We start from the raw sequence: 72,089 nt of genomic DNA on the forward strand, positions 1-72,089 counted from the left end.
TAAACTTGACTAATCAAGAATTTAGAAAAACTAGCCCTTTGAAATTTGACTCTGGTAGTATGAATATCTTCTTCAGACTCCTTGTTGAGTCTGCTAAAAGACAGTCTTCTCCCACTGAAATGGGTATAAGATTGGGATTAGGATTTAGGAACTGGACTGATTACAAGGTTATATGAGATGCATCCATATGTGGTAGTATTAGTCTGGAATTCACTGAATTTTACTTTAAGGATCTGAACTCTAAGCCATTCAGGTGTCATTGCACAGGACATTGACATTTTAAATTATTTTACCAACATAATGGTTTGTGTACCTCAGAAAGGAACTGAAACATGAGTTTTATTGAATTTTAATTTCAGAGTGTGAGCTTTCCCTACTTTGTTCTGTATAACTCTGTGTGAATTTAATACTGAAATCTCCATCCTGACTATGACTTGGCTTCCTTGTAGTCATTTCCTAGTGTGTTGTGGCAAAGTGACTCAGGCTGTTGTCATTGACTTATCAGTGTAAGAGGGGTTTAAAGAATGGAAAACATCAAAACTTTTGCTTAAAGAAACAAAATCACACAAAAGTAAATGGTAAGCAGGAGAGAGAAAAGACCTCAGAAGTCATTGTACAAAGTTTGCCAGCAAGGTAGCAATAAACTGTTAGTCAGCATATTCTAGCTTTTAATTTCAAATGTGAAATAATTATTTCCTCCTAGAAGATGGCTACTGTCACTACATGCTGACTAGTAAAATCTGGAATGCATAGTTTCTATGTAGAGAAAATTCATAGATTATCAGTCTCATGTTGAGTTATTGTTTTTGTCCACTATTAACAAAAAGCCATCTTCACCAGAAAGTGAATAATGATTCTGGACAGAAGAAAGCTATAGGAAATAGTTTTCCTAAATTGAACTTAAAGGTGCAAACCCACTATTTTTAAATCCGTGCAAAAATTCTTTGCCTCTATTTCCAAGATGCTGGGATTTCTACACTGTCCTTCATCTAATATTAGGACACCACATTATCATACTAGCAAAGAGCAGGGGAGATTTTTCATTTCTTCACCACATGACAAATGTAGGCAATTGACAGCAGATGTTAGAGCTGGGATACTCTGATCAGATATTGGGGCATTCTGTGAGACCTCTTCCAGTGTATTTACTTGCAACTTGCTCAAAGGTAAAATGCTAAAAGCTGGAGGGGAAAAAAAAAATGTCCTTTTTTTATAATCACTGGGACAGAGTGCCATAGAGGTTTTTTCTGTACTCATCAGAAGTGAAGAGAATGTCATCACTATAGTATCATCACAACTACTGCCCAAAAGAAGGATACGTTCAATGAGGAAAACTGATTTGTAACATAATGTGTATTTCTATAGTTTATTCTTTCATAAAGTCTTAAAGGCTTAACATGTTTTCCAAATTAGATCATTTGCTCCTTAAATCAATTCTTGCAATTTTGCTGAAATCAAAGCTTCCTGAGACATGGACAACCATATAAAGACTATACAACAATTTTAGGAAGAAAGTGGGGAATGCCATACCTATTTATCTTGGTAAGTGAAATTTCGGTTGCTGTTCTCCCAAACAATGCAACAGGAAATATCAGAGACAGTAATGATACCTCACTATGACCCTCAGAGTAGACTTTATATTTTCTGGGTGTATCAAGCATCTAACTGAGACCCTTTTCCATATTAAAACCATCTGCAGAACAAGAAGTAAGGCTCAGACCTCCCAGGACTATCTATCTTCTGTTTGAAATTCACAGTGTACACACTGGGAAAGAATCATGTAATATGTGAGAAAGTTTTAGGGCATCTCTGTGTATCCTGGGGGCAGAAACAAAAGGGCTTTTTTTGTCAGAAGGCCTAGTATGAAGATTCTTTTGGGGGGCTGCATGTATATGGTATTGTTCCTGCATGTATCATACATTTTGTATAAAAGATGGATAGAGGGAAAGAAGGAAGGAAGGAAGGGAAGGAGGGGCGGGGGAAGGAAAGAAGAAAGGGAGGGAGGAACAGAGGGAAAGAGATAAGGAGAAGGGAGGGAGGGAGCAGAAAGGATAGGAGTGAAGGAAATCCAATATTTAATTGTGTCACTAGTTTTCTGTTTCTCAGAGGTTTCAGACTGAGGCTATCAATCAGGTTTTCTCATTAACATGAAATTTAATAAAACCAAAACTCCCTTATTAAAATTCCATATCTTCTGTTTTGAGAAAGAGGTTTATACAAACTGGAAGGAAAGTCTGGAACAAGAGGTGGCCAAGAATCTGCATCTGGAGAGAAACAAAGCTCTTCCTCTGCTGTATTTCCCACCTTCACTATGTACAATAGTCCTTTAGAATTCCCAGAGGCTATATTGCTCATGGGAGAGCTGTAAATGGTAGTACAATATAGAATTTAATGCTGTAAATATGAACACCGGTTTGGACTGCAATGGCTGCATTATCAGAAAGTTATGGAACATAAGTGGCAGTTGTGTTCTATTTTAGGTCTGTATGACTGCAGCAAGTCATGACAAGAGGTGTTCCTGGTTCACTTTACATGTTCCCACTCTGCAGGAGGTTCCCAGGAGAGAAGAACTAGAGCTCATGTGACCCAGACCTCAGCACATGGTGGAGCAGGAATATGGCTGTGGTGTACAACTATAGCTGGGAATGGGGACCACTCCCTGACATACATCCAGCCTAGAGTCTTGTCTATGTATGATAATCTCATCTACAGAGTAGTAGATTTGGAAGATTACGAAAACACACTAGTCTTTTCTTCTCCATTTCCATCACATTAATCTTTTCTTTCTCTATGCATCTCCTCACCCTGTCTGTTATGGAGGGAAAGGTTTGATCCCACTTTAGTCATTCTCATGCAAACCTAACTCTACAAAAATGGCTTCACAGTTGCACTTACTGTTATTCTACTCACAATTTAAGAGAAAAATAAATGTTTTTATTGCAATTGATAGTATGCAAAGTGATTTAGCTATATTAGTAATAATTGCTCATAAATTTGCCATTTCATCTCTCATTATGGAGAAACAATTCTGCCTGCACAAAATTTTGTGGGGTATCACTTAGTCTAATAATTATGAAGACCTTATCTTTTTTTGTCAATTGTTAATCTACATCAGCTTGTAGATTAACTAACTTGGCTCTGATCTATAATACTACATTCAGTTTTGGATCCTTTCCTGAAAGGAAAACATTGAGGTGCTGGAGCATGTCTGAAGACATGTGATGAAGCTGGTGAAGAGCCTAGATCAGAAGTTATATGAGGACTGGTTGAGGGAACTGGGGGAACAAGAACTGGAGAAAAGAAGGCTCAGGGAGGATCATATCGCACTACTGTACAACTACCTGAAAGGACGGTGCAGGGAAGTAGATGTAAGTTTCCTCAAGCTGCACCAGAGGAGGTTTAGATTTGATATTATGAAAAATTTCTTCACTGAAAGGGTTGTCAAAAGGAAAGTGACTGAGTGCCCATCTCTGGAGCTATTTAAAACGTGTAGATGTTGTGCTTAGGAACATGTTTTAGTGGTGGACTTCGCAGTGCTAGGTTAATGATTGGACTTGATGATCTTAAACGTCTTCTCCAGTCTAAAAAATTCTATGATTCTATGATTTAATAAATCTTCTAATTCCAACATCCAAAAACATTGGATATAAAAGTACACTTATATTCCTCATCTAGTTAAACCTTATAACTGATTTATGCAAAACAAGGACCTTACTGGTGAATTCTGAATAACATCAATTAATATCTTATAAATCCTGAAAGTGGCTTGTATAGGCCACAGGAGTCAAGGATTTCATAGCAAAGGAGGGGGATTCAGGGGTGGCCTTGGTGAGGAGGGACAAGGGTTGCCCCATGCCAGGCACAGACACTTCCAGTTGGCTCCAGTGGATGCACCATAGGGCACAGCTGCCATAGGGGCATAGCCCCTCAGCCAAGATGGTAGCATCTTAGGGAAAATATATTTGGTAAAGGGTAGAAGTGTTGGGCAGAGGGAGGAGGAGGGCCAAAAAGGACTGAGAAAGTGAGAAACAGCAGAGGGAACACCAAGGCCACAGAAGAATGAAGGGAAGTTGCAGCTGGGTGGGCATCTGGATGCTGTTGTCTCTAACTCACCACCTCACAAATGTGCTACGAGACTGTTAGGGTTTGTGGTACAGCAGATGGTTTAAAACAGCAGCATTTGCAGATCTATTCACTTGTTTATCTTAAAATGGTAATGTGTCTGTGAGAAAGTGGGGAATCCACCAAGTGTCTGTTCCTTGCCACTTTCTGCGGATTAACTTGCTACTCAGGTGTAATGAGAATTTTAAACACAAAGTCATGGGATCTATTATGAAATATTCCAGTGACCTCAAAAAAATATTTCCTTGATATCAGCTAGAATTAAAGAGAGGATGCCCTAGGTGACCTGTGACCCCTCACACTTTCTCTTGGTTTAGAATCAGAGCATCAAAAAGTCTTTGGAGAAGTACCTTTATAAAATACAGTTTCCCAAAATGTGCCAAAATAGTGTCAGAAATCACACTGTAGTAGATTAATTAATGAATTAAAAGAAAATGTATAAGGGAAAGAAAATGCTGCTATCACTTTATATCCTTCTGTGTGACCCTATTTTAAGAATATTCAAGTGTAGAATTTTTAGCCTGAGCTCTGTGCTTTCTAGATCATCATAAGTTCATGAAGCTCTGTACTCTGAATCACCAGACATCTTTACTGTTGTCATTTAACCCCAGCTGGCACCTAAGTACCATGCAGCCATTCGCACAGTCCCCTCACCTCCCAGTGGGATGGGGAAGACAATGGAGAAAAAGGTGAAACTTGTGGGTTGAGTTAAGAACAATTTTGTATTTGAAATAAAATAAAATAATAATAACAACAATTGCAGTGAAAAGAGGAGAGAAAGAGAGAGTAATAAAATCCAAAAGGAAAAAAGAACACAAGTGATACACAATACAATTGCTCACCACCTGCTTGACCGGTGCCCAGTCAGTCCCCGAGCAACAATCAGGCCCTCTGGGCTGATTCCATCCAGTTTATTTACTGACTTTCTATGGTATGGGATATCTCTTTGTCTAGTTTGGATCAGCTGTTAGCTATGCTTCCTCCCAGCTTCTTGCACACCTGCTCACTTGGCAGAGCATGGGAAACTTGAAAAATCCTTGATTTATTGTAAGCACTACTCAGCAACAACTAAATCATCCGTGTGTTATCAATGTTATTCTCACACTAAATCCAAAACACAGCATTCTACCAGCTACCAAGAAGAAAATTAGCTGTATCCCAGCTGAAACAGGACATCTACCCAATGACATCTCCCCATCAGACTATGCTTACAGTCCACTTCTGTAATTTCTGTTTCTGGTTGTTGTGTCATTCATTGCCTTTATTTTCTGCATTCAGAATTCAATGATGTATCTGCAGCAATAGGATTTGTATCTTTACTGTAACCTCTGAGTTAGCATACAGCATACAGCAAAATATTAAGTAATATTTTCAGCTCATCACTTTTCTTTTCAGCTTTACATTTTATAACCAGCCTCGTTTATTAGACTGGGCAGAATAAACCACAATTTTTTTCCAGAAAATTCTCTGAAGTTATGATGATGCTCTCATCTATAACCATTTGACGTGTGCTAATAGTAAAACAAATGTAGTTCTTTCTATTATTTGGGCAAGATACTGATTAATATGTCTAATAGACCACAGACCAGAACCTTGAAACCTCAACAAGAAATTACTTTTTGAAATCAGATAACAAAACTGTTCAGAAGTTGCAGACAATGTGTGCTGCAGAAATGTAGACTGCTACTTTGACCTTCATGGATTTGCTGTTGCTCCTATCAGTTACTCTCTGGTGTTTATATTTAGTTACAAGAGTAAAGATAATATTTTTGTGACTAGTATGGAGGAAGGAAAATAAAAATAACCTTAAGAATGACATTTTCACTTGCTAGTCAAATGAAGCATCCGTCTATTTTTCTTTCGGACTCTTTGTCTGGACCTGTATCAGTGGTGAGAGAGAGATGTTGACAGCGTTAAAATTTTGTGTAACCATGGAGATAACACACATTCAGATCCATGTACAGAGTCTTGTAAACTGTTACACTGTACCAAAAAAATAAAAATAAAAATTTATTTTTAAATCTTCTTGAATTGATTGGCTTACGAACTGAAATTCAAAATTACATGAATTGCAGCATGCTTATCGAATTTGATTTTGTAAAACTTGTAGCTCATTGTTTGATGTTGTAACCAGCATCATAATTCTGATTCTGTAGCAGATAGGCCCAGCAGCAGTGCACAGTAAATTTATATAACAGCAAGATGGGAGAAAAAGTAGACATGCATCTCTCATTCTTCTGATGGACAGGAAATGAATATACACAAAATGTATATACACATATGTACATGCATGTGAATGTCATTACTGAACTTGTAAGCTAGTGAGCTTCTAAACTTCTGAAGTTTATATATATATATATATTCTTCAGTCAATATAGAAGTTTTCCCAAAAATAAAACTAAAACAGACAAAATCAAAGCACAACCACTCAGAATCAAAAACTTTAGAAGTGCTAGGCAAAAGGTGAGAGAAAATAGAACAAAATATAAGGAAACCTTTAAGTGTATCAGATAAGTACAACTGATACATCCATACCATGGAATACTTTTATTTATTACGGCCTATCATTGTATTAGTCAACACATTCCTTTATATGTGGTGGGTTTTTTTCTTTCTCATGTTCTCGGTTCAGTGTATTCAGAGTATAAAAAAGAAAAAAAGAAAGAAAAAAGTTTATGTTTGGCTATAGGAAAACTAGTAACATATTTTATTGTAATTAATGAAAAAATATAGAAATAAATGACAGAAATACACACTAGAGGAAGTGTGCTGGTTCCTCTTGGAACCACTAAAATTCTGTCTTGGATTTATGTGTGCAGCCTCAATTTTTTTTATTAGTAAGCTGCTTTTCGTAAAGGTTGTTTATATTCTTTATTATTATCCATAGGCTTTTGCTATTGAAGTATATACTGAAATCACGGCAGCTAAAATGGTATTTAAACATCTTCAAAGAAATGTGTGGTCTAAAGCAGAATGAAGGAAATTGTGTTTTACCTGATGTTCAGTCTGGTGCTTTTCACACACACATTTTTACATACCCTTGTAACTTCAGCATGGCTCATAAAGAGTAAGTAAACCATAGTCAGTTTGCTAAGTGAATACACTAAATAGCTACGGGTGTAAGAGAGGAATGGCATTGCAAAATCTGGATTTTCTTTTTCATTTTGTGCCAATTTGTTGGCCTGTTTTTGTAACATTTGGTATGTGCGCACCACACAAGATGCTGCTCACTAAGTCAAATGGATCTTGAGAGAGATGATTTCTTTAAAAATACCTCAGTAAATTAATCTGGAATAAGCTCCTGGGAGGACGATAGGGGAATACAAGGGGCATAGATCAAGCAAATGTATACAGCCTATAGCATCAATAGATCTTGTGAGACTCCAGTAAACAGGGTAGAAAACAGATACAGTAAGGAAAGGGGAATGGGTGGAATGTGTGAAGTTTTCTGCAAGCCAAGAAAAATATCATTATTGTTAGACTTGCTAGAAGCAAGATCAGAGGGAAAATCAACATTGCGAGCATGCAACTGGCAGAGGAGAGACTTGTTTTCAGATTTTTACTTCCAGTCTGTCTCACTCATCAGATCTGAATTTTCCCCTGTTTGAAAGGTTGTCTTTCTCTTATTTGCTTTCTGTGATGTCTGACTTTAGAAATCTTCTGAATGTTTCAGCTGTGCTTGCTTACGGGTTGGGGGGGGGGGGGGGGGCGGGAAGCGGGGGAGCAGATGTAGTGGGGAGGAAGTGCTTTATCTAAAATTTCTGGGAAACTTGATATCCTATTCAACATCAAACTGTTGGAGAGTCAACACCCGTGGTTCACTTGTGAAGTTGAGCACCAAGCCTATCTTCCATTTTCAATATATATTCCCTAAAAAGAGACATGCTGTTAGAAAATGTGTATTAAACACTGTCTGACCCAGCCCCACAAATGGCTATATTTCCTTCACTGCAAATGTTCTTTGATGCTCAGTTAAATTGACATTTTCCATGGTACAAATTATCTTAAGGTCAAAAGAAAAATATCAAGTCAGTTCAAAGATCCATTTCGCAGAATAGTAGAATGGCCAGATTTGGAAGGGACCTTTGGAGATCATCTAGTCCAACCTCCCTGCTAAAGCAGGCTCATGTAGAGCAGGTTGCACAGGATCATGTCCAGGTAGGTTTTTAAAGTCTTCAGAGAAGCAGACTCCACAGCCTCTTTGGGTAGCCTGATCCAGTGCTCTGTCACCATCAAGGTAAAGAAGTTCTTCCTCATATTCAGATGGAACTTCTTGTGTTTCAGTTTGTGATCATTGCTTCTTGTTCTGTCGCTAGGCATCATTGAAAAGAACCTGGCCCTATCCTCTTAACACCTGCCCCTAAGATACTTGTAGACATTGATAAGCTCTCCTCTCAGTTTTTTTTCAGGCTAAACAGGCCTAGCTCTCAACCCTTCCTCATAAGGAAGATGCTCCAGTCCCCTCATCATCTTTGTATCCCTCCACTGGCACCTCTCCAGCAGTTCCCTGTCTCCCTTGAACTGGGGAGCCCAGAACTGGACACAGCATGCCAGATGGGGCTTAACCAGGGCAGAGTAGAAGGGGAGGATCACCTCCCTCAGCCTGCTGGCCACGGTTTTCCTAAAGGCACCCCAGGGTCTCATTGGCCTTCTTGGCCACCAGGCCCCATTGCTGCTTCATGGGCAACTTGCTGTTCACCAGGACTCCCAGGCTGTTCCCCGCAGAGCTGCCTTCCAGCAGGTCAGCCCCAGCCTGTGCTGGTGTGTGGGGTCGTTCCTCCCCAGCTGCAGGACCCTACACTTGTCTTTGTTGAACTTCATTGGATCCCGCTGTGCCCATCTCTTCAGCCTGTCCAGGTCTGGCTGAATCGCAGTGCAGCCTGCTGGTGTACCAGCCACTCCTCCCAATTTTCTCCCGTGTGTGCCTCCAGCAGCATCCAATAGGAAAGAAGGAATCAAACGTGTCTAATCTTTGTTGTTTAGTGGGCAGATTCTGCTGTCCACAGTGGCAGAAATGTCTGCAGCTGTTTCATGAGACAATGCTAATGTCTTCTCAATTAAATATTTAAATGAGTATCCTCAAGGACCCTTGGCTTTGGGGTGATGAACAGAAGACCCTGGCATATGTGTACCTCACGTGTACCAGAGAGCAGTCCATTCCTGATCCATGTCGTCTCATTAGGGTATTACCATTACCCACCAAATTGCTACCTTGGTGTCCTGGTTTCAGCTAGGATAGTTTTCCTCTTAATAGCTGGTGCAGCCCTGTATTTTGTCTCTGATGTGAGAACAATGCTGATGGCACATTGATGTTTTTGGTTGTTGCTGGGTGATGTTTATACCAAATCAAGGACTCCACAGTTCCTTGGGCCCTGCCAGCCAGAGGGCTGAAGGGGCACAGGGAACTAGTAGGGGACACAGCCAGGACAGGTGACCCCAACTAGCCAAAGGGATATTGCCTAGCACGTGATGTCATGCTAAGTATAACTCGAGGAAGAAGAAGGAAGGGGGGGACAATCGGTATTATGGCGTTTGTCTTCCCGAGTAACCATTACGCGTGATGGAGCCCGGCTTTCCCGGGGATGGCCGAACACCTGCCTGCCCATGGGGAGTGGTGAATTAATTCCTTGCTTTGCTTTGCTTGCATGCGCGGCTTTTCCTTTACCTGTTAAATTGTTTTTATCTCAGCCTTTGAGTTTTACATTCCTTTCTGATTCTTCCCATCCTTCTGGGTGAGGGGGAGTGAGCGACTGGCTGAGTCATGCTTGGTTGCCAGCTGGGATTAAACCATGACACTTGGTCACCTGTAATCCATGACCAAGCACTACAAGCAGGAAGCATGGTTGAGGATCCTGGCAACTCTGAATCCTATTTCTGTTCCCATTTCACTCCTGGGTAGAGATATTGCTTTGCAGCTTTAAACAGCTTCAAGAAGAAATGGGGGCTAACTAAAGTGCTTCGTTCAGTCCGTTTGCGATTATCTTATTTTTAAAGCCCTGGCTCTATGGCCCTTTCTTCTTCCTCTTCCTTTTTAATATTTTTTTTTCCTTCCTGTCACCATTTTGTCATTAGTCTTCCTGGAGGATGAAACTGCATCGAGCATTTTAATTCTCTTTCCCTAACTGGGAAGAAACAGAGAAGTGGCCAAAGGCAGATGCCTGCAGTAGTATCCCTCCAGCGTATTCACCCAGATTCCAACAGCCTGTCCAGCGGTTACCAAATGAGACATATTACCTTGTAACTTCAAAGCTGAATAATAATAAAACAAACAAACAAACATGGTGTCATGGTTTGACCCCAACCAGCAACCAAGCCCCATGCAGCTGCTTGCTTAGTCCCCCTCACCCAGAAGGATGGGGAAGAGAATCGGAAAAGAATGTAAAACTCGAGGGTTAAGATAGGAACAATTTAATAATTTAAACAGAATTAAGAGGTAAGAACAACAACAATAATAATAACAATAACAATAATAATTAAAAATATAATGGAAATGTGGGGAAAAGGATAAAATCCGAAGGAAAAGGGAGAAAGGAAAACACGTGATGCACAGTGCAGCTGCTCACCACCTGCTGACTGATGCCCAGCCAGTCCCCCAGCAACGATCCCCAGGCCCCAGCTAACACCCCAAGTGTATATACCAAGCATGACGTCCCATGGTATGGAATATCCCTGCTGCCCTGGCTGTGTCCCCTCCCAGTCCCTTGTGCCCCTCCAGCCCTCTCGCTGGCAGGGCCTGAGAAACCGAAAAGTGCTTGACTTGGTGTAAGCATCACCCAGCAACCACCAAAACCATCCGTGCATTATCAACGTTGTTCTCACATCAGAGCCAAACCCCAGCACTGTACTAGCTACTAAGAAGAAAGTTAACTCCATCCCAGCTGAAACCAGGACACACAGTCAATTCCTCAAGCTTGAATTTTTTCATTAACTTTTGAAAATATTTAAACATTCAGCATCTGTAAAATCTTGCAGCAGGACTACTTGGACAGGAAAACTGGCCAAACAGCACTCTCACTTCACCTTCTTTAGTTACCACTGGTGAACTGTGTAGTTTGGTACGTCATACTGCACTCTCTACTTGATTGGAATCAATCAACAGGTACTGTTTTTGGGGAAACCCCTCTCACTATCAACTAAATTAGAACTTCAGAAAATGCATATGGAGTTCCAGGGCACTACAACTGACAATTAGAAACTTCTTTAAAAACATGCAAAGTACTTTGATTTTTTCAGAACAGTGGAAGCTCTATTAATTGAGACTTGTTAATGGCTCTTACAGATTTCTGTCTAGCCAAACTTACATCATTAAGACAACAATGCTGTAGCTTATAAAAATACACTATCTTTTATTAATAAAGGATGAAAATTTATATTTATAATGACTTTTTTTCCCTCTACAAATAGGAGATAATATGATAACACAGCATTCCCCTACTAAAACACATGCCCTAAGGTAGAGTTTGCTTAAACCATACTCGGCCTCATACTAGCATAGTGATCAGTATTTTGTTGTTCTTGTTATGTCATATATAATTCTTTTTGATTTCTTTTAATAGATAAAAGAGTCTTGTATGCTGTGAAAACTGTGAAGCTTTGCCTGAAGTTATTATCTGGGTGTTCACAGTCATAAAATCCCCATGGAAACAAAATAAGCTGATGAAATAGTTCTTAAAAACAGCAACAAAAACAACAGCAACAAACCACAGGAGTGGGGAAAGTACTATACAAACAACATAAGATATCGAGGGAAAAAATAAAAATGTGGAAATAAAGATTAGTTAGGGCTATTTCCTATTTCTGTAACAATATTCAATTACATTATACTATTATCCTCCATCTATTTCTCCCTTGTTCTTTCATTCATGGTTAGAATCTTAAAATATGCAGAAACAGAAAACTAATAGACAAGACATCAGCAAGAATGCCCATCAGTTGTCAGATATGAAGTGTAAGGCAATCATTGTGTTTTGTGTTGGTTACAGAGAAGTTGATGAAACAAATAGAATATGTAACATGATGTCTTTTTCACCTATAAAAATATCATCTCAAAGCTTATGCTTCATTAGCTTCAAATGTAGCATGCATAATAAAGGAAGAAGGCACAACATTCCTTTGATTCATTGTGTGAAAGCTTATCATTCCCCCTTTCAAGATAAAGTTTATTAAATAAGGTGAATAATAGAAAATATTCGGACTAGATCCAAGCCGTAGCCTGACACGTGCTTTCTGATTACAAAGTAAATATGACAGCTCTGCACCTCCATTTTTTGTGATTAGGAAGTAAATGGGATAAGATGTATGGAGCTCCCTGCAGTGTACTCACTCAAATGTTTTCCCCTTAAAAGTATTAATTGAATCAGAAAAAAAAGTTTAAAAAATTACCTTTGTACAAGACACAGGGAGTCTTCAGTTCCTTCTCATTAGATACAAAGACACATATGGAGTGTAAAATAAAAATATCTACCATAGCTCACCAGTTTTTACAAACCTTTTGCAATGTCTTAACACATATGCCACTCCAGGGAGGTGGTACTAAGCCATTTTCATAACCTTTTTAAGTTGAAATACATTTATCTAAATTTCAATTGATTAAATGTGCTAAATACTGTAAAAAAGAACTGCTGATTCAGATCACTTTTGATCCACATACATTTTTAGACATAGCTGAAATTTCACTGGAGAAATACGTATCTAGTTAAGTAGAAATAATAGTTTTTTCATCAGTTTTTCATTACAGTCTGTATCATGATTCTTTTTAGTAGGGCATAGTCATGAACAAGTCCAAAAGACAGTTGTGAATTATTGTAATAATCTCTTTGGAACATTATTCCAACAAGGCAGGAGTTTGGGAAATCACAAATTATTATAATAATAAATTATGCTGTGAGGAAAAAGGGAGAGAAAAAAAAGAAATGAACCACTTCCCCCCAACAAACAAACAAATAAGCAAACAAACCCACCCAAAACCCACCAGCTGTTCTCATCCTTCTTTGTATAAAAACGTCTACCCCCTTCACTCTGGAAATACGTAACATAATTTTAAAATCTCAGGCAGATATAAACGGAATTTTTGCAAAAGAAATAAGGTAGTACAATATTTTAAGTATTTATTGAATGAGAAAAACTACACAGCAACCTCTATATTCTTGCAAGTCATGCTTTTTCAATTAATAAAAGAGAACTGATATTTTGATTCATAGAAAAGAAACAATTAGAAAATGAAAGATCAAGACAATGAAAAAAATAACTTTCCCTTTTAAGAAAATAATCTTGGAAAAGGAAGAGTTAAACTCTGTACCTTTACATCTGATCAGTTTGAAATATATATGGTAGATGAAGTTTTACTATTCAGTTTCTTGCTTGTTTCAAACTATTTCCATACATAAAACTTGAAATGCAATAATGAAGAAAAAAAAAGAGAGAGGAAAATATTAAAATCAAAAAGTGTAAACAAATAAACTGTGGACACTGGTGATTTCATTGCATTTATTGACAAAACAGGTGACATGGAAAGGAAATTTTCAAGTTTAAGGAAAATTGTTTTTTTGGAAAAAGATAATTATGACATGTTCCCTCATGAAAACATATTGCTTTTTCCAGCCTTGTGAATTAAGTACACCTTCAATGTATTTCATGTTACAACAGCTCTTCTCCACAGGTGTTTAAATAATTGCAAATAAAGAGAGATATGGTTCTTGAAAGTCAATACAAACAAAATTTGGCAAGTCTATTCATGAAAAGAGTTTGATATTCTGGTTGATTGTTTTCAGTATGTTTCATACAGAGTAGTAATGCAGCCCATTTTGTTTCTGAAAATTGTAACAGGCGAATAATCTTTTCAGTGAAATATTTAAAAACCTGTGAATTCAGGGGTGAGTTAAGTAAACATCGTGATGTTATAGATTATGATGACGGTACTTCTACAACTCCAAGAGGAGCAGATTACCTGTGGGGATCTGTGCGGGTGTCAGCACTTGCCCATGTGAGGCTTATTCCAGAATCAGGACTGAGTTGGGTTTTTTTTTCAGTTGCTAAAGGGTACTAGCCAGTGCTTATAGTTGCATGTTATTTGGATGACTTTTATCTCTTCCCCAAAGGCTAATTCAAAAGTTTCATGTAAAAATCACATTTAAATTCACATTTATTAAAGTGCCTATTTAAGATTAGAAAGGTGCTCCTAAAAATGTAAATAGAGTCCAGCAGGGAATAGATATACTGTAATATGGCTGACCAGTCATTACCAATCTGCATAAATATCAGTTGTTGAATAATAAATGCACATGAATACACATTACAGATAGTGGTACCTAATTCAATCATCTTTAGTATTAGAACATATAAACAAAAGAGTTAATTTATGAACAATTCAGAGAAAAAATGTAAAAAAAAGACTGAACAACTAATATACCAGAGAGGGAAAACTGTATGTATAGCACAAGAAGAACAAGATGCTAAATGTGATTACATTTCTTTTAAAGAACTTACCTGACTAGTTTGTAGTGCTTACAACTCAGTGCTTGAGACATTTCTGGCTGGTCATACATAAAAGGGAGATTACAGTTGTCTAAAGACAGTAATAATGCTCATAGCCTGAAAAGAATTAATTACTTCTTATTGCAGATTTTTTTTAATGTTTCATTATCTGAGCACAATTATCACTGTTCCACTTTTCAATTAGCAGCAGCCAGACCCAGTTGTCCAAAAGCTTTAGTCTGTTAGGTAAGGTTCTGATACATGAACCATCAGGTTCTGCCTCAAAATATGATATAATGCCAAATCATTTTTCTGGACTTGAAACTATTTTCTTTTCCGTATAAAATAAATCATTTCATAAACCCCAGAAAACTCTGCTACTATCATTCCATGCAAACTCAGGGAAAAGTATTTGCTTCAGGAAGACAAGAAGCATATGAGCAACCTAAGAAAGGTATAATGAAATATTTGCAATGCTATTTTATAAGTTTTTCTCTCATGCTAAGATTGAATTAACAGTAAGTATCAAATGAGAGAATATCACAAAATATTTCAATAACTCAGAAATTGAAGATATGATGAATGTACCTTGGATTTTATTTTAGGCAAATAATGGATCTTCTTGAATATTTAGGCTTCCATATTTATTTTTATTTGTGTAAGGTTGAAACAGGATGATAAGAACTTTCAACAGGGCTTTCAGAAGGATGCAAATGGCCTACCACCTTGTGAGAGACCATATCCCAAACTGTCTCAAAGCTTGCTAGCTGAACTCCTGCAGGACTTAAGAGTTGTGAAGTGAACAGGTAAGGAGCCAACAGCTGCCCGACACCAGTTTTCAGCCAGGGTCAAGGAAAGGCACATGGACGATCACCCCTACCTATGCAGTAATCGCATGTGCCCTGTGGAGGAATGCGGTACGTGCTCTTGTCTGGGAAATGACCCCCCTGAACACCCTCTAAAAGTCTGTGCCACCAAACAGGTGGTGATGCGGAGACACCCCCCCCGAAATGAATGGTGGCTACAGACCATCAGGACCGCTGGGTCCACAGTGCTGACTCTCTCTCGCAACTCTATTCTGACTGCTTGCTAGATTTCCTTCTTTCCTGTCTTTTCCTCTCTTTCCTATCACTGTTTTCTTATCGCAACACGTGAATGTTTTGGTTATATAAGCACACAATAAATTTCCTTGATTAGCGGCATTTGACCTCGTTTGTGTCTTAATCTCACTCTGGGTGTAACAAAAAAATCTTCCGGGCTCAGCTCTTCCCAGACCACAACACACCTGAAGACCAATTGTGCTGCCTGAATTGCAATAATGTAGCAGGGAGGCAATGCTAAGTTCCAGTTAGTGTCTGCACAGTGATTTACATGCATGCTGAGGAAACACAAAAATGCCATCAGTTACCCCACTTATATTACAACACAGTTAAAATTTTATTTATTTCTTTTGTTCAGGTATAAACAACTTCTATTTCTGGTGTAAGTGTAGCAATTTGTGTTTTTTCATAGCATCCTATATTACCTTTGTGAAATAGCTGCAAACAGTAGAAGGCAGTAGGAAATTTGACTTACTCATTTAATTTTATCTGTTTGATGTCACCTCATATCCATTAGTGTTGATTCAATTTTCCAAGAGAAATTGTTTAACTGCAGGTTAAAAATATATTTAAACAGTTCACAAATACAAATTGATTTTGTGCCTAATATGAATCTGCCCCGTACTGAAATACAAAGCCCTTAAAATACAAAAAATATTTTTTGGTGACCTGTTCAGAATAAAGGCCAGCAGAAAGCAGAACACAAACTGCTATATTCTTTTTCCAAATGAGGCCTTTCAAGATGTGTTTTGGATTTTGCTGACATCTCTGAGTGTTACTGAAAGAAATTAGTTAATTTTGTTTCATGGTCATGTGATAGAGTCTCTGTCCTTTGAAAGAATGTGCATCTTTGTTGGTGACTGTGAAAAGCAGTATTTGAATAATGGTGTTTTCACATTGTTTTTGACACATCATGTGAAAAACATGCTAGTACTCTGAGACTAAAATATTTAGGTATATGAACAATAATTGTCATGGTATTATTTATAATCAGCAGTCAGGACTGGGAAGATGAAAACTATTCTGATTTATACTATATGATTTACATTAGGGAGAAAAGTTTTGTGGGAGTGCAGTAGGGGAGTGTATTCTCTGAACTTCTCATCCTATCAAGCTTGAAATCTAATTGGAATTTGGAGTCCAACGTTCTTCTTTTTCTGGATCTTCTAGACTGATAAACACAGGAATTTTATCATTCTGTTCCTTCAGACTTGGAGGCTAGCTGTGTTGCAATTTCTATACTGCTGCCTTTTGTTGTGGTATTCTAGGTTACTTGTGGTGGCCAAATAATTTTACAAAAATTGCTAAATCATCATCCAGACTGGATGATACCAACCAGAAGTGCTAAGCCAAGGCCTGGAGAGAAATGTAGTGTGTTGTATGGCTGAGTTCACTGACCTAAGGAGTTGTGTCCTGCAGGGATGCAGAAACTCTTGGTACACACATATGTGTGAGTACATGGTCAGCTGAAGACTAATTTTCTAGTCTTCAGCTTTTCAAAGCTGAAGTCTCCCTTTCTTCAAAAAGTGAGGTTCAGTGATCACTGTCCTTATGTTTTGTGACCCCATAAAGTTTGGAACACTGGTACAAACCACATTTTAGTTCTGCCTTCTCATGTCTTCAGAAACTTAGTCAGGCACAATACTCTTCAGGGCTGAGAGGTCTCAAATACCTGTTTGCTTTTGTGGCTCCTTTAAGTGATAAATTCAGTACCTTTCTTTGACACGGTAAAGAATAAACTCTTACATGAGCATAGTGTTACATACCATTTGGTACCATAGGTGGAACGCCTTCCTTATTTTAGTCTATGGAAGCCTCCCATTAATTTAAAAGGTTCTAGAATGCCTTTTGATTAATTCATTTTTGTTGATTTGAGGACCATGGCTATTAACAAGCACACAGAGTAGTTTCAATGATGTATTTCCTCTAAAGAGTTCTGTTTCAAAATAGCTAACACAATAATTGGCTACTGAAAAGTGTTCTTTTTATACTGTATAATAAGGACTCTATCCTTGGCTGCAAGCTTAATTAATGTTTGGGAAAACACAGTGCTTACAAATAACTCCTCATATTTAGCAAAATAATTTTTAAATTTCAGCAAGCAAAGAATAAATCAGTTTAGCTGACAGCTTCATGCAAACTCAGCTGGGGTGTGATAGATTTAAAGTGATGGTAGTGTTTAAATAGGGATATCATACAGGCTTGCAAAAAACAGATGCTAATTAAACAGATTTTTTTTTAATGTTGCCTTTTGTCTGGCTTGTTTTGTTTTTTTGGGGTTTTTTTGTTTGTTTGTTTTTGGGTTTTTTTTATCTTTTGTGTAGTCAACACATACTGCAAGGACCTGGTTAACATAAGAAGAAATTGTGAGTTACCCAGAGGATTCTTCCCTCCCTCCCCCATTTCAGGAAATGCTTTTTAATCAAAGAGTAATGCCCAATCTTCAAGACGGCTAATTAAAGCCAGGAAGACTGAACAGTGAATACATTAACATTGCAAATGTTTCCGTTATATACTTAAGCAATATATGAGTAGGCCATTGAAGAGGATGCTAGGCTTTTATTAAAAGCTTTTTTATCCAGAAAGTAGGGTAGGCTGACAATGATATTTTCTCAGAAAAGCAGAAGGTTTAATGCATCAGCTGATGGAGCAGCTGAATTAGAAGACAAAATAGTCTGGCCTGAGTCCTGGTCAAGGTAATTTCTTTGATGTTTTTTGCTTTTTCATAATGCACACGCACTCTCACACACACAAATAAGTTAGCAATTGCTTTTGTAAATAGCAAAACAAATTTTCAGGATGCATTTAGTCCTATTTTTTCCTTCTTTTGCCCTTTGAAAACACTTTCATGCTGCTCTGAATTTTGCCACAAAAAACAAAGAAAAAACCCCCAAACCTCCCAAAACTCCCAACCACCTGAACAGAAGTTACCTGTTCACTTCAAATGCTTCTCCCTTCTTGTTAATCTATAATTTTGTTTATTATTAAATTGCCCTGTTCAAGGAGTTGTGCTGACTTTAATTTCCTTCAGTAATAATTTCTTTGTATATTTTAAAAATCTGCTGAGAAATAAAAAAAAAAAAAGAGAAGTGCATGTGTTCATGATCTTTAGTCTGGGTCACTGAGTTTTCTTTGATCCACAAGCTTTTCACAATGAAAAAGAGTACTAGAGATTTTAAAATACTGTGACTATCTCAGGCTATTCCAAATTGTCTACCACAGTCTATTACGAAGGTTATCAAAGTCAGTCTCTTTTATATCAGTATATCCTTTATATACTTAAAGGAAATTACTGAGAATATGTAACAAAAATGTTTTTATATGGAATGGTAAAAATGTTCGAGTGTTGCTGTTAACCCCCTGATCACCTCTAAAAATGGTAGTGAAATATCTGATACTGTTGCTGTAACTTTCTTTCGGATCATTTTCTCTCTTCTATGTGCTTTAGAACAGACAAACACTGTGCAAATGAATGAAATGTTTGTGAACTTTTCTTTAATACTACTCAAGTGAAAGACTGGACACATATGCGAATGGTATCATAACAGATGATCCTCAAACTAAACCAGAGAAGCAGATGTTACCTCTGTCTTAAATTAATAGTGATTTGGATTTTTTCCAGATCAGGCAACAAATTTTGTGAAACATATTCACCCATAATCAATATTGTCTAAAACAATGTTTCATAGGTAAAAATAACAAAACCAAAAATTTTGATCGTTTGTGATATCACAAGCGTTATTTCAATTCTAGAAAGGAGCTGCTGAAGATTCTTTGATAGCATATTAATCTGTACTTTGAAGTTTTCTACAATCTCAGAAATTTAACATGGAAAAGAAACAAAACAGGCCAAAGAGGGCAAATGAACTCTGTCTTCAGATATTCAGCTATCTGACTCATTCAAGGTTATCAATAAACTACAGGTCTATTACCACACCTACAGGACCCATTTTTCACCATCCTATATTACATTTACAAGAAAAGGGGTAAGTCAGATGTCACCATTTACAATGGAAATTATTGCCCTTGAAAACGTGGTCCAAAATAAGAAGTGATATATAGCAAGTTAACTTGCTATACCTGTTAGTCTTATGACAAATGCCATCTTCTGACAAGATAACAGAAGGGAATGTTGTAAAGGTTTCTACATATGGTTAAAGCCCTAGGAAAGCCTTTATCACCTCTGGGATTTCAACACCTGCTTAATTCATATATCTCAATAGAACATTATCCTTTATCAAAATTCTTCACTTTTCCTAATTGTCTCATCCCCAGTTCTTCTTTTGACTGCCTAAGCATTGCTGTCAGCCCTGCATCTTTCATTCTGTCTTCATTAGTGTAGCCTTATCTTAATTTTAACCAGCATTTCAAGTCCATTCGTAAGTGCAGTTGGGTTACTGAGCTTTGAAAGTAAACCTGGGAACACAGTCATATTGCATACCCTTTCAAGGTGATTTCAGGACACACCTATCACTGCCAAAAGAACACTAAAATCAAAGAGCAAATTATATTATTATTATTATTATTATTATTATTATTATTATTGTTATTGTTATTGTTATTGTTATTGTTATTGTTATTGTTATTGTTATTGTTATTGTTATTGTTATTGAAATGAGCAAGACATTCATTTTTGTCTTTGGGAGTGAAGGATTCATTTTCTCATACAAGTATTCACAAGGCTCAGAAGTAAGTAACCTTTTCTTACTGCTCCATCAATATGTCAAAAATATATACCTCAAAGGAACTACTTAAGGAAGAGTTTTCTTATTTGAGGTACAGTTGTTTAGCCAGTTCATAGTATAAATAGATACAGCTGCTTAATTAATATAGTGCCTAGGCTTAATATAGTGGTTGCCTTCTCACCTGATATTCTGTGCCTCCTAATGAAATTTAAATCAATATCACAAGACAAAGATAAGGAAAAAAACAATAACCAAACCCAATTATGTGCTGTTTTAAAATACCATTTCCAGCTGTGAGGTCTCAGTCCATAGCCATCACCAAGGTGTTGAAGTTCCTCTGTGCTGGGCCATCTCTCCAGTGGGGCAAATTGCAAGGAACCAGCTGTGCTGGGATCTTGGCCCAGGTCCTCCATGCTTTGGCTCAGGAGCTGCACCTGAGCTCGGGCATGGCCTGGGCTGTGGTGTTGGCATGCCTGACCTTACTGGTACAGACCTCAAATGTCTTGATGGACTTCTTAGCTGGGCCTTTCACTTTCCTAGATTCACAGGAGGCTGCTGTAAGAGCTGCTGCTTCCTGACACAGCCTTGCTAAGCTGGCTGCTTAAATTAGGAACATCAAGCGCTTCATATTGTTGAATAGATTATAATATATGAACCATGGTAACGGCTATCACTCCAGCAAGGTGCATACCTGTGGTGGTATGGAAACAAGACAGCTCCTAGAAACAAAGCAGGCAGGGATTAGGAAGGACCTCAGGCAAGGCATGCTGTGTTTCTACATTTGAAAATGGGAAAAATGGAAACAAAGTGGAAATGAATTGGATGTGTTCATCAGGGTGGGCCACAATGGATAAAAGTGGGAAAGAAAAATTACTCCAGGCCCCACTAAAAATATAAATTATGCAACCAAACAACTTACCAGTTTTGTAAGAACACCCGCATATATAACCTTCAATCTTAGGAAATCACTGTCTTACATCACAATATCCACAATATCACTTAACTTTCAGTTTTCCTCATTCCCTACTTCTTTCCCCCAGTGTAGATGTAACTTCCACCTATTTTTCAAAGTACTGGGTGGGCAGGAGACAGCATGTATTACAGTTAATTTGGAGCTACATCTATGCTGTTTTTCTGATTAGTGAGTTAATGGCCAGCTGGCAGGCCAAACAATTTCTTGAATTCACATTGCAGCCTTTTACCCTCTTGAGAATGTTAATATGCATCCCTTACCCTTACGCCACCACCACTCTTCTTCACAGCTATAGAATATTGCTACATTTTAAAATTGTACTTCTCCATTTTTATATGGTTGAAATTGGCCAAGATTCAAAATTATTATGCTGAAGAACAAATAGGCAGATAGCATGACTAAATAAGCTGTACTTTGTTAAGAATCAGATTTTAAAATAAAAAATTCATGTGAGACACTTTTCCACAACTGATTTATATGAGTACTAAGAGAAGACTATAGAGAAATAGTTATCTTCACTTCAAATAAAAGAAACAGGAAAAATCCAAGATATTAACACATAATGAGGAAAAAAATTGTGACCTACATGCAGATTTGGAAAGAAAGTATTTTTCAGTAAAGCTTTTGCCTTTGCAGGTACTCCAGCTGGACCCTGAGAAATGCCAAATCAAAGAATGAGAAAGAAGCCAGCTGATTTATAGGCTAGCTAACAGTCTTTTTGAGCTATTGTGGCATTGTAACAGTCAGAGGTCTAAGATCAAGCGTTTGAAAGAGTGAAAGGAGTCACAAGTAAAGCACTATATCTAAAGTCTCTCAACCTCGGGAGCAGCTCAAGCTACAACAGTGTCTCAGGAGAATGGCCAGCACAGGTGAAAGACAGAAACCCATATTTATATTATGAATCATGGCAGCCCAGAAAGAGGCATATTTTCACCCTGAAAAAGAGCTACTGGCTCTGCTACTTGCGATAATGCAATCCCATCTGCCCTTCAGGTACAAGAGGGCTGAGAAGCCCTATTCAAGTCATTCAAAGGAAACACACAGAAACCTTTCCTCAGTACATGCTGAAGTGACATAGTACGCTCTGTTGGGAAAAATATTCCTCTCCCAGGGAAGGATATCTGAGTGACAGGCATGCAGGGGAGACAGCCTTTGCTTATGACATCAACTGATCTTCATTCCAGTTTTGAGAACAGGGCACTTAAGGAACAAAGAGGAATCTGTGCAAAGCCAGCAATTTGTTGCAACAAGAGAGGTAAAGATGTGTAAATATTTATTTTACTATCTTCTATTATAAAATAGGTGCACAAAAATAATCTTAACAATCTAACTACCAACTTGAACACAGTGTTCGCAAGAGAGAGATGCAAAGTCACTTGTTGTTGGGACAAGGCATACCCAGTCCAAAGATTAAGGGAACAAATAACAGAGCTGGTTATGGTGTTACCTAAGATGCAAAAAGTTCTTTCATCTGGCAACCACCTATCCTCTCCTGTTACTGTCCAGCACTGCAGAAACATATTGAAAACTGGCAGTATTGTCCTTTATGTAGCAATGGAGCCATACTGAGTTACAGTAGCTTTCTAGCTTGTCCAAAATATATGTAGCAACTTGGGCTCTAATAATGCTGCAACCACTAAAATAAGGTTCCTTCAAGAATCCTTGGTATCAAATGAATTGTCAATTGAATTTATGTATGCATTTAATTTAAATAAAGATATTGAACAATTTAACCTCATGCACTGGTAATGTAATTGGAAATTGAAGGGCCTCAGTCACAGAAGCATTGTAATCTTATTCAAAGCTCAGGAAAAAAACGGTACTAAATGGGAAAAGGCTCAACTACAGTCAGTAGAGAACAGAAGGTGCATTAAAGGACTGAACTTAAGTTTTCCAAAGACTTTGAATCTAGAGGCTGTGTTTACATTGCAATATTAGCTATGAAGCTGGCATAACTGTGCAGAACTGGAGTAGAATGTTAGGTTTGTATGATGAAACTGATGTGAGCAGGATATGGTATTTTGGCCACAAATAAATACACCACACTTTGACCCAGTGTCTTTTGTGTGCAGTGATGTATCCTGGTGCTTTTATTCCTGTGGCTTAGGTCTGCAAGTGCAGAATGAATGTGGTGAGTGGGCAGAGCTGCCAAAGATGCCGTATGATTGTCCTGATTTACCCCAGCTGAAGAATTTTGTTCAATCAGTTTCCTCTGGAAAACTTAAGAAGCCTTCAGAGCACATTTAATTTGGGGAGATTTCAGAATTTTCTGCAGCCACAGCTGGAAAAGCTTCATCTCAGTGTTAAACATTCTGTTATCAAGATTGTTCTTTTTCCCTTTCTGGCCTTGGTGCAGAAGGAGGTTGTTGTTGTTGCTTTGCCTTTGTTTCAGGCAAAGCAACTTTACTTTTATGTAATTTTCTTTAAAAAAGCAGCCTGTGCGCATTGGTATGTACTCAGGATTTTGTGCCATTCCACTGATGAGAAACCTAAATATACATGGATGAAAGGAGTAGTTACTCTGGGACTACAATCATTGTGTGCAAATGAGCAGAAGAAAACAGGCAAAGTGAATTTAATGCTAAGTTTGTTCTTACCGCATATTGTTTCTTTTCATTGTTATCCACTCTGTGAAAATCAGTAACCATGTCCTCATGCTATTTGATTTCCCAGTTTTTGAAACAATGGCTTATAGCAGACATAAAATGTTTTGTATTTTACTTCCAGTCTCCACAGCTGTATCTGTTAATTTCTGTGTTGTCTGCTTTTTCTAGTGCTCCTCATAGGTTCTTTGAGCTGCCTTGTTTGGGGTGTCATGTCTTTTGCAGAAAGTCTGTAAATTTACATTGACACAATGATTTGTCTGTGATTAATGTGATTCTGTTTCTGTGCAAAATGTACACCTCTTTCTTGTGGTATGTCTCTCACTATATACTTCTTCAGTTTATGAATTTGTTTCCAATGAACCCATGCTATATTTCTTGATGGTTATTGCTACCTAGTGGCACTTTTATTACAAAGGTAGTGATATATTGATATGGGACATGCTGTCTTATAATAATGTCCTAATCTCTGTCTACTAACAAGAATGACAAATGTATTATTAGTTGTGTAATTAATTTCTTACAAGAAGTAACAGCAAAGAAAAAATTGAGGTTCAAAGTGTCTTATCAAGTATTATTATTCTAAACAATTTTCAGAGTAATTTTCTTGATTTTCCTAGAAGAGCTCTTCTTTTTTTTAGATATTTAACTAATTTATTTCACATATTTCCAAAATTAAATCATTATAAGGTAAGTCATAAATTATTTAAGAGCTAATTGTTTTCTTAACTTGCAAGAAATATGTATCAGAGAATCCCAGAGAAGTATTTAGTTTTAAATTATTGGTTTTTTCTGTCATAAAAGAAGAATAACAAAGATAGGTGTAAGCTTGTTTGTCCATCTGTTGCCACGTAGAAGAATTGAAAATTCTTACAATGAGTCTTGTCTTAGCTCTTATCCATGCTTTGGCATAGCAAAATTAGACACTGTATCAGGATTTGCAAGCTGCAGGTTCATTACCTCATTCTAAAACAGTCAACTGCTGTCTTTCTGTGTCCCAGTTTGTCCTGGTTTTGGCTTGGCAGGAGGAGTGTGCAAGTGACTGTGTGGTGTTTAGCTGCCTGCTGGGTTAAATTATGACAGTTTCACTGTAAGAAACACATCTAAAGATTTCTAGAAGACACAGTGTACCTATTAAATGTTAATTGTGTAACTGCCAATGTACCTGACTCCTACCGATTCTTTCCTGATCACTGCAGTGCCATCAGGTTATTCACTGCTGACTTGTTATTTACACTTGTACATAAATGTAATCCTAAAAGATACTTTCATTTTGCTATAAATCCTTCTAAGATTATTTTGTTATTCCTATGATATTTTTTTTCATGGCTCTTTGAGTCTTTAGTCAGATCAGTATGGGGCTTTACATCTTTGTCCTTCTGTTCCATCTTTTTTACAGAGCAACAGTGCAGCTCAGAAATACTATTGAGGACAATATAACTAACTAAACATCAGTGACATATTTATCTCCTTTCTATTCTCTCTTCTCACCTTTTAGGATTTTTTCATTGGTTATTGCTATGCTTTTTCAATGATTTATGCAAAAGGATAGAAAATGTAACAACTCACCATACTAAGGCATGAATTTTGTTTTAGTGACTTTTATACTGACCAATCAAATAATTCCACTCTTGTAGTATGGAGGAGGAAGAGAAGCAGGAAATAATTGCTTTTGCCCTAAATATCTATTCAAGAGCTAAGCAAAATAATTTCTGAAGTTACTAAATGTTACAAAAATTTTCTATAAACATTAAGTTCTTGCATTTTGCATGTTTTGTTTTTCACAGATAAATTGTGGTTTAATGTTGTAGCAAGCTTCTTACTGTACTTATACATGTAGCTGATTTACTAACACATAAGCTTGTATTTCAGAAAGCAGATTTTAACTTTGTTCTTTTTTCTATTATTCTAACAAATTCTAACATTGTAACAAATATCCTTTAGTTTCATCTCAATTTTATTCAGTTAGTCCCCTGCAGAGGATGTGGAATAACGTGGAGTAATTTGTTAAGCAATCTTTCTTTATAAAGAAACAAAAATGAACCAAAATGCAAACATGTTAAAAGTTTCATTTACAGAAGGAAACAAATATAAGGTTAGTTAAGACTCTGTATTGATGCCTAAGAACCCCCTTTACTGTCAGATGCAGTCAATCCCAGAGTACATTGGAGCAAGCCAGCAAAGAATATGCTTCTCTGTCTTAGGGTGTTCACAAAGATAGAAGAAATATTTTGACATTCACATGAAAAAGACATCTCATCTTAAAAAAAAGTATTTGATAATCTTACAAAAAATTCCCTGTTTCAGCAAAATTATTTGATTCATATCAAAGAAAAGGAAATAAATGTAAACATCTTATAAATACAAGAACAAGTGGTATGTGGCCACAAGTATGACAACAGAATGCTTTAAACATAATTTAAAAAAAAAAATCTGTATTTTAGAAATATCTCTGATTTAATAATATTGTATAAGTCAAAAAGCCTTAGCCCCTATAGCAGAAAGATAGTTGGTATTAACCTTCTGTGGGGTCATTAGTGCAAAAACCAGGCAGAACTCAGGTTCAGGAAATACATCTTTTCCTCTGTACCAATGCTTTTCAATGTCTACAACACCATGAATGCATGTGAAAGGATGCCATGAATATGGGAAAAAGCTGCACCCACTAAAACAGTGAAGTTCTGGATGTGTAGCATCTTTCCTCATGGGAGCCCAAGGACACAGCATGTGCCAAAGTGACTCCTGAAGTGTCCCTTGGGGCAAAAGAGTGATGCCGGCACTGATGCAGGGAGTGCTACATACTGGGAAATCCAGAACTGTCTTCCTGGAGCACATAGGTGACAAAATATTGTTTGCTGGCCTGATGAAGTTGTCTGAAAATTAGTTCTGTTTTGAGCCTGTGCTGAATCTCAGTGAAAAGCCTGTACTGAGACGAGGGAAGATGAGCCCTCAAAAGCCAGAGTTCAAAGGGAATAGGTGCTTGGTGTCTTTCGCCAGTAAGTTGTCTGTATGAAGTGGTGTGAGTGCGGGAAAAGAGAGATGTATGCCATAAGTTAGGTGTTATTTTTCTTTCTGTTTCTTACTTCTGAATGTCAACATCTTGCTGTGCTGTGTGGGGAATAATCACATGCAGAATTCCACTGCAACTTGCCGAAAGCCTGTCAAAATGGGTTGACTGGATGATTGGTGTCATCTATGTGAGAAAATGGCCCCTGGCTCACAGGTCATATCAAATTCTATGTTCAGCAGAAGCTTGGTGTGAAAGTAAGATCTTTCCTTTTCATGACCCTGCCTTTCTCAAAGCAAGATCATTTCATACCTTAATTTCTGCATTTCAGTTAATCAGTTTCAGGTACTTATGACACTAGTCTTTGAGTGACCATGAATAGTAATATCCTGTTATTTATTGTTATGGATCAAAATTTTTTAAAACGCCTTAACACTGTTTAAGTACATATCTTTTCAGTTACAGCTAAAATCTATGTATTTCAAATACCAAGTTCTGATAACAAGTTTATGTAATTATGGAACTCATTGCTCTTATGAAAGTAATCTGTACCACATATTTCAGGCTGAGCCAAAGTATAAGATGGTTTTACTCTTAACAGCCGATTTCATCTTGATACGTGCCTGTGTGTATTCACAGCAAATTGAGTATTCAGGAAATACTGGATTGCTGGTGTAGTTTTTGTTTTCTCTAGGCAGGATCCTTATCAAGCAAAACACTGTATTTTTCAATGTGTATTCTGTATTTCCCTGTAAAAGCAGCAACTGTTCCTTTTTGAATATAGTCTTCTCTAAAAAGAAGCCCCTGGATAACTCACATAAATTTGGATTCTACAAGAGTAATCAGAAGCAAAAGAGATGAAGGACATGAATGTGTTGTCAGGTAAACTTTCTTTGCACTACTCACATGTATGGAACTATTACTGTTGCTGAAATGTAAAGCTGCTTTGCAGATGATTTACAGATTACACTAAAATACAGTGCTTTTTCAGGAACTGTTTTATGTTATACCTTTATCATATTACATCATCATCCATACAGGATGAGTGTAAATGAAGTAAAATTCTACAATTCCTCTGTAACACACAAACAAACATAGTAGGAAGGCCACAGAAAGCAATCTGGATCTTTTAAAAGCAACATACAAACTACAACTGATTAGAGCTCTGCTCCTTATCCTGCATTCTCTTCTATCATCTGACTTCTGAGTGACTGTATGAGCTTCTTGTAGATGAAGCCTTGATATATGTCACCATTAAACAGCAGGATATAAATGTGAATGATTATGTGCTCTTGTTGCATTAGAATCTCTCACAATACTCACTTGCTAGCTGTGATCAGTATCTTCACCATTGACAGTGGTTTTTAGTATTACTTCAAATACATCTGTCATGTCTTCCACTATGCAGGCAAATCGAACAAATGGAGTACTGTGCTTCCACGAACTGATTAGGAAGGCACCTCAGTAAGAAAAGTCTGCATAGATGGAGTCATATAGTTGAATGGCACGTGCACAGCTGGGACATGTTGAGTAGAGCTCATGGAGTAATCAGCACTGCCAATTTTATAACTGCTGAGGCTTGAGTTTGTTTTCTTTGGCAATTGTTATTTTTCTTCCTGGATTTTCTCATCCTTGACAGAATGACTAATGAGGGTCACAGATTTGCTGTCACTCTTGCAGTTCCTTTCAATATTTAATTTCCATTTGGGAAAATCAGGCATAACTTTTGTCTGAAACACAGCTCTGTATAGCAGAGGGTACCTGTCTCCAGCATTTCTTTCAACATGATTCTGTTGATGTTTTTTAAAGTGTTTCTCCTTCCTTTGTCTATTCTAGTGATTTCTTGCCATGTTGGGGAATTTAGTAGATAAAGGGTAGTAAATAATAGGGTATTTTTTTTTTAAATATTTCCTCAGCACAGGCATTCCAGAGCACTATAAGCTGTACTACTCTCCATGACCACCCACCAGATCTAAAAGCATAGGAAAGAATATAAGTTAATTAAAAGTACAACTAATTAAAATAAGACTTAGTTTAACTTTCAACACTGTAAAAGACACTATGTTTTGAATCCCTAAAGGAAAGTAATTCTGCAGCCAAGAAGCACTGATTTTAGTACATCAGGTTAAAAGGTCCAGATCTTTCTTATTTTATTTGTATAAAGCTTGCCCCAAAATTTATGAAATAAGGCAAGTGCATGAGCTTCAGACCCCACACATAAGTTACTGTGAAATATAGAAGATTAATTTACAAGCTACTCCAGAGCTACCACAAATTAGGGTAAATGGTTACAGCAGGATTCTGTCTTGTGAAACAAAAGGTTAATCAATCAACCAATTCACTAAAAATGGCAAAGTATGATGAAACACATCTAATCTAAATAATGTGTCTAACTACAGATTCTGTAAAAGCTGAAGATGATTTGTGTAATCACTGTTATGTTAAATGATTGTATCATCTTACCTGGAGGCCACAGCTGTTAATAATATATATTTCTAGGTAACATATCTACCTTAATATAATTGTATCTTAAAGTATTCTCATATACAACACTCATTTGAAGGGGCATCTAGAAAAGAATGACACAACTCTGAAGAATCACAATTACACCATATTTGCTCTAGATATTATTAAATGTTGGTAGAATAATAAGTGATTCTTTATCTAATACTGAATACATTTGCTAGTTGTTATATCATACCATTGAATTTTCTTTGAAGCTGATATGGTAGAAAGCTGACAGCCTTGTATCCACCATAAATTCACAGGTATTTTTAGAGCATACAGAGAACATGGCAAAGACCAACGTCCCTTTGCATTAGGCATCCAGAAGAAGTAGAAGCAAACCAAATCCCACAAAAAATGCTATTCTCTGAGGATGAAAAAAGGAGACAAAAGGTGTTGATCTAAGCTAAATTAACCAAAGAATTTTATTATTTTTATTTTGTTTCATTTACTCTTTAAAAAAAGAAAATCTTGAGGAGACATTACATATTGGTTGCTACTCACAAAGCAATCATTAAGCAAAACCATTAAAAGAAACAATAAGAAAACCAACCATGTAGGCAAGACAATCTGGAAGACTACCTGACATGTCAGTTCAACATTAAATATTGTTCCAAATGCTACAAAACTCTTGTGGCACATGCAAATGCTGGTGGGCTGAAGATACAGCCCTCATCTTTCCAGTATAAAGGGCAATTTGCTTAAATGTATGAAGGGAAAAACAGCAGAGGGCAGCAACGCAGAGAGTTAAATGAGTAAGCAGTCAATTTTCTAATTTAGGTGACAGCATGTTACATCAAATAAGTAGTTCTGGGTTGAACCAACAAATAGCTTTATAAAGTAGGGGCAAAATAAAAGACTTAAAGTTGTCATCATCATGAATTACACATTAGTACAGTGAAAAAAATGTATTTATAATAATGCTATCTTGACAACAGGACTGATATCTCATTGTAAAATTAGAAAATTGAAGGATCAGTGACTACCAACTAATACGAAAATGTCAGACTCATCTTTCAGGAAGAAATTATATATAGGTGTAAATGCACAGATAAATGAAACTTTAGAAAGCAAGGCCTAGTATGAAATATCAAAAAAGAAATTATCATTTCCTTTTATATTACTTTCCACCTTGGATGTAAGATATATACCAGTTTCAGCAGTAATCTATGTTCCTGTGGAATGCCTCATTTGGGGCAAACCACCATTTTAAAATAATGTGCTGCTGGTTGCATGTTGCTTAGCTTGTGCCCCAAGTGACTCCTTTTGGAGTTTTCACCTGTTTAGTCATCTCACTGTAATCCAGCAACTGAGCTTGTGCTCTGGTACTTATACATACAGTTTTCACTAGGGTTATAGTTTAATTTTTAAGACCTCTGCACTTCCCATGTTTAATTAAGTTGTTCTTGCAATCATTAAAAGTCATGCTAAAAAAAAAAGAAAGAAAGAAAAAAAAAAAAAAAAAGTCCAGACAGCACTAAACATGAATTAGAGGAGGTGGAAGCTTTTATACTGTCACCATAAATAATAGAAATCCAGAGTGCTTGCACATTGCACAAATGTTCTTCCAGTAGATTTTTTAAACTGCAACCATATGCTTGCAATGCAAAAATATCACAGGGAGTACTGTCCTACTTATTACAGCAAAAACAGTGGGTTTTAGCTCTTCTCAGTTAGGCAGCAATTTAATGTGCTTAAATCAGCAAAGCATTCCCTAGAATATAAAATCCTTGTAAAATTAAATAGTTGCATTGTTCTCTGATGCCTATGATGTATATTCCCCCTAGTTACAGAGATCCAAAGAGGTTCCCATGGAGAATAGTGGGGTACAGAGATAATCTGAAGTAACAGAACAATGTGAAAGTAGGCTTTCACTTTGCTTGTTTTAAACTGATGAAGAGAGAAATAATGAGCAAGGAATGATTGCACGATTTTAAATTCATAGAATTGCAAAAGCATTGTGCACAGGGCAAGTCAGGAGATTATCTGTGAATGGTACAGTGACAGCTATTTCTGCTTTATTCTATAGCAGAAGTAAGCCCTGTGAAATGCTCCTTTTGTATTTCTAGCACTAAACATCAGCAATTACAGTATGATACTAGAACATATGGCAATGTAATTGAAGGTGTGGCAAGAAATCAGAGTTAGGTGCTTAGGGCCGTATGTTCCCCTCCACTAAGCAGAGTGGAGGGAAGCAGATGGGCACAAGTTAAAGTGAGGTACAAAGGGCTGGCACAATCCACCCAGGAGGCAAAGGCTTCTAAGTCACACTTCTGTGCGTGTCAGTGCGGTGAACCTTTCGGGGTGAGTTGTAATCAATGTGTTGCCTCTTAAGATCTAGTTCAAATTTTGAGGTGTGTTAGCTCTGAACAAAAGAATGTTAGCTGAATGAAAACGGGTAGCTGCTGCACCACAGTGTGTTTCCAGAGACTGTTCTCATAGACCAACACTGGGTGAATAAGCCAGGGAACATGCCAATGAGACAGCAAGTGGCCGGGAAAGCTGTGTACAACAGCTATGGGCCACAAGTCTCTCTCCCCCTACCCTGATATCAGACTGCTATGAAGTATATTTTCCAACAATTGTTCAGATTTGCGGTCTCTGCCCATTTATTTGTCTTCCATCGTCTTCTCTCAGGAGATGTTGCATCATTGTTTCGCTCCAGCCATTTTCAGGATGGTTTTGACAGCATTTGGAAAGTGAGATAAACCACAGCCTTTTCCACTTAATGATTATCTTCCCTCTTCACTACCTTCCTGTTTCTAAAATGGACATAGAGCCTACTTCCAAGTTAGAATGACAGAAATTTGCACCAACCTTACTTAAAACTTTTGACGAAACACATTGATGAAAGATGTGGGAAGGTTAAGTTGTGATTATATGTTTTCATTTCAGAATGTTATTAAAGCAGAAGTTAAAAGAAGAAGAAATTAAAGAAATTAAAAATTAAATATGCTAGCATTTTTTAAAAGTATACTGCTGTTTTTCCAAGAGTAGTCTTTATTAGGGAGTACTTAATATTTGAGCTGTCACTCAATTTTTAGTCAGCAATTGATTTTAGATCATTATCTCTATCCAATGTTACTTGGTATCTGTGCCTCCAGAAAATCAATAGCACAATAACTATCTTCAGTATATGATTCATTATCATATATGGTATGTATAAAATTCTATACTACGTATTCATTATTTTTATTAACATCAGAAACAGTATGCTGATTTTTTTGTGTAGTGAGAGCTAACCTGTTTTCTGTGCAGAAACCAAAAGGGATGTTTTTCTTATCTCATTGAAGAAAATAAAATGAGAATATGATTTCAGTGCTAAAATAGTGATTTCAACATTGTTCTGCATCATGCAGCCGCAGAAACCAGACTATACTTTGCCATCAATCAACCCAGCAATCAAGAAGTTAAGTTTAAATAAGACATTTAAGAATGCATAAGCCAAAGAAGAAAATAGAATTCTAAATTCATACGTGCTACTGTTGAGTGGTTTGTTATTTTCCCTCTGTGACATCTTCCATTAATTCCGTGAATGTTAGACACAAACGGCAGTGAGCTTGCTATACTACAGTAGGGGGCAGCAATGGATGTGGTTTCCCACTCGATAGCCAGGCTTAAGGTATTAGCAGTGTAATTTACTAATTAACACCGAGCTTTCCTGCTTACAGGCTGTTGTGTAAACTCCATTCCTATCAAAATAGGCACAGAAGTGCTAGTTCTGTGGAAGATCTGCAGAACTTGGCATAGATACAATATATCAGTAAAGTATCAAAGAGAGGAAAAAAAATCATTATTCACAAAGATTACAGTGTGTAGTGTAGGTTAAGACCTCATTTTTTAATCAGTCCTCAACCATTAGTGCGTAAGTGCTTCAGATAATAAACATCAGATTACTACTAGTCTCCTTGATGTATTGCAGACATGAGGCTGACACAGTGATAAAATGACACCATCCTCTGCTTGCAAAGCTGTTCTACGGTTTTTATATTGCAGTTTCCAGTCCAAATGCTCACACTGAGATCAGTTTTGCTAAAGACCATTACATCATTAAGTCATTGAGTCTGAAGACATGTTTTTGTACTAGGTATTGCTGGCAATTGGGAAGATTTATCTTTAGGATTGGTACCCCAAAGGTCAAAAGTGAACAGAATTATCCCGAAAGCCTTTTGTTTATAGATGTGCCTTTGGGATCGATACAATTGTTTCAGAGGTGTGCTGGGAATGAGGAGGGCGCTTGCAGTATGCTCATAATTGATTCTACAGTTGATTTAGAGTGCACCGATCCTTACTTCTTCATTTTTTTACACTCAGTGCCACAAATGAGAAGGTTCCAGTTAATGCCATTCTAAATAAACTGTTTTGTACTTATTACAGTATAAATTAAGGAGAGCAGCAGGAAAATTGATTATTAATTTCCTTTAAAACAGCAGAGCAGAATTAATGATATCACCGCCTTCTGATGAGGATAGGTAGTTTCTTAAACGAAACAGAAAAATAGCTCTAACTGCTAATCAATTATACCTGGATTAGGAGATATTACTAGCAATTAAAGGTCATGTAGCATTGAAATCAATGAGGCCTGTCAAAAGAAATAATGAGGCCCACAGCATTTCCACTGTTCTGCTTCTGTAACCTCAAATTATTGCATGGGAAAGGAAAGTCCTTTACTGAAAATAAGGAAGGCTAACTACATGCTGAAAAATGTTAGGATGTCCAGAAAAGAGGATGGCCCAAACATTCCTAAGCTCTAAAAATTAATTAAGAATGTGCTTCGTATTGCAAGGGGGAAAAAATATATATACTTTTCCCTTTCTGTTAAGTAATTGTATTGAAAGTGGACACATTATAATTTTGTATGATGGATATGCAGATTTTCAAGGTTTCAACATCAAACCAGGTGATACTTAGCAATTGTGTTTTGAGAGTCTGAGTTTCTTTGAATGTGAACCTCAAAGCAAAAATTGAGACTACAAATCTACAGCTATTTATTTCACTGGTCACCATATTTGAAAAGAAGTCTTGTACAGTAATTACCTACCTAAATATGGATTTTATCCTTGGCTAGTGTATTTAGTTTTCAGCTATTGTGTGTTTCCTTTTATGAAAGTGAGTGCTATCAGGAAGGTTTCACTCACAATATCAGATGTGTCAACAAAAATGCAGATCAGGTTTGTGGAAGATCACAAAGTATTTGCAGGGGTGAAGGAGTATGGATTTGCATGCACCAGCCTTGACAGTTCTGTAAAGCAGACATTCAAAGCTGTTAAATTACATAGAAATCGATCCCTCAGTATTTTCAGAAGATGACTGTCCCTGTACTTTATGGTCTTTAAGTACAGCTAACATCACATCTGAAAGTCAGATACTGTGTAGCCTGGTGCATGGGACTTTGAGACTCAGGAGGAAACTTCATCTGGGGAAGTCCAGAACTAAAGCATAGTCTGCATGCATGGTTTATTCTGCATGCATGGTTTATTATACGCACAGCTCCCTGATCATATGACAAGGGACCCAGGAAGAGCTAGAGATTTAAGTGTCAAGCTAGGAGGAAACTGCAAAGAAAAAGTCAAATAAATGACACACTAAGAGTTATAAATTATCTGAATGTAAGCCACAGCAGAGCAGGGTAGGAGTCTGCATGACTAGGATATGAGATGCTGAACACAGAATTGTAGGACTTCTTTGGCCTAGTACTTAGTTATTCTCCAATAGATGACATCCATTTCAGAGTCTGGATATACGAAACAGCAGTGGGTATAAATCAGTACATTCCATATCTTGGTATACAAATAGATAAAGAAATGGTACTATGATAAACTAACAGTGCTTGGTGTGATTAATTTTGTTGGGAAAATATGCAAACTCCCAATGTTCTATGGCTACAATGCCTAACACCTAAAATGCTTTTCATTGTTTATCTATATACTCACATGAAATCCAAGATTTCTTTAAAAATAACTGCATTTTTTAAACTAGCTTACAAGAAGAACGTATGTTATGGTGTTACATTTTACTACATACTGGGGAAAAGTTCAAATTACTTTATTAGTTCTCTGAGTGGCATTTTGTTTGTTCTTGCACAGCCACCAATATATTGTACTGGTCCTATTTTTTCAAAAGATGAAAGAAAACAAAATCTAGAAATCTCAGAAAATGCAACAACAATGACTGACCTTTTTGTGGTCACATCACCAGAGAAGCCAGGTATGTGTGACCAGGAGTAACTGGAATGTCCTGTATGCATTAACATTAAAAAGCTTTTTTGAAATTTCTCTCAAGTCAAAGATACTGTAAATCACACAGTTCCTGAATTAATTGTTAGCTTAATTCCATCTCTTCTTCCTTTACTAACAAAAATTGTTGCTCTCAATACAATTATAGTAAGCTTTTTTTTTTTTTTTTTTTCCCAACTTGAAATAAATATTGCGGGGTGGGGGCCGTGGTGGAAGTATGTGTACATCTATTACCAAAGAAATTTTTTCTCCTATAGATATTGCATTTTATTCAACCTTCTTAATTCTGTGCGTAAGAATGGATACATAGGTCTTATCTTGAAATTTATGGTTCTGAAAGCAGAATGTATCTGTCCATGATACAGATACCCTGACAGTGTCCACTTAGTCCACGGTAGGGAAAAGAAGAAAAGACTGTCCTTTTGTAATTCAGACACTTAAAGTTAGTTTTTGAGTCTAAATTTTCTCTTGTTCAGCAACCTCAATTTCCCAAACTTCAGGTTAGCAGGGCTCAGGGTTAACCAAAGCTTAGTTAAAATCTTCAACCATTAATGAACACTGGGCTTTTAGCTCAACCTTTTTTCCTTATGAGTCATCATGTCTTAAATCTTCAAAAATAGTATTTGTTCATAATGTGAATATTTTTCTTGCCTTTTCCATTAGTATAGCAACCAGGTGACTTATCTCTGGTACTCTTGCCTACTGGCATAATATGCTACTTTGGGGACAAAATTACTGCTTCTGCCCTCCTATATGCTCCATGTTCATTCCCTCTGCTGGTCAAATCCTTTTCATTTAAATATTTGCTAGATGAAATAAGACTTCTTGAAGTGCCCTAGAATAAACAAATTAATAAATTACTTGTCAGAGGGAACACTGTGTCAGACCTTAAAGTTAATGCAGATTTTGCTTCTTTCACAACTGCAGGACTATTTTTACGATTTCCCTTAAAAATTATTGTGGAAATATATTTATGAGATACAAAAGAAGTTCTCCAGCATTTCACTTTTGCCAGGCAACAGAGATACAGCATAATATGTTGTTTTCCATGCCCCTTCTCATTATCTTTTTTCATCCTGTCACATCCGTGTAGTATTTTCTCAGAGGTTTTCTGAGCCAGCCTGCAGGGTCTCCAGCTGATGTTACATCCAGAATTTTAAAGGGCTGATTGCTAATTCATTCTAACTTCCTTTCATTTTTTCCTGTCTATAGCTTCAAACAAAGACACTTGTCCACTGTCTAACACCATGTCTTTTTAAAAGTTAAATCTATGATTTGTATGTATAATTCTTAAAGGAGGCCAGGATAACCAGGTAAATGTTTCACGGCTGCAGGCTGAAGTATGCAGCATGTTGTAATATACTTGTAAGCATCAATGCACAATAGAAAAATATGTAAGGAATTGTCTAGAATGGCAGTCTCAGGTTGCAAAATATTTAGTATTTGCATCTAGTAATAGACGTATGTATGCCATCTCATTAGGTTTCCAATCTTTTCAGTTTTGCTATCCTTCAGAACAGGTCATGAATAGACAGCATTTTTTTTTTTTTTTTTTTTTTTCAGAGCTTGGTCTTCTGTTTAGATTGGGAGTCCCTTGCCTTTATGTCTGGGTTTTGGGTTTTTTTTTCAGTCTTTATTTTAAAAAAAGAAAAGTTAACAGGGTAGCTTAACAGGTCTTTGCTTTCACATAATCCATATTCCTTTTTTTCCTTTTTCCCCCCCTTTTTTGTTTCAATATTGTGCAGTTCATCTGGGTCTCTTTATGTCCATTAGGGGACTTATGGTGCACTTATTAATATTTTGAACACAAATCAAATATTGGCAAAGGCATCTCTTATTCACATCAGTCCAGAACTTGACGTATGTGTCCTATGCTTCATTCTAACTTTGGGAGACAGCTCCTAGGTCATTTCAAAAGCACAAAACAATGTGCTTTGTTTTGTTGCTTTGGAACTGTTTAGTTACATAGTCAATGACAGTTATGTTTTTCCACACAGGTTGGGAAAAGGGTGCATAGAGGTACATATCTCAAATTCCTAATATGGTGTTCTCCAAAAGAGTTATTGATAACATTTAATTGTCCCTCCACTAACTGTAAGCTGGATGTGCAATATACAAAATGCATCTCAACAGAATCTGAAGAAAACATTGTTAAATAAGGCACCTATAATAAATAACAGACTAATATGCCAATAAAAGAAAAAGCATCTTCTTTCTCATCTGATGTGCATCATGTAAGCTGATTCTTTGAAGGACACGTTATGATTGAATCCATTGAGACAAGCAAACTGCCTTTTTCTTTGCTGCTGAATACATTATGAAGTTATTGTTCAAGGGAATACATAACATTCATCAAGTATAGGTGTTATGTAGCAGTGTGCTCAACCAAAAAGTTACAGATATTAAAGGGTGAAGGAAGTAATTCTATTTGAAATATTAATGTTTGCATTCCATGTGACTGAGAAGGCACATAACTGCATTAATTGTAAAATACTTTTGTGGTAAATTTAAATTCTTTAAGATTTTAGAAATTTCCATTTTAAAATCTGTCTCTCTTTTTTGTTTGTTTGGTTGGTTGGTTGGTTTTCTTTTACCAATATATACAGGCAAATAATGATATCTTGAGATTTTTTGTAATATGTCCAGAGTTATATTTTGTATTTTCTATTCTTCCTTTTTAGATCTGTAATACTGCCCATTTCTCAGAACACATTTCAGAGGCTATGAAATTTTGAAAGTTATTGGGCTGGAGAAATGACAAATGAAAACCACAGAAAGGATTAATAGGAGTAAAATATAGCCAGTGATATAGGTTTTGTTCTGCCATATTGTTCGCAAAACCAAAAAAAGTAAAAAAGGAAAAATGAACCAAAATGAAATTTTCTAAACTAACTCTTTTCCTATGTTCTAACACACACCCCCTCCACCCCAGCCCAACCCCCCAAATCCCAAAACCAAAACAAAAGAGTGTCAACATTTATGGTGTTGACACGAAAAATCAGAAATAGAAATCTGATGACTTCTTGAATAGAATTCTCAGCTGGTAGGTCATCTTAATTATCTGTCAGATGTATAAACAGCTAAAGAATACAATACATCTCCTCTCAAAGCATATAGGCATTGACAAGATAAATCTAACTGAGCTTGCTTCCATCATACTCCAGTACTGGGTCAAAATGGTGCTTATTGTCATATTATCAATAAAGCCAAAGAATATGTTCATTTAGTCCAACATTTTGCTTTAAAACCCCAAGTGATCCCTGCACTGAGACTAACAACTTTTGTTTGAGTCTCTTTTAGAGAGACACCCCTTCAAAGAGTTCAAGCAGTGGTGATCCTACCCTTTCATGGTGAGCTATTCTAATGGCTAATTATTCTCACCGTTAAAATTTGCACTTTATTTCCACTTTTCATTGCTCAAGATTCTGCTTGTTCAACTTGTTATGACTTTGTCTGCTAGATGAAAGCTCGCTTGAGCTCTTTGTTGTTTGTGTACTTGATGTGGACTCCTGAGGGCGGTATTCACAGCCTCACTGAAATCTCCCTGCCTTGTGATCTACACTCACCAACTAAGCAAAGTCAAAGTGATATTAAAATACAGGAGAAAAAAGAAGGGAAGCATGTAATCTCAATTTAACGAGTCAATGTTGATTTCCTCTATTCAGTGGTCTCCCCCAGAAAACCCATTGATTTATCTTCTATTCTTTTTCTTTCCTGTATTTCAAGAATAATTGACCTCCTTTTAACATTATCTTAACTTTTAAAATTTAAAGAAATAGAAATTTATTACCTGTTAGTGTGATGGTGTGTTCTAATCACAAATGAAGGTAGTTGGAGACAGAACATACTTAATTAACAAAATAACGGAATGATGGGTTTGTACAATCTTTTTCAAACCTTTTGGCCAAGGCTTTTCTCACTAAGAAGCTTGCATACTACATCTCTCTCTGTCAGTGACTGTCAGAAATTAAGATGGATGAAAGGAAATCAGAAGACAGTAAAGTAAAACAAATAACCTTCATTATGTTGTTGTCAGAGGACACTGATAGCAATACAGCATTAAGGTGAAGTTTCCAGTGATCATTGTACCATTCATGACACAACTGTTCTTACAAAAATCCAGAAAGACCTGCTGCTGCTAGGTTTTCATACTGCCACTTCAAAAATGGATCTATTTCTGCTTGGTTGTATATGGTGACAGGTGGCAGAAAACTGTAATATACCAATAGGTCAAGATTTTTTTTTTTATAGATATATGAAATTTTGCTATTGAAATGACTGATCAAGATGTTTATCAACAATGTGGTACAGTAGGTATGTCTTCCTGGCACAAGACAAGTTGCACAAAGATATCCAGTGAGATAGTTCAGATGCCAAAAGTGATATAACTAAGTGCGTTGCCCCTTTTGTGCAAAGAAAACCTGTGTCTTGGTTCCGTACGTGCACATGCATTCTGTGCTTCCAAAGCCTCAGGCCAAGTGGCTGCCTTAATGCATTTTAAATGAGAAAGCCACACTTCCCTTACTGAATATCTCACAACTTGTTAACTAGGGCTGTCCCACCAAGATTGTGAAACTGGGTAAGATTCAGGGTAAACATGTATCCCACTACAAAAAAAAAAAACCAAACAAAAAAACAACAAAAACCAACCAAACAAACAAAAAAACCCCCCAAAACCCATCATTTTTTTCTGAGAAGTAACTGCCACTCTTAATTGAAATCCTTCATTAGAGTTTAGGTATTTCCTCCCCTAGCATAGTAAGCAACAACTTCAAGGTACTTAAACATGGTTAAAAATGAGGAACTGATTTAAATCTTCAATCAATCAATCAATAAGGAGTAATATCTGTGAGCAGTTTCAACTCTTCTCCTCTCAGTCCAAAAAACCCGTAGAAGACTGTTTCCATGCAATGTGTTTGACACTGTTCCATAGTTGTTAAAGAAGGCAATGAAATTACTTGAAAGTTGAAATTCCTTTTTACCCTACATGAGAGCAACTAGAATCACCTAGCACTGAGGAGTTTTGTGTTGGAACCCTTTCTTATTCCAGTTTGCATCATTAATATCACCTGGGCTTATTTAACCAATGCAACTACACATTCAACCTTCAAGCCACCTCCTGAGCATGGTGAAGAATGTTTCCTTCATGTTTCTAAGGAGACTGTAAAAGATATGGAATCCTCTGAGGCTTCTTAGTAATTTCCCTTACTTTTTCTGTGGAACTAACATTTCTTTGGAGAGAATGTTTCCCCCTAGGAAACTTTGTCCTATTTCTTGACATAATATAATGAATTGAATGTTTTCACAAAAAAAGCTATCCTTTCAGAAGAAAACTGTATGGTACTGAGATGCTTTTGTGTACTGCAGCTCACTTTGTGCTAGCATGTCAATGAAATTAAACACCCCTATAATCTTCCTCATATCATCATTTTGTAAACCTCACCATTTCTATAACATCTGTAGGAAAAGAATCAACTTTCAGTGATTAAATCAATGACATCAGCTAAAATGTTTCTAAATATTAGGGCCTACAAAAATGTCTTAACTGATATACATAGCTGTGTGAATTTCAAAATCCTAAAGGAGCTAGAAAATTACATAGAGTATGTTCTGACCTTAGATTAAAAACTGCACTGTATTTCTGCTGTGGAAGGTTTGTCAGAAAATTTGGTTCTTTGAAAATTGGAAAAAAAAGAACATTTATGTGTTATTCGAAAAGAAAAAAAAAAAGAAGAAAGAATTTGATGTACTGAAAAACTATAATATAGGATAGTCTGGAGGCATTTATGGAAGAGAAAATGAGCACATGTCCCAGAACATCGTGTTGTCTGCAATATAAAACACATTTATTTCTAAGAGGTAGGAGTTGTCAAGCATATCTCTTTAGGAAGAGGAGTGAACTGACCCTGAGTATTCCATATTTGCTAAGTGCATTTATCACTGCATAAATGGGTGGGCAAGAAAACACCTTTTCTGAGTCATTTTACCATATTTCGAGTCTTAGCCCATCAACCAGCTGAAATGCATTTTTTGCATTAAAACCAACTAGACACAGGCAAGGCTGACAGAGACCCCATTTGTTTTGCAAAGACAATATTTTCATAATCATGCCTACTGGTCACCTTATTAATGGTTACTAATTTGAGCACAAGACATCTATTATGGAAACCCTTCATCTGAGTTCTCTAATGCTTTATAGACAGATATGAAAATTTGGTGCCTTCTGTTTTTCAGTTTCTGTAAGTTTTTTTTCCTACAGGCATTTTTTAGTCATTTTACTTTTGAGCTTTGAACAGGGCTAAAAACAGGCAGAATATTCTTCTTTTTTTTTATATTTATAAATATATATATATATATATATATTAGGTTTCCAATCTTTTCAGTTTTGCTATCCTTCAGAATAGGTCATGAATAGACAGCATTTTTATTTTTTTTTTTTTTGGCAGAGCTTGGTCTTCTGTTTAGATTGGGAGTCCCTTGCCTATTTATTGGAAACCTAATAAATAAATATATATATTTATTTATAATGAGAATATTCAGGTTAAGATCCTGCTTTTCTTTATTTGATAATGTCTTAGTAAAGAACAAGAACAATAATTTCTGAAAACACCTTTCTAGGTCTTAGATAGAATAAACAGAAAGCTAACTTCTTAAATCTCCTAAATAAGTTCTCCTAAATAGACACTGCTGAATATTCATACAATGACTGCGGCAATATTTACTGCTTAAATGTTGTTATGAGTATTTTCTGATATAATTCCTCAATACATACTGTTTATATTACAGTCTATTAACACATGATTAATTCTGTTCATTTCTGAATCTTATTTTTGACACAATAAAATCATTATTCATTTCTGACTATCTTTAAGTGCGCTTACAGATACACTTTTCCATCAGTTTTGTGATTTGCTAGTACATGCTTATAATACCACAATTTAAAGAGTCTACATAAAATTTAATTAAGCTGTTTTTTATGGAAGAGTATGTGAGGAGATAAATGGTTCATGATAAATGAACTCTCAGGCCACAAATTAGAGCATTTATTGATTCACTGGCCATTTATCTTGGAATTTATTCTCTAGCAAAAGGAATATTGCTATACACTTAAATAAAGGTTTTGAATATTATGCTAACCTTTCACCAGGCAGTAATAAGTGCCTTAACCAAACTCATTCAGCTTCACTTCCCATTCATTTTGCTGTCATCATCAGCATTATCAACCTTTTACACTACAGAGGCTCAGCAAATTATAATGGGTTTATCTGGAATATAAATTCATGAGCTCCAACCTTCCCACATTCTTTATAACCCCATGATGTCCAATAAAAAATGTACAAATCTTATATTGATTCAAATACCTGTATCAAAATATACTTTAAATGAAATGAAAGCTACTATCTATTGGGCTTTTTGGAGTATTGTTTAGAACATATAATGTGATATCATATTCCTTTTTAATATTTAATGCATAAGCTGCTTAAATACCAGTTCCCTATATACCTTCTAACACATATATACACAGTTAATACACAGCATTTATGCTTATAAGGCAGTTGAGACATAAGGGATTGTTTAACTCTATGTTTTTTCTTTGCCTTTGGCTAGTCTATATGTGTTTAATTATAAGGTTTCAATTCACTTGAGTTTTGTAAATCATTTACGCACAAAAAGCAGAATAGTCACAGTAAGGATTCCATTTAGAGTACATCTTAATTGAGGATAACATTTCTTTTTTTAAACTCCTCCCCCCAGGGTCTTTCTAGACTTAAGAACTAAATTTCCTGAAAGATTCTATTTTTAAAAAGGACAGAAAGCCATGGAAATATTTAGCATTGGTTAGTATCTCAGCTTTAAGCAGTGCATCTTTTAGCATGGATTCACATTGGGCACGCATGTGAAGATTAAATATCATGTTTTAGGCAACTGGGAAAAAAAGAGTTGATTCTCAGAGAATGCTGTAATTGGGCATAAGGGTGTCAATCAGACATGTGGTTCCTGGAATAGTGGTCAGTAGCCAGGCTGTTTCCATGGCACACCTCCTGCTGGTGAGCTTTGCTCCCGTTTGTTCATTGATTCACCATTATTGACACTAGTTGTAGTTGTTCAGTGAAGGATTTTCAAGGATGTTCTGCATGGTCCTGTATGATGTAGCAGAAGCTAATGTGAGGAATGGAAAAGACGTCTGAATTTGCTAATTTGAAAATTTGAGGGCTAGAAGGATAAGGAGGAGGAGGCACAATGGGTCTCTAATAGACCCTCTGAAACGGAACAATATCCAGTGCTCCAAATGGCCCCAGAAAACCGTCATTAATGGCAGAGCAGGACAAAGACATTGAGGAGACACCGAAGGCCTAAAGCTTCCTTTAAGAATTTTACGTTGGGGGAAAACTCGACCTTAAAAAGGATAGTGTTTCCTCTAACAAAATTCTGTCACATACTCTCTGTTCTAGTAACTTACGATTTCTTTGACCTGAAACAAGTCTTCCTTCCTTGGAGGGCTGGCCTAGGATCTCCTTCCAGAGCAACAGATAGTACCAAAATCAGCTGTGCTCCAGTACTGCTTATGCTGTATACAACAGAATGTACACTACAGATAGAAATCAAAGTGGTTCAGGCACTGTTACACACTTTTTATATTGGCTTTTCTTGTCCTGAGCTATTAGGTTTTCATCTTTACTGGGAACAAGGTCTAACCATTATGGATGGTGTTATATCATTATCTCAAGCTATGGTTCTGGGACCATGAGTGCAAATTCTGTGTCAATTCAAGCCAAAGGCTGTTTACTGATCTCACCAGTAATGTCTGTTTGGGCTAAGAAGCCTAAGGTGGCTAAATTTGATGTTTTCTTCGGTGTTGTTGCTTACAGGAAGTAGCGTGCCTTAACCACACTGCTCTGAAGGGCTTTGCTCTTTTGCTACTTCTTTTTTTAGTGCTACTTTTGCTTCCAGTAGTGGAGAATTGTTGTGAACTGTGAGGTAAGTACATTTTATTTAGGATATGTTAAAGAAAAATGGAAATTAAAAAAATGATTGCATTTGTTCTAGAAATTGCATGCAAGTCCCTCTTGTACATTATACTCATAATGACTTTAAAGCACCCCTAGGAAGTTAGAATTAAAGAAGTACGCAACCACATGCATAAATCATTCATTTAAACAGGTATTCATGTTTCAGATCCCACTCTGATATAAAAATAAAAAATAATTCAATTGGTCTCTATGCTTATTCGTGCCACAGAATGTTTAACGGCAGGACCTTGGTCTTACTGATTCAGTGACTATATCATTCATTGAAAAAGAAACAGTTTCAACTAACTAGTGCTGATGAATGCCTGTGTAACAGTGGTGTAAAAATGGTAATTACAGCACGCTGGTGGGAAATCTAGCCTTGCAGGTAGAACTCTTTCTGCAGGTTAAGGGTTTCTTGATGCTTTCTCAGCTGTGCTTCCAAGTAGGTCAGTTGTGTTATAGTTGCTACCCAGATCAGGCTCTGAGGCATGTCAGGCAGAGAAACAGTTTATATTGAGTGCTGAGGCTGGAGGTAACCAAAGCACAGTAAACCTACACATTCCCTGATATTTTTTTATAGCACTCAGAGTTTTTGTATTGGATATATTACGGGGATTATTATGTTAATAAACAGCAATTTAGAAACCTGCAATTGACCAAAAGTTTTGAAGATAATCCTGAGATGGTAATTGGATACATCTGCACTTTGAACATGTAAAATCAATATGCATAGACAGTCAGGAAAAATTCATACAAAATTAAATTATCAGAAGGGATATTTTAATTGTCCAGTCATATATGCTTAAAGACAAAAGCAAAACAAATTAAAAAATCACACCAAAATAAACACACGCATACCCCCACACACACCACACCACCATCTCCCGATCTTTCCTTAGAAATGAAATTACTTATCTAATCTTGCCATGGCCACTATCATATAATATATTTATCTGAAGCATAATTGCTTATGAAAAAGTCTAACTGGTTAACTAATTCTGTAACTAATTTGAAGAACTAGGTATAATTTGTGTTCTAATATATATATAATTTACTAATTTTTGCCAGGGAAATGTTTTGCATATTTTTTGGATGATAAAATGTACTTTTCAGAGTAGGTGCCAGATGAATTGAATGGAGAAGTAAAAGTAAATATATATTCCTAAAATATATACTTAACCAATCATTTTTTTTAATAAGAAAGTAACTCTGAGAAGTTAACAAGTTATAGAAGCAAAACTCAATGAAATGCTGATACTAAAACATAAAACCCCCTAACAAAACATCAACAACAAAACAAATGAACAAACAAACAAAAAAGTTAGAGTCTTCACCTATTTCTTTAATTAAAGTCCTGATTTTTAAGAGTTTTCCACTGAAACTCTTTTAGGAGTCTGTGAGCTTTTAGCTTGTTGGAAGTAAAATGCTTCAGGAACAATGATTTAAGTGATGTGTTTATTCAGAAGGGTACCCAAGCCTAATAAACTTTTTCATGATGTGGTCCAGATTACAACCTCATTATCTTCTGTAGTAACAAACTTACGTACAAATTAAATTCATTTAAGGATGTCCTGAGAAACACACCCAAATTTCATGCGTTGCTACAATATTCTGGCAGGCATTAACAGAAGCTTTTTGCCTTTGCTCTTCAACTAAAGCTAAGGATCAAAAACATTTTTCTTTTAAGTAAAATACTCTTGGCCAGATAACTGGGTATGTCATTCTCTGTGTATTTTGGGGAGACTGCTGTTATACATTCCTTTTTCTCACTTAGGGACAGAATAAAAGTGAGCATAAGATAAAGTGAATCCTTCAGTTTTCTCTATATAAATCCTACTTTCTTGATGTTTAGAAAGGCATTTGTTAATATTACATTAGGATTTTTTCAACAAACATAAGTTTCAAGCACTTCACCTCACAGTTAAGCTTCTATTTATCTTGCTGACCTTGTAATGGTGTGGGTAGCTGCACTACACCTCAGTGAAAACTACATAATCAACAAGAATCCTACTATTTACAGGACACAGGTACAGTCACCTGAAGAAGTGAGAATAGTGATAGGAAAGCCAGTAAAGCACAAAACCTGTAACTCAGGTTAATGATCCACTACAGAGCAGCTGGCCACTTTCCCATCATTTTAAAGTAGACATACACTGAAAGAACTACAAGCATAACGTACAGTTGCATAACAAAACCACTAGGAGATGGAGGGACTGTAGCTTTTGAAATCTGAAGAACTACTTCTGACTACAGCATTAGACATGTTAAAAGAGACATTTTGCACATCAGGTGGGTTAGGTTGATCAGTGATAAAGTATCCAGAAACCATATCCTCTGAGTAGAGAGGACTAATAAGGAAATTACGTACTAATTATCTTTATGAAAAGAGGTAATCAGGTAGAAGCTGAAAAGAAAAGCCAGTTTAATTGCTTGAAAGTGAAAGAATTACACTTCTGTCATCCTTTATATATAAATGTGTGTTTAATGTTACAGTAGTCCCCATTTGACTGGTTTGACTTTTCTGGACTAGAGTCTTCTTATCAACTGAAGCGTAACATTATGCCTTTTGAGTCCATAGAACAGAGTCCACCACTACTATCAACACTAATTAACACAATCTTATCTTCTTTAGCTTTGCAAGTTTATTGTAGATATGTACCATCTCTTTGAGAGGGAAGCAAGCTACCATGCATGAGACTGCAATAGGCTGGGTCGCTTTTGACCTGATCTAATTGTGATAAATACCTTTGTACTGTGATTTTTGTAGCTGCTTGTGCTCTGACAACATCCAGAGGCCATGATCTGTATTAGGGCCCCATGACGTGATGAATTTTGAAAAAAAGAACAGCGTGTCCTTTCTTGAAGAATATTACAGTGTAATTTTAGCCAAGAAAAATGATTGTAACTGAAAAAAAAAAAACAACCCAACAAAACCCCAACCCATTAAAAAAAAAAAACCACCCCCAAAAAACAAACAAGCAAGCAAGCAAGCAAACAAACAAAGAGAAAAAGAAAGTGGGAACAAGGATAATGGTGACATGAACAACTGTTGGTATCAATGTTACGCTTAAGTTGCTGTTAATCAGTTCTTCAGAAGCTATGGAAAAAAAGAAAACATTAGACTGTGCTTTTAATTCTTCATATCACCGCCATCTAGACCATAAGAATGGATGAATGCTCTGCCATTTCTTTTTTATTTATACTCTTTCATATGAGACTAAGATGTCATAATTTGAATAACTCATGTATTCAAGCCATAATACTGAAATGCTCTTTCTCTCTGACCTTTAGATTGATACTGTGCCTAAGAGTGTTTGGTCCCTGTACTGTTTTCCTGTTTACAAGCTGTCTGGGCAATAGAGCATGGAAATTTAAATGTTTGCCATTCAAGGTGTAAAATACTAAAGGGCTGAAGTTAGAAAGCTATGTAGAAGGACTAGAAATTGTGTGGCTTATTCTCAAGAAAATTTATACAATGAAAACAGAAACTAAAATGCTTTAGGTCAAAGTTTGAAACAGGAACAGAAAACCTGCCAACCAGGAAAATAATGAATTTAAACACAGTTTACTGTTTGTATCTTCTACAGATCTCAAATTGTCTGCAAATTTTTCCCTTCTCTTTACTTCACTGTAGGTATGTTTGAATTGTCTTGCAAAAAGAAAGAAAGGCAGAGAATGGCACAGGGGTTCAGAGTGTTAAAACAGGGAATAAGATGTGATGAGGGTTTCCTTATGTTAACAGGTAAAGTATTAACAGTGTTGTTTCAAAATGTCAAGATATTTTTCCACCAACTGGGCATTTTAACCACTGCTGAGTGATTCAGGCACAGGCATGGGGTGATTTGTGTATCTTTAGCAGGAAATAATGGAAAAACTACTCTAAAACCTTAAATGTTAACAAAGATGCTCTACTGAAGCATACTGGAAAGGGTAATAAAATCTGCATGAGTGATATATTTTTCTTTCCCTTAAAAAAAGTTTTGAAATAAGACCACCAATATCAGAATCACAGAATCATGAACAGTTGGATGTTAGAATTGACCTCTGGAAGTCATCTTGTCCAACCCTCCTGCTCAGGAAAGGTTACCTAGAACTTGTTGCCCAGGCCTTTGTCCAGATGGTTTCTAAATATTTCCAAGGATGGAGATTCTACAACTTCTCTGGGCAACCTATGCCAGTGCTCAGTCACTCTTACCTTAAAAAATGCATTTCCCTATGTTCGTACAGACCATCCTGTGCTTCACTTTCTGCCCATTGCCTCTTGTCCTGTCACTGGGCACAACTGAAAACAGCCTGGCTCTGTCTTTCTTTCACCTTCCCTTCAGATACTTGTACACATTAATGAGATTTCCTCTAAGCCATCTCTTCTCCAGGGTAAAAAATCCCTCAGTCATTCCTTATACATGAGATGCTCCAGTCCCTTAACCATCTTAGTAGCCTTTAGCTGGTCTCTTTCCAGTAGTTCCATATCTCTTAAGTGCTGGGAGTGCAGAATAGGACACAGTACTCCAGCAGTCTCACCAGTGCTCAGTGGAGGGGAAGGATCATTTCCCTTGACCTGCTGGCAGTAGTTTGTCTAATGCAGCCAAGAATCTTATTGGCTTACTTTGCTAAAACGGCACAGCTGGGTCATGTTTAATATAGAGTCCACCAGGGCACCCAGGGCCTTTTCTGCTAAGCTGCTTTCTAGCTAGCCGGCCCACAGCATGAAATGGTGCGTGGGGTTATTCCTCCCCAGGTGCAATTCTTTGCACCTCCACTTGTTGAACATCATGAGGTTCCTGACAGTCCATTTTGGTGGCTTGTCAAGGTCCATCTGCATAGTAGCACAGCCCTCTGGCATATCAGCCACTCCGCTCAGTTTTGTATCACCTGTAAAACTGCTGAAGGTACAGTCTGCCCCATCATGCAAATCATTAATTAAGATGTTAAATAATAATAGAACTAGTATTGACCTCTGAGATACATGACCAGTTACTGGCCTCCAACTAGGCTTTGTTCCACTGATCAGAGCTCTCTAGGTCTGGCTGTTCACCCAGTTTTTAGTTAATCCCTGTGAACAGATTTATTTTCTTTGTGATATGGTCAGTCATCACAATTATTTAGGTTTTTAATTCCAAGTATACTGCAGAATGCTTCACTGCAGACGATTTGTGCCATTCCACTTCTTTGGTGTACTCTTTTTGTTTCTGTTAGTTATTTGCAGCAATTTCCAAGTGAAACACACTAAAACTGAGTTAATACCCAAGGGGAAAGGCTACAAAGTATGGGAAGGAAAAGAAGGTTTGAAGACTTAACATGCTAGAGCCATGAAGATGAGTATATGGGGCATAAAAAAAATTCTTCAGAGCTTTGTAGCTACATATATATTATCTATTAACATAGAGTTCAAAACCTGCAGCACACTGTTTTCTGAAATACCTCTCATGAGGTTAGTACTTTTTCTGGTAACACTGGAGGGTGTACAAAATTAGTATAACATTCTTCTCAGTATTTGCTTGTCAGTCTGGAGGAACCACTCAGAAGCACAAAATGTTCATTGAGTAACTATGCCATGATTTTATTTTGAGCTTTTTGACCGGAGTATTTGTTCCCTGGCATACAGCTCTGGCTTTTCCACATGGCATTCCCGCAAACAGTTTGAACTATAGCAAAGTAATGTTTTAGTGTCTCTGAATGCTTACAGAGAACTTACCCTGTACACAAAAAGTGGTGAGTTATACTGGAAAGGTGTTGAAAATACTCCTGTTCTGGTGATGGTATCAAACATTAAATTAACCCTGATTTTTTACCTTTCAATTTTCAAATAACTTCAAACAACTCATTTTTTTTTTTATTGGAGTGTGGCAATGGGTTGGGTTTTGGTTTGTTCAGTGAAGCAGCAGCAGACAAAGTATAGTATTACTTAGTAGGAATATTCATAACTAAAAAAATCTGTCCCCATATAATCACTGAAACTATTTCTTTTGTATTCTTCTTTAATGTGCAGATTTCCATAGTTTTGCATGAATGCAATATGTAACCTTCATAAACTAGAAAACAATCAGTGGTGAGTAAAATAATATTTAAACAAAATTCAATTCCATTGAGATTGAGTTTATGATCCATATCCCCCCCAAAAGAAGACTAACAAAACCAACCCCCAACCTGTTATATGAAATAAATAATCAGTAATCAAGAATGGAAATCCACAATAGATTTAACTTGCAATGTGAAAACTGACTAAATGGTACTTATAATGGAAAAAAAAATTACATAGGGAAAAGAAAAACATTACCAGAAGATTCATTTCTGTTCACTTGCCTTTATTTTCTGTTAGATGGTTCAGATTAGTAAAAATTATTGCATTAATGGTTTCTTTTAGAATTTATCCTTTGTTTTCATGAATCCAATCTTGTTTTTGTAGAGTGGCATAAGCTTTTTAGCTTAGCAAACAGTTCATCAGTTTCATTACATATCAGGTAACTTCTGGGCATAGTAATGTAAAACATTAGGATGTGATAGTTTGGCTCAGACACAAAACTAAAATCTTAAATCACTGAAGATTAATTTTGGACCACTTCCCAGTGTGAGCAGGGGAAACACTACTTTTTGGTGATATTGGCTGGGAAAAGTAATTAGGAATAATTCATAGCTAAAGAATAATCCTTAGGACATAATCCCCTACTACATCTCTAGATGACCATTGACCCCTTGCCCATCTGTACATTTTATTCTCATTACAGCCATAATTAGAGGAGTTTTAGGGGCTCCATCCAACTCTGTAGTCAGTGAGCCTGTAAATCTTGTCTTCATGATGTGATCATTACAATCAAATAATCATCTGCAGCAGAGGTGATCAAATAGTGATCTTTCTATAAATTATTTCTTGACTTAATTTGCTACATCCACATTTGCTTTATCTGTGTTACCTTCATTAACATTTAGAACGCTACAGATTCATTTACACAACCTGGTAGTCTCAGACTTGCCCGGCCTTTTTGATTTACATTAACTTTATCTGTATGTTCATGTTAAGTAGGAAGATGTTGATACCAAAGATAGGGGGGAAACTAATCCTAAAATGTAAGATAATAGATTTCAATAAAGCAAAGTCAAAGCAACATCCTCCATTATATTACTTAGACTCGACTCATTTACTTGATCAGTAAGGTATCAGAAAAAAACATACATCAGAGGTGACATTACCATCACTGGGTGTTATTTTGCACTCCTGAACTGGGGCCCTGAGCAATGGAAATAAGGGAGTTTAGCAGCAACATAACACAAGGGTTAAAGAAGTAATGTGGAGGAGGCAGTTACAGGCTGAAACTCCAAACACTAATTAAACCAAACAGAAGCGAAGATAGTAGTGTTAAGAGCCCTGTTTTGCTAACAGCTTCACCATAGGGTTTTTCGGAAAAAACCAAACATCTCAGACAACAGTAAAGGTGGTGTATTTGTCCTTAGAGCACCATTAATGATGTCTGCTAAGCCAGAGGTAAGTACTGCAGGAGAGCAGCATCCTAATCTATTTCACAGGTTTAGCTGTTGTGTTTTTGGTTTTGACATTATTCAATTCTCATTATTCAGAGAGCTTCTGAGAATATCCTTTTTTGTAAAGAAGACTGGAAAGACAATCAGGAAAGTAGCATCTTAATAGCCCACTGCTCTCAGAATACATTTCTTCCCTGAAACTACTCAGCAGCCCTGCTGGGACTTAAAGCTCCATGTCGCATTTTAGTGCTAAGAACAAGAAATTAAGAAATCCATATGAGTCTGTGGCTTCTAGGTATACTTTGGAAAATGTAATTACCAGCTTCTTCGTTTTATTTTATAGTATTGAGTTTAACGAGGCTAGAAAGATGGGATTAGATATTTACTCCTATGTAACTTGGATCGGATGAAATATACAGTCTAATTATCCACTGGGCTCAAACTAAAACTTGATTTTGCTGGCTTCTTGATCTCTCTCCAGTTCCACATGATAAATCCTCAGACTGGATGTATCCAAACAGATCAGTTTGGTTCAAGTCCTTTAAAAAATCAATAGCATTTTTGAATTTTATATTGTCAGGTTCCTTTACTCTGCATCTACTTAAAAAACAAACTAAAGAAACCAGATGATAACAACCGAACTCCAGAAAACCAGCCCCAAACTCTGCTGGGCTTCGTTCTTTGTTGGCCATTTATTTCTCTGTTTTCATTCAGCTGCAGACATAGGAACAGGGCAGACTGGAACTCTGATGGACAGATCTGGCTAATGTGCCAGAAAGGACACCACTGGAGTTGTATTTCACCCCCACATTGACCTGGAAGGTAGCAGGTACAGGAAGGTAGTGTGCACACATATGGGATTAAACAAATAAAAGTGAAGTTCTCTGCCTTTGTGTGAGGTCACCTTATGCAGTTATATCATCCCTCCTTTTGAACACATTTGAACATTTTTTGTGGGAAAAATCCACAGGAAAAACATCAGTTTATTTTAACAGTTAATGTTTTCTACAGATTTTACTGGGAGAAGGCAGCTTTTGTCCTCTTTATTTTGAATTCTGTGATCCCATGTACAATGTAGATAAACACGTCTCAAGGTGTATGCTTTAGCACATGCAGTAAATTTTTCATCATATGATTATAATTATTATAATTATAATTAAATATTTATGTCACAATAATTTGTTAGCTTTAATCTTGTGCTGTAGTAATGTCTCATGTGTGTGTCTAGAGCCAGAGCTATTACTAAAAGATGAGTATTATAACAGCCTAAGAAAAAATTTCCCTGTCTCTTTAACACCAGAGTTCCAAGCTCCTGAGGGAGGAGACACCTCTACAGAAAGGAGTTGCTGCGATGTTTGAGACTTGCTGCTGGGGCCAGGGGCAATGATGTTAGTGCCTGCAGGAAGGGTGTGTGGGTGAGAAGGGTCTCTACCACTGGGTAATGGAGCTCTGAGGGTAGGTGAGCAGATTGCATAAAATCAGGGATGCTGAAAAGGAGATGGGCCAGATCCCCTCCAAGACCCTGCGTGGCTACAGGAAGCCCCACTGCACCCAGCAGAACCAGCAGAAGCAGGCAGAGCCTTAGCTTGTCAGGCTGGGCGTGGAGATGCTGAGTCTGGAGAAGTCTGGGAGCTTGTGAGCTTCAGCACCAGGAGGACGGTTCCCGCTGCACTTGCAGCGCTGATCTACAGAGTGGGTTCTGAGCCCTGGCAGCAGGCAAAGACAGGGAGCTCTGTCCAGTGAACCCTCCGAGCTGGCTGTGCCTCTGTCCTGCAGCAGTGCAAGCAAGATGAGGCAAGGGAACAGTGGTGGGAAACTCCCTGCAGTAACGTCAGAGGCACCTCTGCCAGCCCAACCTGTCACCTGGCAAGGCCTGCTGCTCGCCAGGGCTTGGGTCCTGCGTACCATGAATAGGCTATTACTGAGGCTGGTAGTCTGGCCCTCAGACTATTACACTCAGCTGCTCTTCCATATGGGCACCACGGATATGACCGTAGGAGACCGGGAGTGTGTAAAGCATGACTACGTGGCTCACAGAGGGTGCTGGCCAATGCCTGGTGGCTTTTGTCCTGCAGGTGAAGGGGAAGACCTGAAGGAGTCAGTGAATCCCACAGACCGACAAATTCTTACACAGTTGGTGTCAACAATAGGGACTCAGCTTTTACAACTATAGGACCTTCTTGAATTTTCAGAAACTGCTAGGAAGTGATGAAACCCACTGACCATGTGGGGAAAAAGCACATTTGCCAACATGCTAGTCAACCTGCCAAGGGAAGCCTTTAGACCAGGAGCAATGTGGTAGGGAGGTGTGACCCTATGACTGAGAGAGTGGTGTCAAGGTTTTCAAGTAAAGGATGCAGGATGATGTGGACAACAGCAGCCTTATAATAAATGAAAAAAGGTTGAAGTGTGTCCAGTTCAAGTATATGTGCACAAAGAAATTTAGATGGAAGAGGAGTATGTGGCAAGTTGACACCCATTTTCAAGGAAAGGATTTTTATCTGGACTTTAACAAGGTTTTCGGCACTGTCTCCCATCACTGATGAAATACAGGCTAGGTAAGTGGAGAATGAGTTGGCTTAAGAATTGGCTGAACAGTCAGGGTCAAAGACTTTTGAACAGCAGCACAAGGTCTGGCTGAATGCCAATAAATTTGGATTTCCTTCATGGTTGATGTTGAGTCCAATACTGTTTAACATCATCATGAATTACCTGAGTGATGGACAAAATGTACCCTCAGCAAATCTGCAGATTATACAAAACAGTGTGGAGAGGCTGATATACCAGATGGGTGTCCTATTATTCAGTAGGACTTCAACAGACTGCAGAAATGGGCTGACAGGAACGTTTTTAATGTCAGCAAAGGGAAGTGTAAAGTCTTGCATCTGGGGAGAGGTAGCACAGTCTCTGAGCTGACCAGCTGGAAGACAGCTTTGCAAAAAGGGCCCTGGCTTGGAGGTCCTGGTGAGCACCAAGTTGAACAAGAGCCAGCAATGTCCCCTGTGGCAAGGAAAACCAACAGCAACCTGGGCTTCATGAGGCTAAGCTTTGCCAGTAGGTCAAGTGATGTGATTGTTCCCCTCTACTAGTGTTGGTGAGACACATCTGGAGTGCTGGGACCTGTTCAAGTCTCCCAGTACTGGAGAAACATGCACATACAAGAGTGAGACCAGAGAAGGGCCACTAAGATGGCTGAGGAAGCAGAGCATCTCTCATAAGGAAAAACAGTTTAGCCAAGAGGGGAGGGGAGGAATCATCTCCATGTGTATAAATACCTGATTGGAAGGGGTAAGAGAGTCAAACTCCCCTCAGAAATGTCTTGTAACGGGACAAAATAAAGGAAATTCTATTTAAACTTAAGAAGAGAACAAAGCAAAGGAAAGCAAAACATTTTTAATGTGGGGGGTCTTCAAACACTTGCACAGGCTACCTAGAGAATCTGTGGAGTCTCCATCTTTGGAGATACTTAAATGCACCTGGAGACAGCCCTGAGTAATCTGCTGTTACTATCCCTGCTCTGAGAAAGTGTGGAACTAAAAAATCTCCAAAGTGCTGCCCAGCCTCAGCCCCTCCTTGGTTCTGTTATTTCTGCAGCAACTTCTTTGATAATATGCTCAGTAAATATCAGCACTTCAAGAACTTCTTCTTTTTTATTATTAGATCACCCTCTTATTTTTACTTTTTTTAAATGTAAAGACTATTGGTTCAAGTTATATAAGCCTCATCATATTTACTATAAAACCATTGTTGATAGTTTCCAATAAAAAGATTTTAAATCATTTTATTGTAGTAGTATATTTTCTTCTTTTTTGTGTCATGCTGGTTTACCCCCTGGGATCTGTAATTGCTCTTGTTTGTTGCTTCCTCTTTCTTATTCTTTCACTGCTATTCCAATGTCAGCTGAACTTATCCACCTCATGAAGCCAATGTCATTTGTTGCACAAATCATGACAGCAGGCCCTGAATCTGTTACTGCAAGAATCCCATGGTACAGTTTACTTAATTCTAATTTCAAACCTTCAGTGCAGTATGTTCGGTCTTACCAATTTAATACAAATTGTTGAATTTCATGTGGAGATAAAAACAGAAAGTTGGTATGACATTCATGATACAATATACATTGGTGATAAAACAACAGCAGTTTTCAAAATTTTGCTCTCACTTGCTTATTGTCTCAAGCCACCACCATACAAATGTGTACTGTCATAAATGAAAGAGAAAGTAAAGCTCATTGATTTTCTTTATGTATAACATATAGCCAGAGAACAGGTAGGAATTAAGCTAAACTCTGACTTTGCAAACTGCCATTCATTTGTTGGCTCACCACTTTTGTGGCAGGAGAAATAATTACTTGGTATCATAAACAGCAGTAGAAATTCTATGCCCTCAATGCCAAAAGAAACTGAGAAGGAGTTGTGTCTCAGAAAGGGAATTAGTGGAATTCATTGTTTTGTAGTTGCTTCTAGCAAGACTTCTAACTTGTTTCTCTTTTAAGTCTGAACTTTTGTACAGAATGTGCCTGCAAGGAGCATGTACCTGACTGCTTTCCTATAAGGCAAGCATTCTTACTTCAGCTTGTTGTTTCTTGCCTATTCATAATGACTCTGTTATTATCTGTTCATGTTCTCATGCAGTATTCATAATACATGAGAAGAACTTGGTGAGCTGCATCGATGATTGAATATATCAAATATTTAGTGATAGTTGTGTACAACTGAATAATTCAGGACTAAATAATTGCTGTGTTCTTTGGAAGTTCCAGAAAAGGTTACACAGTGTCTATAATGTGTCAGTCCTCTAAGGCTAACACTGCATTTTTAGACCCAAGAGCTACTTTGACTTCTTGGGTTCTCATGATATGTTCTGATTTATACTGCAGCAAGACACAGAATCACCCACATGGAGGCTTCTAAAGGTCCTAATCTGCTAGGAAATCTGTGCATGTAAGTTAGATGGGATCCAACTGACTCAGAAGCCTTGAGCTCGACACAGGTGCATAAATGCAAAAACAGAGGGGAAGTGAGATGCAACTTCATAGCCTTCACCTTCTCTGGAGCACCAGCCACATGAATATACATGCTGCAACCAAGTTCTATTAAAGAAAACTTTGGTTTCATTAGGATTGTTTTTTCAACATGCTACAGTCTCTGAAGTCTGCATAGGAACAATTACCTCTTTTTTGTACCAGTGAATCTTCAGGAAAGCATTAGTTTATTTGATCACTGCTATTAAATTAGAGTTGGTAAGGAAAACTTCAATCAATCACTTTCTATACAGAAAAGACTTGTCAGTTAATCATGATACATGTTATAAAACAGTCAAAAGTTCCACAGTGTTTTGATCTGAGGAAACAGTATTGTGTCCAAACATTTCAAATTTCAAAATTCTACAAAGAACAAAATTAATATTATAAACAACGTTTTAAAAATCTGAATTTAAGCTATTTCCTTTCACATGTTTCCAATTCACAGATTTTATCCTCTGTTTTCTTTGCTTCCCTAACTTCCCCTCCACCCCCCAAGCCAGAATGAACATAAAGATATATATGGTAAACCTGTTCCATGAATACCAACACTGTAATTCAGGTGAGGTGCTTTACTTCCTTTCATAAATCACCTGAAGACTGCTCTTGTGTCAGCAGAACTCTTCAATTGAATTGCATGCTTCTACTCAATCAAGGATCATCTGTATCATTATACAGTGCCACTGTGTGACAAGGCTGAACTGTGAGATCTATGTAGCATTGCCTTTCAGAAGCCTGTGTCTCAGTGACTGCAGCTTGCAGTTTCATTCAGGTTTGGTGTGGTTGATTATCAGTGGTAGCTCCATAAAAATGTCTGCTTCACTCATAACATGGATCATGCTTCATATATACCCACATTTAAGAATTTGTTTCTCCTGGAGCATCAAAACTAGTTTAGGACTAACTTAGGTTTTCAGAAGCATCTAGTCCCTACCCTACCAAAATTTTCCAAAACATCTAGTTAGTCTATTAATGAAGAATAAACCAGGGAGACAATGTGAGGACCAACTTGTAATGATATTGCTGTTAATCATGTCAATGACCTCCTTACAAAAATATTACTGTTTGACACCTTTCATCGAGCTTGGATTTTATCTGTATTTGTCATATTATCCAGTTCTTACTTACTGTAAATTTCCAATACAAATTGCAAAGCTTAACACATAAGCTAGCTGGTTTTATACAGATCTAAAAATCCTGAAAAAAACCTCCTATGTCATGGATAAGAGACTGAGTTGGCAATATTTTTAGATTTGAGATTTCTGTGCCTCTAGTCTCTATCTGTAGTATGGGGTTAAGCGTGTACTCACTTTAACAGGGAGATTAAACAATACAAAAATCCAAAATTTAAACTAAATGTAGGGCTTAAAATCAGTACATCTGTCTACTCACTCCTTCTAAAAGATTTCACATTGAATTATCAGATACCTTTAACCAGTCCAATTGCTTCGCCAGTCTAATTTTCCTAAACATATATATTCTTTCCTTACACTCTAAACCCTATTGCCATACATAGACAATGTAAGAAAATTCAGGTTCTTTTACTCCTCCATGAAAGGCAATTAACTAACAAACTTGCAACCCTTGTTGAGGAAGAACTTGCACAGAGGGAGTTCCCACAGAAAGATGGATACTTCAATAATTGGGAGTGGGGAGAAGAGATAAATAAGAGCCCAGAAAAAAAAAAAAAAGTCCCACATTCCTTAGCATCCTGAGTAGCCTTTTAGACTGCTTGTGCCTACAGCCAGATCTGCTCCTCAGAGGAATGTTTTACAAAAATCGCATCACTTACTGTGTTCAACTCATAACACAGCCAAAAAGCATATGAATAATTCTGCAATTTATAACACAGTTTTAATAGTGTTCAAAAGGCAAAGCGTGGGGCTAAACAATAAAAACAGAGTAAATATATAAATAGCTCTTGGTAATGAGTACGTTCTGCCTTAGACACTGAAGTCAAGGTCCTCTGGTGAAAAGGGTATTTTAGAGAGTGTCATTAAATATGTATGTGCAGAAGAATTAAAAAGGCAAAACTGAAACTGGGACCTCTGACCTCTTAGTGTCTGATTTAGCTGCTTTAAGATTGTTTTATCATGTATCATAGAATCATGGAACATCTTGAGTTGGAAGGGAACCACAAGGTTCATCAAGTCTAACTCACTGTTCCTCACAGGACTACCTAAACAAAACTGTATGACTAAGAATTATCTAGCTACAAATGTTTGCATTTAAATTGATGGAAAATAATTTCAAATAACATCATAAAAGGACAGGCAAGATTCCTAGAAGAACTTGGGAAATTAATCCTACTAGTGACTAATATATAGGTTGAACTCCAGTGGAGGAAAATGTTCCTGGTAATGAAAAGTACCAAGAAGAAAGCAAAAATTAAGTAAGCCACAGAGCAAAGCTCTGTGACACTGTCATAGTTACCTCAAGACAAAGGATTTATATATGCAGACAACCGAACGGCATAGTAAACCAGTAAAGTGTCAGGTACACTTAATATTTAAAGCTACCTGTTCTCTGCACATAAAAGCATTAAACTAGTAATGAAAATGTGACTTAGTTATTACTTAATTCTGAAGGATTCTTTCTGGTGAGTTGATTGCTTTTACCTTCAAAGATGAGTTTTAGAGACAAGATAATGTCTTGTTGGTTTGGTTATTTGTGTAGGTTTTCATAAGATCCTCCTTCACACCAGTATTCACAAGGGATACCCTAGCCTCCTAAAGTGATACTCAGCTTAGTGAAGAACTGTAACAGATGCAGATTTTTAGAGAGGAAACTTGATTTGCTGTTAATGTTCTCTCTTTACAACTTGAAATGGGCAAACCAACATTTGTGGATGACACCAAAGATAATTATGTAGACCTCAAGTCTTTTCCTTCAGAACACTACAGAAGGATGCAGAATAAGAAAGACTATTACTGATGCTCTAAAACTTCCTCAAACACTCACTAACTCCACACCACAGATATTAATAGCCATGAAGGAGAACTTGGGAGAAAAAGTTCTCTTCCACTAGTTCAGGTTCTGCCCTTGAGTAAGTTATTTTGTCTGTCTTTATTTGCTCATATGAAAATGGGACGATAATGAGGAACACGCTCTTCCTAAAATACTTTAAGGTCTGCAAATGAAAAAGGCTATATAAGATTTATTGATTTTTTAGGATACAGAAAAAGTGGCCTGCTCCAGAAGAGAAGGTGAACCAGAAGCCACAGTGACAACCTTTGGGTGCTCCACAGTACCTGAATAGGTGAGCAGATTTGGCTGCACAGAAGAATTAATGAAATAGTTGGCTTGGAGCACATGCAGCAAGAACCCTACAAAGGGGGGTTTCATTCAGGCATTGACTGCCAGCACTGACAGTTCTAGGAAAAATTGAGTCTCTACTATTTTGTAATTACAGATTTTTGGTTAGTTGGTTGCCATCTGAGTAGGCTTTTTTTTTAATAATACAACGATTATTCAAGCTGTTTAGCATTTTTATAAGGTTATCAATTTGTTTTTAGTACTGAAAATCTATTATAATTTCAGTATTATTAGACAAATGGGCATTTTCTGAAGCAAAGGACCAATTTGTATAAAAATATGAAAATAGTATCATTTTGCAAAAAACCCAACATTTGGCAGGTGATGTAAAAAAGCAGAACTGGGCTTTCACAGGATGATGTGGTTGATTTCTCAAGGTTATTATGAAGTCCAAGAGGAAACGGACAATGCAGAGAAGAGAAAGTCATATCTTGGAATGAACAATCTCCATTTGACTGCCTGGATGTTATGTTTTTGTTTTCTGCTTGGATACTTTAATGAAGTTTCATTGCATGGGGACAGACTTGCTGTGGCTTTGCTGATCAAAATTCATTTCATTATACTAATGGGGTCTCTCTGTATGTCATATGTAGTTGGTATGTATTGATTACAGTGACAATGGTAATAAAGATTGAATTGCATTACGTATCAGATGAGATGGAATGTGTATGATGCATTATCCCTGATATGATTGTGATGCGTTCCGTCATATTTCCCCATGGGTGCAAATGCAAACCACACACAGTTCACCCACCCCCACACACACACACAAAAAAATTTATCAATCTTGTAGTTTTTTTCCAGCAAGAACCTTTCCTGCTGGCAGGCAAAATCAGAACAGCACACATACACACACACACATACATATATCTGTATATGTACATACATATGTATATGTGAATATATTTGCATACACTTATGTACAAACACATAGGTGTATATGTACAAATGTATTTCAGAAAAGAAACATCTGTAGGACTATGTTTCTATCCCTTTCTTGGTTTGGGTTTTTTTTTTTTTTTTGGTTTTCTGTTGTATTCGATTGTGCACATCTATGTTTTCTATTGCATTTCCTAATGAGACCCTAATAGAGACTCTAAATTGCAGTTTCTTTATGCTTCTGCTACAGAATACCATTTGTTGATGTAGACCTTTGTTCTCCCATTTGCTTGACTGCAGTATCAAAGCATGGAAAACACTTTCTTTTCTAGCAACACACTGTTTCCACAGGTACCACAGTCATAATCTGTGACATTAATATTTTTCATCAATAGCTTATTTCCTTTTTTCTTACTTATTTCTTGCTCATTTCTCTTAACTTTAAGGAAGCAACTTGTAGACAGAAAGATGTTGAACATAGCCTGCGGAAACCAGAGGCACCAGAGGAGTGGATAAAGCTGTATTTATGGTAAACAACAAGAGCCAGGAGATCTTCATGATATTTATAAAAAAAAAAAGGGGGGGAAGTTTCCTCAAGGGGCACTGAAAGGGGAAGGGAAGGGAAGGGAAGGGAAGGGAAGGGAAGGGAAGGGAAGGGAAGGGAAGGGAAGGGAAGGGAAGGGAAGGGAAGGGAAGGGAAGGGAAGGGAAGGGAAGGGAAGGGAAGGGAAGGGAAGGGAAGGGAAGGGAAGGGAAGGGAAATTTATCCACATTGAAAGCACAGGAATAAAGTGCTAATCATGGAGGTAACAACACTGCAAGGTGCTACTGATGGGTTGACAAAAAAATCTGGTTCAATATGTGTATATATTTCTTGCAATTTCAGATGTTTGATAAAGACAGTCAGTACTGGGTCTGTTACTAGCAGCAGCTCTTTGATCATACTTTCCTGTATTGCAAAATGAGATAATCAGTGTTCTCAGTGACTGCACCACACACTACAAAGATACTCCTATAATCTGCATGTCTTCACTTTATTATGGCCCTTGTCAGTAGAGAAGGGAGTGAAGAAGTGACCAGTTTTAACTGTTCTTTGTCAAGGAAGTGATTGGCTATTCTCCCCATAATTCTGTCTTTTAATGAGGATGCTCTGTGAAAACCAGTCTCATCTTAGCACAAAGAATTGACACAAGAAACTGCAATAAGATTGAGACCATGCAGGAAAAGGTGCTAGGCCAGCTTTTCCTTGGTTGTTTTTGGAAACCCTTAAGAAAGGACATGTGAATCAGGGTTCAGAGAATTCAGTCATAAACTTTACAGCTTGATAGTGAGCTAGCAGGAGTCTTGGGATTGCTGTGTTTATCACATCCACTTAAATTGTTATTCTAATGACCAGAACAGCTTTCAGGCTACTGAATAAACTAAAAATTATTTACCATATATTTTACATCTTTAAGTTCACTCATATTAAAACAAATTAATAAATGAAGCAGGAGCTACATACTTGTGTATATAGTGGGAGAGCCTGTTTGTGTACAGTGCAAGCACTGTCTTTACCACATTCAATATTTAATGACTTCATATACTGAAATTCTACAGTACACGGATGTCCAGGTTCATTTCAGCACATCACCTGATGCTGCCTTGATGAGTACACTTCCATATAAATAGATGATTTAATACTACCTCAGTGAAAAGAAACATTTTGGAAAGACAACATCATACTTTTTATCCTATTTTTCCGTGATAGAATTATGTCTTTTGATGCCATTTTGCTTTCAGTAGAAGCTGTGTCAGAAATAACTCAAAACAGAAAATACAGAAAGGAAGACTGGCCATTTGCACCTCTAAACAGGTATCATATTCAGAAATGGAGGCTAGTTTTTCTGGCTCATTGATTAGCCATCTGTACTTCTAGGCCATACCATTAAAGTAATTTCTCCACAAGATATAAGTAAAAATACCAGTCCTGCTACTTTTATTTGCTCACTCTACATTCATTAAAGCAGCAACATATATTTCAGTGCTCAGAGAGAGGATATAGGCACATGTTCATGTCTTTTCAAGAAAACAAAAAAAGTCAGAAGGCTATGAGGAGCAAACATTGCTGGAGACACTCCTTTTTATTGTGGTGCTGAATTTCATTCAAATATTGAAGTAGAATAAAATAAAGTAACAGAAGATTGTATGAATGAGTCAGCAGCCTGGAATTGCTCAATATTGTCATACAAGTGAACAGTTCTCTGCGGTAAAGTAAATTACTTGAATGAAGCCTAATCTCATTGTTCAGATGAATCAACAGGTGGTTTTATAGCTGGGAGCCATTGGTACAACACAGTTTCATTTCTTTTATGAACATGTCAGAATTTATTTAAGAGCAACATTTGCTATTTATTTTTTCTGAACAGAATTCAGGCATAGAGATGAAAATTTACTAAGACATTTAAAAAAAATAATTTTCAGTTACATTATACTAGAAGGATATTTTGTTATCTTAAAAGTATGAGCAAAATTGGTTTTCTTTCACTACAATATCATTGGCTGAAAAAAAAATAATTTAAATACTTTTCATTTACTGTGCTGTCATTCTCCATCACATGAATTCTAAGTTTATAATAAGTTCAAATAAACACATGTTGCCCAGACAAATACTGACTATTTATATTTATGTTAGAGTAACATTAATGGATCCATAGTGAACGTTATTGTACTGGTTTAAGCTCTTGAGTTTGAGTTTTGTTGGTAGTTTTATATAAAGTCTCCTATAAGATTTTTTCCCTGGTGAATTCCTGGATGTCACTGATTCTAAACATAATATTTGAAAGTGTTTTATTCACTGATAAGTTGATATGATGCTAACATATTAACAGAGTAGTCACAGAATATTGATTTCAGTGAAAAGATGTGGCTGGGAAAAAGAAAAACAACTAAAAACATAGGGGGAAGGACAGAACACTGTTACACATGAGCTTTGGTAAGGCATTAGATGAAATATTCTTTTTCCAAGTTTGACACTTCACTTCATGAGAGTAATCAGAGAGAGTACAGAGAAAAGCAGTAGAAAGGCCATAACATAAGTTCCCATTAGATATCAGGAAAGCTATTTAGTGCAACAGATAGAGAAACACTGGACAGGCTGGCTGGGAAAGCTGATGAATCTGTATGGTCTGTTCAGGCTGTAAACAAGTGATTAGTCAAATTTCATTGTGGGAAGGGTATGGAGTACATGAGCTCCTTAGGACTCATTAATATGTGAAAAAGGCAATTACATTTTCCTGTCACGGCCCCACTTTGTTGTATTCAGAAAATTGAGCTCAAATTGTTGATTTAAAGGACAATTTATATGCCAAATAATCCTCAGACCAGCATTTTACTCAAACATTTTTTTGTAAGTCTGCTGCATTATGCAAGTGTGAAGTCCTATTTCAGACTAAAATTTCAAGTAATTTAATATTCTCCATTTAAGTTTTGTATGAGATCTTCCTGCAAGAATAACAGCAATAAATGAAATCTATTATCCTTGTTACAGAAGGAAATATTTTATATCAGATATGTCCTGGAAGTACTAAGTTACAAAATATTTTTTGTTGGAAGAAAACCAGGGTAGTTTTTTTCACAAACCTTACAATTTACTTGTGCAACCTAACCCACAATTCCATTAAACTCTGGTTTCAGATTCTCTAAATATCAGCTCCACATGGATACAGATTTGTTATACTGACTCTTCAGAGAAAGAAAAAAAAAAAAAAAAAAGCCAAAGCCTTCTGTCATTCATTTCATTTATTTATATAAAGTTATTTCTGAAACCTGATGATGACAGCTTTATTGACACATTTGTGATTGTTAAAAATTACATCATCGGTGTTCAGGTAAAGTGCTTAAATACCTTATTTTCTCCTTGAGAAAATTTCTTTAGAGTATACAGCTCTCCACTCGTTTAGATTTTCAGTTACTTTAAGCAATATGTCTCCATTGGGGATGGGGGATGGGGTGTGGGGGCTGGGGAAAGAATCTGTTATATATGTAAGTTTTATAATGAGATTCTTGCAATGTTTCTTCAGGAACATAGATCCCAAAATTTTGTTATAATAACCAAGAAAACAGAATGAATGGTCATCTTGCTATGCTGGAAAGTAGTAAGAGAGGTGGCACTACTTTTTAAGCATGCTGCACAGTATAATTTAAGATGATAGATAAAGACAAGAGCAGAAATCAGGCCAGGATTGTTCTAGGGGATGAATTTCAATATTAAGACAAAATGCAAACATTTACACTAAATATTGGCTCATTTGAAAAAATCAGCAGGAATTATTATATAATGAATATTATTACCAGAGGCAAATGATCTGCCCAGAAGATCTCCATAAATTAATTTGATATGGGTATGTAAATTTATGTGACATAGAATAACTAGAGATCCATTAATGCTTCTTCATTCCTTTTGAGCATGCACTGCTTACCTGAACAGTATATGTACTTCTTCCTGGCTGTGCATTATATATAATATTATAACAACCCCTGGCTCTGGTGCACTATGGGAGAGAGTTTGTTTTGAGAATTCATTATATTGAAATCAGTAAGAATAACATGTACTTAAGGTTGTTCAGGAAAGTTGGACAGAGTGAAACCCAATTTTACATCAAAAAAATTATAAGCATTAAAGCAAAACATAACTTTCCTCAAACCTCAGGATGAAACAGATCTCTGTTGGATGGCACATCCATAATACCCATGATTTCTGTGGAAAATACGATATATTCCTGCATTAGCAGAAGTGTTTTTAAGGGTAGTCTTGAAAGTGTAGTCTAAGAAAAGATATCATGAGAAGATTCTTATTTTATATTATTAATGCTCTGTTTGTTATTTCTAAAAAATAAAAAACCAAACCAAAACAAAAAAAATATGGTTAAAACAGGTGATAAAAAGAAGCACCAATCCAGTTTTGTCAGGAATCAGGACAGAAATTCATCTTTCCCTAAAAGCTTGCTGATGGTATTTTTCTTGGGTTGCTTTGCACTGTGTCAATTGTTAGAAGTGTGTCACAAAATTGCACATGCCACCTTAAAATACTTAAATCTTTGTTTTATTGTTTGTTCTTGTGTAGTTACAGTTTCTAACTTTGTTTCAAACATCAGAATGAAAGATTTTATTTGAAAGAGTCGCTTTGGGTATTTGGGGTAGAACAATGTGTCTTCTGTCTCTGTCCTTTTTCATTCCCTGATGCTTTCATTGTTAGAACCTTTTGAAGAAGACCTTTAGGCCTGTCCTGAGTCTGTGTAAAGGTTTGTTTGCTTAAGTTTAGCTGACAAATCACCAGAAACGCTATGCAGCATGTAGGTCATAAGGCTGCTAAGAAAAGAGTACAAGATTATTTAAATAATCATATCTTATAATTTTGAATACTCTGAATAATGTCCTACTAATCTAATCACACTGTAAAGGAAGTTACTGTAATTTAAGGAGAAATGCAAGTATGAGTATGAATATGTTTCAACGCCCACTAACACAAGTTTTAGCCCAGCACTAGCTATACTTCCTATCCAGTATGTAATCTGTGGCATTTATGACTCTCATAAAATTTCAGGTCTACAAAATATCAAAGACATTTTACAAAATAAACCTTAAAAATTTACTTAAAATCAGCTAGCTGAAATGAAACTACTTCTAGCAACAGGAGAGGTTGGGAAAAAGTTGACTGGAATGAGGCTTCTGACTTCCCAGACACCTTGAGAATTGACTAAGTTATAGCAGCCCATGTACTCTCTTTTATTATTGTATTTGAGGCTTAGACTCAGAGTATTTCTGTGAATAAATAAGGTAAGAATGTTTGAACTGTAACTTGAAATAAAGAGGATTAGTCAGTGCAGATGTGTCTCTGAATGCATTTATATCTCCTTGTCTCCTAATTAGGCATGTATAGACTGCCTTCTCTAAGTATTCCTAGCAATAGTTTGTTGAAGGCTTTTTTCTGCATTGATTTTTGTGTATTGTACTGAGTTTATGCAGGATAGCATGATTTTCAGAACCCAGAATAGCTCAGTGGTATGGGATAGAGTATTAGGTCTGCATTCAGTCTTTTAAAAGTCTTTGGGGAATTTCTAGTCTTTAAATCTAAATGGTTTTCAAGTACAGATCTGTTACAACATGAGAGAAGTTCTTCTGGTCACATCCATTTTTTCAAGAAACAGAATCTACCATTCAGTCTACAGACATAAAGGTCTTCAAAGGATGACCCCACAGAAATTAAAAGTCAAAACTTGATTATCAGAAGATTTGAAAAATACTAGCATGTACCACAAATTACTTTTCTTTTCCTCTGCTCCATTGGATGGAATTTAATTTTTTTTTAGAAATACTGTCTCTCATACAAAATTCTAATTGCTGGAGAGTCACTACACTCTTGGTGTGGTGATATGCATGGGCTGGAACTTATTGTTGTGACTCTTGGAGGAACTGCAGTTGTAAATAGATTTTTTTTCCCAGCTGAATAGGCATACATATATACAAGTTAGAGCTCTAACCAGCTTTATAAATGACCAAAATATCCTGAGGCTGAAAATAAGTCAGGAAAAAAACATACAGTAATCTTTGTTTATACTAACAGATATTTATAGAAAACACATTTTTTAAACCACTTAGGGATTCACTTAACACAGTAACTCACTTTCTATAGATTTTTCTAGGGAGTGTATATCTTTACTGCATAGCTAATTCTACCTTTTATTTATTTATTACCCGTTTTCATCCAAACAAAAAAGCTCTGAGCAGGACTTAGAAGTGCTTTAAATCTTATCCAGTTTACCAAGATGAAGACCTAGGTTGGATCAGAAGCTTCTTTAAGACTCAGGATGACACACCATGGAGAAGACATAAGTGACATAACATATGCAATGAATATTTTCCTGTTCCTTTTCCATTATTCTCTCTGAAGAACAGATAAAATCTCTTATAGAAAACTGGGGGAGAGTCCTAGACCTTCTCAGTAAAGACCATACCTGCTGTACCTCTCCAAACACAGAAAGAAACAACAGATCACATATGTCCAAGAAATACTTGCACTGAAGTTACAATAATGTGAGTACTCGGAGTTCAATGACAATCTAAAATACATCGATTACCAATGTGGTGATACTGTGAAAGTTGGAAACATTGGGAACCACAAACACAAAGAAACTTTATTCTCTTTCTTTGCACTTTCTGAATATTAGCAACTTTCTCCAACCCTCAAAGGAGCAGTGCTCCAACACAATATGTTAGTGTACTTACTAGAAGAGAAGAGCAATTGCTGTGATAGCACTTAGCAACTGTGCAGCTTTTTTCTAGGTGTCTGTCAAGCTTATGTAAGGATAAATATCAGTTATGACCATGGAAACGACTGTACAAATCAAATGACAGCATGTTAGTATGATACAAGACTGCTGTTGCCTTAGCTAATAGTAGAAAATCTACTGTATGCCCAGTAAGAATTGGATATTTCTAGAAGCAGGGGCAGGCCCATGCAAAGCAGACTATTAACACTACAAGTAGGCAACGTTATTTTTCCTATTCATGGAACTTTCCAGCATGACAACATATTCATTATAACTATTAGAGACTAGAATGCATTCCTTTTTCTGCATTAACATTACAATCTGAATCTGACATATGCTGTGTGAAGCACAGTGCAGTAAAACTGCTTCTGTTCACTGCTTCTCTACTACAGAAAAGCTGTCTGAACATATGCAAATGACCCCTGCACCTGTGCTCCACTCCTGTCTGAGTTCAGTGTTGAATTTCAGCATCAGAATTCAGAAATGTACTTGTGTGTGATAGCTCACATGCACTGCACAAGCACATAAATATGCACTTGGAAAGGGGCAGCGTGACTTTCAAAACAGGTAGGAAGACCATGATAGAGGAAGGGTCAGTTCTCAATTTAAATTACTCCGGGAGAATAAATAATAGTTCTGAATTGCAGAAGACAGAAAATGGAAAAGCATATTCCATATGCCCTGTGAAATAAATTGGCACTAACTTTCTAAAATGGGTGTTAAGTGATGAACAAAATTCGTTATTGTAAACATTTTTTTCCTCTCTTGTATGTCTTAATTTCTCTCATAAACTCATTTTTTATATTTTTCCAGTAGCTAACACAGTAATGAAAAAAGAACATTTTTTTTTACTTAGTTAATCCTTGGATATTTCTATAAAGAAAAAGAAACAGTAAAAAAAAGGAAAAAAAAAAAGAGACATAAGAATAAGACATAAAAATAGAAGGTACTTGTCTATTCATACAGAGAAAGCTGAGATATCTAACATAGGAGGATGATTTTTTTTAATTATATCCTATTACTTGGATAGGCAAGTTTTTGCCCTGCTGTTAGAAAGTGACTGTACAGGGACACTATGACTTATTCTTTTAAAAATGGAAGACTTTTGAACTCTGGACTATGGGCTGCATCATAAAATCTATTCTAAGAAGGGCAACTATTCTGATCCCAGTAAATATAGCTTTAAAAAAGGGTTGAAAGCCCAGATGACTCAGGAGATTAGCAATAGACTGTGGAGTCTTTTCACTTCTAAGTCATTAGTTCAAGTGCAGCCATGGCTGGCAGGGTTTGAATCACTGCTCTTTGATGGCAGTTAGAAAGAGTGTATATAGAAAATTCTGTAGGTTTTGTTCCTATTCTGTTTCACAGAGCATCTGAGCTACAAAATCCTCATTATTAAACTACATCCGATAGAAGCCTGGTACATTAAATGGATGCTCTGTTTCAAGCCCTGGCTGTAGGTTGGGAAACAAGCTTTCTTACTTGATTATGAGATTTTTCACCCTGAATCCCCATGTCAAAGGCAGAAGCATCTGGGTGCAGAGTAGACAAATGTTGGCGAATCTTTCTGCTCTGGTTTACCAATTCTAAAATGTGGGTAATGGTTCGGTTGTCTCCATTATTTGACCTCCCTGTTCATTTAAAGCCTAAATTCATCAGTACACAGAATGCTTTTCCTGATGCTATAAATGCATCAGAGCAGGGAATGTTTAACTATGTTTAGTATTTATGGCAGATGGAACCTTAGTTATTGTAGTTGTATTCTCCTGTAATGAAAAAAAAAAAAAAAATCCTTAAAGAAGAATACAGGCTGTATTTCAAACCCAAATATGTAAGTTTCTTTCTTAGTAAATCTGTTAAAAGGGATAACTTACTTGACTAGCTGCTTACTTTGTATATACAAATTTGTGTCCTTTTTGTACTTTGCTTGTAAATGTGCAGGTGGGGAGAAAAGCTTATATTTTTTTAAACTCCCTTGTTTTTCTCATCTGTCTTGTGTCAGTGCATATTTTACTTAACACATACCTCTATGTACCTGTCACTAATATTTACATAACACAGCCTAAGTGTCAAGTTTTCAAATTTGTCCCTGTTTGGAAAGCTTGTACATGTTACCTGTTCTATTTCTTGAATAAATGTAATAAATCAAGTATGGTGTATCACATAATTTTCTTGACTGCAAATTGTTAAAAGTATATGTACATTAAAACAAAACAAAACAAAACAAACAAACAAACAAACAAAAACCCCCAAAAACCCAAGCAAAACACACAAAAAGTCCCCAAAACCAAAAGAACAACCAAACCAAAACCTTCTAATGTTACCTGTGGAAGCATCTGCAGAAAAAAAAAAAAAAAGAAACCAAAAAGCCTGAACAGGAAAAGGTATGGTACAATACCTTGACAATGAATATTAGGTTTATGTAAAGTTGCAGGCTAGATAAAATGTCACAGAGTAACCATCATGCTTCCTTTAAGATAGCTGTAACAAGCCACTTAATGAATTCCTCTACAAAAAGTAGCAGCCATCACTGAAAACACAGACACGTCACTTTCTAAAATAAAGCTACACGTGTGTGATCAGACTTTGCTACACTTTTACACTTTTGGGGGGGGGTTGTTTGTTTGTTTTTTGGTTTTGGTTCTGTGTTTTTTGGTTTGTTTTTTTGTTGTTTTTTTTTTTTGTTTGGGTTTGGGTTTTTTTTCGGTAGAGAGAGGTGTGTGTGCATGTGAGAAAGAGAGAAGTATGGAAGCATAACTGAAAAAATTAGGGAAGAAACAAAAAGCGGAGCACCTCCTGAAGATGCACTAAGAATATGACTCTGAACAAAGTTCAGAGCCAGGGATCTTTCTGGAAGAGTTTTGACAAGATGTGGAGCTTTAAGCAAGGGAACTTCTTTGTTGTTTGACTTGTCGACATTTAGGTAATTGAAGCTATGTACATTGTACCTTACACGTTTAACAATTGTTCATCATGAAATAGACAAATTATGGGGAAAAGATTCCATTTTATTTGTGCCAAGAAAGACAATGTTTATTTTATTACAATTTTGAAGGAAAGCTCTGCTTCCTATGATTCAAAAGAAGCATTGCTTTATTCCTTTGTCAGACATGACTTTGAAGCACAGGCTAAGGAAGGCAGAGAAAAATATTTACATGAATTCTTGGCTAACAAAAGTTCTTTCTAAATGGGTTTGGCTACTGAATGATTGGATCTTACCATGCTGAAGGAGATGTGAAGTTATCAAGTGTTCTCTGTGTGGCTACTAAGACTTTCTATTTCTTCTCTATGACATCACACAAGAAAGGTAAATCAAGCTATTTCTGACTTTGTTACACAGAGCAAAATAAAACACAGCTTTTTTTTTACACT

Source organism: Falco biarmicus, chromosome Z, assembly GCF_023638135.1.
Source record: "Falco biarmicus isolate bFalBia1 chromosome Z, bFalBia1.pri, whole genome shotgun sequence".
NCBI classification, from domain to species: Eukaryota; Metazoa; Chordata; class Aves; order Falconiformes; family Falconidae; genus Falco; species Falco biarmicus.